Source organism: Salvia hispanica, chromosome 3, assembly GCF_023119035.1.
Source record: "Salvia hispanica cultivar TCC Black 2014 chromosome 3, UniMelb_Shisp_WGS_1.0, whole genome shotgun sequence".
NCBI classification, from domain to species: Eukaryota; Viridiplantae; Streptophyta; class Magnoliopsida; order Lamiales; family Lamiaceae; genus Salvia; species Salvia hispanica.
Window position 1 is genome coordinate 14,407,749 of NC_062967.1, and position 71,552 is coordinate 14,479,300.

General features: G+C 35.5%; 7 protein-coding genes and 1 pseudogene across 11 annotated transcripts; 4 read left to right on the plus strand and 4 right to left on the minus strand.

Moving 5' to 3' along the window:
• The first annotated feature begins 3,636 nt into the window (after nt 1-3,636).
• LOC125212531 (protein EXPRESSION OF TERPENOIDS 1-like) lies at nt 3,637-5,537 on the plus strand. Its single transcript, XM_048112732.1, has 2 exons — nt 3,637-4,691; nt 4,913-5,537. Exons 1-2 carry the CDS (start codon nt 4,118-4,120, stop codon nt 5,260-5,262), a joined length of 924 nt encoding a protein of 307 aa, XP_047968689.1. The 5' UTR covers nt 3,637-4,117; the 3' UTR covers nt 5,263-5,537.
• A 7,736-nt stretch (nt 5,538-13,273) lies between these two features.
• Nucleotides 13,274-18,557, minus strand: LOC125213578 (beta-galactosidase 3-like). The gene is made up of 19 exons (XM_048114201.1): nt 18,227-18,557; nt 18,055-18,150; nt 17,850-17,962; nt 17,617-17,683; nt 17,398-17,490; nt 17,140-17,283; nt 16,853-16,941; nt 16,658-16,763; nt 16,476-16,563; nt 16,207-16,325; nt 15,955-16,119; nt 15,654-15,832; nt 15,372-15,481; nt 15,157-15,266; nt 14,868-14,978; nt 14,675-14,788; nt 14,380-14,582; nt 13,948-14,284; nt 13,274-13,862 (listed from the first exon to the last, which is right to left on the minus strand). The coding sequence occupies exons 1-19, from the start codon at nt 18,395-18,397 to the stop codon at nt 13,743-13,745; spliced, it is 2,535 nt and encodes an 844-aa protein (XP_047970158.1). The 5' UTR covers nt 18,398-18,557; the 3' UTR covers nt 13,274-13,742.
• A 9,841-nt stretch (nt 18,558-28,398) lies between these two features.
• LOC125209349 lies at nt 28,399-31,014 on the plus strand (annotated as a pseudogene).
• An 8,909-nt stretch (nt 31,015-39,923) lies between these two features.
• LOC125213805 lies at nt 39,924-41,733 on the plus strand. Its single transcript, XM_048114543.1, has 2 exons — nt 39,924-40,065; nt 40,649-41,733. Exons 1-2 carry the CDS (start codon nt 40,015-40,017, stop codon nt 41,567-41,569), a joined length of 972 nt encoding a protein of 323 aa, XP_047970500.1. The 5' UTR covers nt 39,924-40,014; the 3' UTR covers nt 41,570-41,733.
• On the minus strand, nt 41,675-43,172 carry LOC125213803 (peroxidase 72-like). The gene is made up of 4 exons (XM_048114542.1): nt 42,921-43,172; nt 42,645-42,836; nt 42,344-42,509; nt 41,675-42,269 (listed from the first exon to the last, which is right to left on the minus strand). Exons 1-4 carry the CDS (start codon nt 43,146-43,148, stop codon nt 41,857-41,859), a joined length of 999 nt encoding a protein of 332 aa, XP_047970499.1. The 5' UTR covers nt 43,149-43,172; the 3' UTR covers nt 41,675-41,856.
• Nucleotides 43,173-47,640: 4,468 nt separating this feature from the next.
• LOC125213802 (mitogen-activated protein kinase 7-like) lies at nt 47,641-50,203 on the minus strand. 3 transcript variants are annotated; one of them, XM_048114541.1, is made up of 4 exons: nt 49,693-50,203; nt 49,124-49,596; nt 48,332-48,703; nt 47,641-48,165 (listed from the first exon to the last, which is right to left on the minus strand). In XM_048114541.1, exons 2-4 carry the CDS (start codon nt 49,556-49,558, stop codon nt 48,109-48,111), a joined length of 864 nt encoding a protein of 287 aa, XP_047970498.1. In that variant the 5' UTR covers nt 49,559-49,596; nt 49,693-50,203; the 3' UTR covers nt 47,641-48,108. The 3 variants fall into 3 exon arrangements, with proteins under 3 accessions (XP_047970498.1, XP_047970496.1, XP_047970497.1); XM_048114539.1 differs by having other exon boundaries at nt 47,641-48,703; XM_048114540.1 differs by having other exon boundaries at nt 47,641-48,703; nt 49,124-49,550; nt 49,693-50,201.
• A 13,914-nt stretch (nt 50,204-64,117) lies between these two features.
• On the plus strand, nt 64,118-66,928 carry LOC125216562 (transcription factor bHLH110-like). 3 transcript variants are annotated; one of them, XM_048118307.1, is made up of 7 exons: nt 64,118-64,328; nt 64,464-64,716; nt 64,800-64,895; nt 65,021-65,077; nt 65,270-65,335; nt 65,526-65,585; nt 66,648-66,928. In XM_048118307.1, exons 1-7 carry the CDS (start codon nt 64,207-64,209, stop codon nt 66,768-66,770), a joined length of 777 nt encoding a protein of 258 aa, XP_047974264.1. In that variant the 5' UTR covers nt 64,118-64,206; the 3' UTR covers nt 66,771-66,928. The 3 variants fall into 3 exon arrangements, with proteins under 3 accessions (XP_047974264.1, XP_047974266.1, XP_047974265.1); XM_048118309.1 differs by having other exon boundaries at nt 66,657-66,928; XM_048118308.1 differs by having other exon boundaries at nt 65,027-65,077.
• Nucleotides 66,929-67,067: 139 nt separating this feature from the next.
• LOC125216563 (heavy metal-associated isoprenylated plant protein 43-like) lies at nt 67,068-67,996 on the minus strand. Its single transcript, XM_048118310.1, has 2 exons — nt 67,824-67,996; nt 67,068-67,464 (listed from the first exon to the last, which is right to left on the minus strand). Exons 1-2 carry the CDS (start codon nt 67,906-67,908, stop codon nt 67,157-67,159), a joined length of 393 nt encoding a protein of 130 aa, XP_047974267.1. The 5' UTR covers nt 67,909-67,996; the 3' UTR covers nt 67,068-67,156.
• Nucleotides 67,997-71,552: the final 3,556 nt, after the last annotated feature.

The window sequence follows — 71,552 nt, forward strand, 5'->3', positions numbered from 1 at the left end:
CGATTGATCTTATAGTAGTTTTCAAATCAATTAAATATGTTATTTACTATTGTGTACATATAGTATAACAGGTAGGTGAGCAGATAAAATCTTTTCCTTTCCGTAACTGGTTATTGATTATATGACTCAGGATAAATTGTTGTATAAAGCATGATTTTTAAAGCAAGTGTGCTACAAAAAATATGCAAATTGACTTTTAAAAAAAATCAACCCAATCAAAATTGGCTTTCAAAAAATACAGTTGATTTATGAAACCCATGTAGTAGTTATAAATATTTCGATACAGAAAAAGAAGTGGATTCGATACATAGTAACGACCTAAATATAAAATTGGGATTTTGTGTAATTATTTTATGAGAAAATTAAATAAATATGTGGGGGTCCAACTGTTCAAATGTTTTTAAAATGCACAGATAAATGTCTGAATCATAGGCAACTTACGCAGGTCGGCGGAAATCCGTATAAATTACTCTCTTTAATTTAAGACATGTAAAAAAATGAAAAAAAATAATTGAATATGATTTTTATATTTTATAATAAAATTAATGTGACTGAGATAAGTTAATGAGATATTAATTCAGTTATTATTAAAGAAAATAATAGAAAAATAAAATATTTTATTGTAGATATTTATTAGTAACAAATTGTGATATATGGTAGACAGAGGGAATACAAATTTATTTAGTTATGGTTTAAATTCATAGAGATCAACTTCTTAAATGACCTATGTACCCCCTCAGTGTAAAATAAACACAATAATCAATTCCTTAATTCAAATTAATAGTTCTTAATTGGTTCCCTCAAAATCACTTAAAACCCTAATTATGAAAATACAGTAATTGACGAAAAGTTTTAACCACTTTAGAAGTCACCGTTCTTGGAACAATGATGGATAAATAAGTTGCATAATTGAGCACTGTTGATTAATTTTCATGTTTATATTTAATCACCGCAAATTATGTTGAATTTTTTTTTGTGCGTTTGAAATGAAGCATAGCTCTTAATTGTCCTTGCTGCGAGTAATTTAAGTCAAAAAAGAAAAAAGGAGAATGAAAAAACAAACAATAATGGAGCTAATACTTGATTGAATTAATGTTATGTGTGAAGAATAATTAGTGATATTTATTGATGTATCACTCCACCAAATTTTCAAAATTTCCATTATCACACCACACTTGTCTGCGTTTTCGTAATAGTATAAAAACACTTATTTCGTAGCAATTAATTCTGACGATTAATCGTGAAAAAAAATGAACGTTAGTAACATACATTAATTCGTTCAATTCAAAAACTACAAATGTCAAAATTTGAACGTTAGTAATTTAATATTTTAATTTTTATTAGAGATCTTGATTTTAACTAGAATCAATCCAGATTATCTCCCTGTAGTTATTTGAAGCATTCAATGTATTTGTTGCTCAACATTTTCTTCATTCATTCAATTCATTTTTGAATTGTTGGATCTTTGTTACTTCTTTAAATTGTTTTGGAATAAAAATTATTGCCTTATTTTCTTGCAATTTTTGTTTGGTATGTTGTATGAATTGACTGGATTATTTTAGATTAACAAATTTGTGCGCATGGATTTCAAAAGCCTAGTATGAATATGCTAAATTGATAAACTTGGATGATACGAATTAAAACTGTGCATGTCTAACAAAATCAAGTTGATATGTACGATATTAATTTATACTTTGCACACAAAACTCGGGTTTATAATAAATTTGGTATTAGTTGGTTGATTTCGTATCATAATTATTGGGTCAGTGGGTCTTATAAATCTAAGAGCTCCTATTTGTCCCATTAAGATGAAAACAATACTATCATTATTTTAATCTTTTTTACTTTACTCTTTCTTCGTTAAGTCATAAAACAATATTTCTTCCGTCCCAAGATAAGTGACCATAAACTTTTTGGCACGGGATTTAAAGAAATGATGTTTTGTTAGTAAAATGGAAAGTGAATAAAGTAAGAGAGTTAATAAAGTAGAGAGAAAAAGTAAGAGAGAGAATACCAAAAAAGGAAATAAGTCACTTATCTTGAGACGGGGGAAGTACTATATAAAATCTCATGCTAAAATCCAAATGTTTCATATTTTTTGGGACGATGGAAGTATGAATGAGTTGAATTCTATTTAGTATATATTGACTGAATTTATACAAATATTATCATGTTTGGTAACATTGAAACGAATAGACCGACTCTATGGCAAGATTACTAGGTTTGCAAGTATGGTAAGCCCAATATAATATTAACTGAGTTTATACCATGATGAAGCATATTAGACTATACTCCCTCTGTCTCATCTCAGGTGATTGATTGCTTTTCGGCACGTGTTTGAGGAAAATGATAATAAATAGTTAAAGTTGGGAGAAAGTAAAGTAATTAATAGAATAGCGTATATACGACTCTCTTCTATATTATTCCATCTCTTACTTTACTTTTTCTCCACTTTAACTATTTATTACTCCCTTTGTTCCCTAAAATTCGTCACCATTTCACCAGACACGGGTTTTAAGAAATATAGTAGAAAGTAGATTGAAAAAATTAGTGGTATGTGGGTCCTACTTTTATATATTACTCCTTCTGTTCCATAGTAATAGAGGCATTGCATTTTGCGCACCCGTTTTGAAAAAATAATTATAAATAGTTAAAGTGGATAAAAAGTAAAGCAAGAGAAAGAATAATGTAGAGAAGAGTCTTATCTATAATATTCTCTCTCTTACTTTACTTTTTCTCCACTTTAACTATTTATAATTATTTTTTCAAAACGAGTGTGCAAAATGTGCCTCTATTACTATGGAACGGAGGGAGTATTAGTTATAAAATAAAATGTGAGAGAGAATGAGTTAGTGAAATGTGAGGTTCATTACAAAAAATGTTAAATGTGAAAGATGACAAATTTTTAGGGACGGACGAAAAAGGAAATAAGTGACAAATTTTTAAGGACGGGTGGAGTATTAGTATATTTATAAAACAACTGTCAAAAAGAAATCAATCACTTAAACTGAGACGGAGAGAGTATCCATTTAAACTAACGGATCATCTCTAATAAATTGTGATAATGATAATTTTATTTTAAATAAATACTTACTTGAAAGATTAATAAAAATACCTATTCGAGGAAACTCAAGTGAAGTAATGAAATCGCCTTTATTTAAAGAAAGAGGTCAAAAGTGTAATCCCCTTCCCCTTACTCCTCACAAAAAGTATAATACAAAATAATTTCCATCACTTCTTATCAACATAAAAATAAATAATTAAAATCGCTCGAATACGAATCATTTACTGTAACACACTCGCATATTAATATCCAAAACAGGACCAAAAATAAAAATTACTAGCTCTCCAAAACCATAACTTAAATTAAAAAAATTAGAATAGTATACTGTATACTATAAGATGCAAATTAATTAGATAAAAAATGGAAATATTTAGAAGGAGAAAGTGTACAGACATAAAGCAGCGGGTTTCACGGACGAGGTTGCAAAAGCTGTTTTACCGACACGTGGCCGCACTACCAGCCGTAGATTCTCATGCAGATGCACTCCATCTTTAGATCACTCCGAGTTGATGATGAAGACACTATTTAGCTCTTGAGAGAGAGAAAGAAACAGAGTCAAAGATAGTAAAAAAAAAAAAAAAATTGGTGGTGGCAGAAAGAAAACAAAAAAAAGAAGGCAGTTGCTTTTGGGAAGGCCATGGCGGCGTGGCAGAGCTGTAATTCTGCGTCTTTAATGCAAAATTGAAGAAGCCGATTTATCATCAATCGCTTATAGCCTCCCTCCTCTCTTCAAAAAATCACAAACCCCTCTTTCTTCCCTTTCTCTCTCTCATAAAACCATACCCTCGTTTTAATTATAATCAAAATTAAAATCAAAATCAAAATCCTCTCTCTAAAGAGCTTAAATTGTGATGTTATGCCTTGTTGTTTAATTTCTCCACATGCAAAAACTCGGCAGCGGTACGATTGTGTCTGATTCGGCCAGAAATCAGAAGCTGTCTGCCTCAAAACCCACATTTCTACACTCCCAAAAACAGCAACAATTAAAGCGTGCTGCTTCCTTATCAAGGCTATGGAATTAACCACCACCGCAGAAGCAACATCGACAACAACATGGCCGGCTTTTTCTCACTAGGCGCCACCACCACCACCCGCCCCGATCAACAGACCACCACCACCAACAACAGCAATAATCCAGACAACTGGTTCTTATTCCGAAATGAAGAGGTCCCTTCTTACAAGGGTTTCGAGCTCTGGCAGCCCCAGAGCTCGAACCCCCCGCAGAATTTCCTGCAGCGGGAGGCTGTGAGTAACCACCACCACCACCCGCTGCAGGATCTGTACGCTTCTGCGGGGGGGCTGGCGGTGGGGCCCAGCCAGCAGTCCCCGAGATCGGGGTTTCTGATGATGCGGAGCGGCGGGGGAGGCGGGATCAGCTGCCAGGACTGCGGGAACCAGGCGAAGAAGGACTGCTCGCACATGAGATGTCGGACCTGCTGCAAGAGCCGAGGGTTTCAGTGCCAGACTCATGTCAAAAGCACCTGGGTTCCCGCAGCCAAGCGGAGAGAGCGACAGCTACAACACCAACAGCAGAGCGGTGATAGAGAGAGCTCCAAGCGACACAGAGAGTCGTCTCCCAGTCCACTAGTGTGCACTCGCATCCCCTCTACCACCACCACCACCACTGGTATTACACAAAAACTCACTCAATCAATCACAAATCAGAGATTTTAAAAAAAATCTGTCCTAGCGTCGTGTCAAATAATGCAATTGCGTGTAGCCAAGAATCCAACTCCATTTCACAAAATCACATCTCTACTTTTTTCCAATCCATCACTGTTTTCGGGTATTCCTGACATAAGATTGACACCTTTCTCTCTCTATACGTGTATTTGTACGCTCAATTAGGGTTGGAATTGGGGAATTTCCCATCGGAAGTGAGCGCGGAGGCGGTGTTCCGGTGCGTGAGAGTGAGCGCAATGGACGACGCGGAGGAGCAATTCGCCTACCAAACCGCCGTCAACATCTCCGGCCACGTCTTCAAGGGAATCCTCTACGATCAAGGCGGAGAAAGCCAGTACATCGCCGGAGAGACCTCCTCCGACGCTTCCGCCGCTCATTTGATCACCGCCACCGCCACGTCAGCCCCAATCACCACCACCGCAGCTCCATTCCTCGATCCTTCTTTATTTCCGCCGCCAGTTAACAACAGCTTCATCGCCGGTACGCAATTCTTCCCACGACCCCCGAGATCTTGAGAAATTGAAATTTCCACCACATTTAATCCTCTCTCTCTCTCATAGTGTGTTTGTTGAAAGGGGAAATTATTGTACTAGAGAGACAAAAAGAAGCAGGAAACGAGGGGATTGTGTTTGATTTTTAGTTCACATTTCGATGCACATCTTCAAATTCTATCTTCCTTCTTCTTCCATTTCAATTTACCATAAAAAAATGTTCCTATTTTTCGCTCTAAAACAAGGGCTTCTTGTTGTTTCCTTTTCTGTTTATTTCTATAATATTATTTTCCTCCTCAGATTACGCCTTGTTTTTGCTTGTTTGAATTATGATATATATGTATCCAGCCATGCAATAATTATTTTATTAATATTTGACAATTTGTGACAAAACATGTGATTTGGGGGGGTCTTAATTTGACATGAATGTTGTAAGCAGAAAAAGCTTTCTTTGCGTATAGACATGCATGTCTGATGCAGCTTCAGGTGCATTGAGAAAAGAAAAATCTTGAGGGTTAATGTTTTTTGGGAATTACAGTATATATTTATATATGTGTGTGTGTGTAACTGTGTGTGTAGTGCAATAGATTTTGTGCTTTCTGCAGTTTTTTTGTTCAGAATGTGTCTGCCCTAGTAAATGTTAGTACTACTCCCTTCTTTACATTTGTCTTATCTCATCTCACTAATATAAAAATAGTATTCCTAAGTTGAGATTTCTGATACAGGCAGAGATATTCTCCTTTTGGCCATCATATATAGATTTTCATCCTTGTCAATTTTTTTTAATTGAGACTTACCAAATATTAATGGAGCATGCATAAATGTCATGAGCTGGGGTAGAATTATTGTAGTAGTAATATATTGAATTCATTTAGGAGAGTAGGCGGTTTTGCTCGGTACAAGGCTATTAGACTGAGAGTATCGGCAATTGAGCACGCACTATATCGTGCTCTAATAGCGTTCCCCGTGTTGGGTGGAATTTCTCGATCAACTTAGATACAAAACCATCTTAGCCAATGCACAATTGTTTGTATCTAGGTCTTCGTTTATTTTATTTTTGTTGTTTTAGTGGTTGTGAATAGTATTGAAGAGCACGTACGTGATATAGTGCACTAGTGCTCTAGAGTTGTTGACGCCTTAAAAATATGATGATATTACATTCCTGTCCAGTCCTGGAAATAGTTAGCTAGATATATGTCATGATATGGAAAGAAGCCTAACAAATTTTGAAAGAATATGTAGTAAATTGGTAATTCAACAGCTCATCACATTCTCATTAATGGTTGTTAGGCACCTCTATTTTTTTTCCCATGTGCCATTCTCCTTCTTTCTCAGTTCTTGGCGAAATTAAGGTTGGAATTTAAGTTTGTCTGATTCCATAAAATGTAGGCTAAAACAGTCGTCTCGTGATCTTATTGCATTCTTTACTGGCTGTCTAGAATTCATGTTGGGAAAAATAATTGAAGAATATTATATAATGTGACATAACTGTTGGTGTGAAGTTTGAATTGAAATGAGGCAGATTGAGAAACAGCACGCATTTAGGGTCAAATGATTACACAAGGTTTTTAATAGACTTCATTCAGAAACTGATGGTTCATTTTTTATCCGTTGGGGTCTTGGGGAAAATAATTTACTTGAAGAATGCAAATATTAATTATAGCCATATGTATAATACAACTATGTTTCAAATATATTTTTTATTTTTATATTTATAATAATCATACAGTGACGTTGCTAATGCAATTATGTGAACTATCTACAATTATATGTGTGAGTAGTTGTGGAGTGTATCTTTGTTCTTGGTGAAATATATGGCCATATTGGGGCAACTTTCTGAGAGTATATCGATCAAATTAAAAAAAAAACTATAAATATTAGAAAATAACCATTGACTTATAAGATAGGGGAGAAAGTTTTTCCGATTTATCGTTGCAAGTACAACAATCCTTAAAGATATTTTAGTCATGAATAAGAGTCATTCGTTTGTATATAAATACTTAGTGTGCTTAATTAACTTAATTAAGTACGTAGTAGTTGTATAAATAATGTATCTTCCCGTGATGCAAGATTCTCCCACGAATTTTTTGAAATTCGTGAAAAATAATGAATCAATTATTAATTGTTAACGGCTGGATTTAATGGAGCAAGGATGACTATTAATTCTAAGTCTCAGACTCTGACTAAACACTACGTTCTCATTTAATCTACACCCTCTATACGTCGACATACAAGTATAACAGCGAAATGTGTACATCATTATAAGTTAAATTATAAATTTACTATAAAAAAGTTCATGATCAAATGACAATTGTACTCTTATTCATTTAAATATGGATTGGAAAATCGGTTGCTAGATCAAAATTCTGCAATAAGATATTGTTCGTATTTGATTAGATATATGTATATCTATAATGAAAATGTGGATCATGATATAGGTTGTGTATATGTCCTCCCCATGTATGCATGTAGGGGGTTTACTCTACAAAATTGTGGTGGGCCTCACATTTTTGGAAGAACCTATGGATTTTATTTCGAGAAAGAAAAAGAGAAAAAGAAAGAAAGATTCGACAGAAAGTATTCTTATAACTTCATATATATAGATTAAGAGGATAGAAAGAATCTCAATAAAGTGGCTTTTGTATGTATAATAATCTCGATAATTTAATGTCATTACAATTCGTTTTCTACACTAATCATCCTCTTTAACAAAAAGTTGTGTGTACCTTGTGATTTAGTTGCAAAAGAAATTGCTATTTTTTAAAATTAGTTAGTGCTATTGATCGAAAATTATACACCAATTTAGGGAAAACAGCCATCTTATATTATATGTCTTGGAATGTTCATAAATCGAAAGAAATAAGCATGTAGCACACGTCAAATTCTCATATACCAATCAATATGATTTCGTAGGTTAGCATACAATTTACCAAAAAACATTAGGGTTGCGTTGCGTTAGTAATTATACATGTCGACAAATTCTTGGAAGTTTCCCTAGTTAGCAAAAGGCTTTTCTAATGGTTCACCATGATTTATCGACGATCTCACTATAATTTTTAAATGTATTTCATCATGTTTCACTTTAGGAGACATGATATTCAATTAGCTAGATAGGGATGATATAATGCTATAACATGCGTTCACTTAAATATAATACTAACAAATACCATGGTTTTTCTTTTTGTAAAAAAGGGAGAGTTTTGAAATTTTTGTTTTGCCTCTTTTTTTATAAAAGCTGGGGGAGAGAGAATTCAAGATCAAACCCTAGCCTCTTATTTTATAAAGATAAAGACCAAATATATTAAAATAAGTTACTAAGTTATAGTACTATTAATTAAGTCAAGGCTAACTTGTTGGGGCTTAGACTATACAGTTACATGCTATACTTCATATAGTATAAAATAGTAGTAGTACTGGTTTTTTATACGTATAAGTACAATAATAACTTCTTTGTTGAGAATGCTTCATATATTTACTTAATTCAGTATCTTTTTATAATGAATTCATGTACTTATATGTTATGATAGTGATTTTCTTTATGAGTATCATACATAAAAATACCATTAAGTCAATAAATAGGTCCAATCTTCCATCCAAGGCCCAATTATTTCTAAGATAGTCCTTAATTAACCTCTCACATGTGATGGAACGTCATAATATAAAATAATGCCAATCGACTTCCAATTTTTGGGGTGTATCCACGATGCAGTTTGATTAGGTATATTAAATATTATATAATTAATCATTAAATTACCTTGTAATCAATATAGTAAATCATTAGTAAAGCCACACCACATTAACTTGCAGAAGTAGAAGATAAAAATCATTATTAATCTTTTTTAAAAATAATTTATACATGCAAGTGTATACAATAATGACCAAAAAGTTTATAAACATTTAGCCATATTTGATTATAGAAATGTTTGATAAAATATTGCAATAATGATCATATTTGGATTTATACTGGCAAAATAACCATGCCTCGGATTTCTCAAAATGAAAATTTATCATTGCATGATTTTTTTTCAAGATCATCAACTTGTTTCCTTGAAAAGAAATAGATCATCTTACAATATCTTTCTAGTTGTCGGGAGATTATTTTGCATGTCTCATATTAAAATTAATTCATTTTATTACAATTTACTCTATAATGTCTATTATCTAATACCCTCTCAACTACGTGGAGTGACCGTAATTATTTGGTAAATGAAATAAATTTTTGTAGGGGGTGAATTAGGGTTTGACCTTTTTATATGCAGAATGACTATAAAACAAAGCTTCTCAAAGTGAATATTTGTTTTGTTTTGGTAGTTCCTTAGCATGTTTTTGTCAAGAAAAGAATGGAATGCCCACTAAGTGTTGTGGTAGTGGTAACATATAGCCGAAAGTTAGGGAATGATGTGATTAAAATTACTTGCTTTACCGATGACTATCCCTTCAATCCGTACAACATACTTTATTTTTTGTAATTTCATACTTTATCCGTTTTATTATTCGTTATATCACATTATTTGGATGACATGTTAGCTCGTGACAAGAGGTCATTGGTTCGATTACCTTTTTTTTGGCATGTAACAATGTATTTCGCGGTTATTTACATAATATCAAGATTAGACTATATCTTATGACTATTCATATCATCTCGTATTATATACTATCATTATTGTCATGTCCAACGAACCAAATGAAAATAGATATGTTCAATAGTATTAATCAATAACATTATAAGTATAGAATAAATAATAGTACAAAATATTATAATGATAGATCTCAAGTATGATGACGCATGACATGAGTCTCATCTCAATTTACAAACTGAAAATCCAAACATGGATAGAGAATCATGAATTATCATATATGGCAGGAAAAGTAGTGTCTATGATCATCAATGTCATGATTTCTATAATGAAATATCTTGTTGTATATGTATTGTCATTGCAATAGTATTTTCTTGGATCCAAGATTTCTCGAGCAACAAAAAAGGAGGCACCTCGTATTCGTAAACGCTGCTACTATTCGTTATTGATTGCGTAAAATATTAAATCTAGGAAATTATTGAATAGAATTTATAAATCTACTGCCCTTTATCTTTGTTGTTGCTTTCTGCTTTTTGTCTTTTTGCTGTATCTTAGGGCTAAAAACTGCGCTGGAATAAAGTATTTTATACAATAATCAAATTAAAGTAGTGATTGGTCGCCCTAATTTTTATGAAGATTGATTATTGATTGGTGATGAATTGGGTAACATAAATATATTCAATATTCCTATGTTTCTTGGGTCGATTTTAGGATTGAATTGTACATATATATCTATCTAAAGTTGAGTTTTAATTAGATCAATTTTGTTTAATTGAATTGATTTGTCCGTTTAAACTAAAGTGTCGACTTAAAGCTCTCAATTAGTACTACTACTTCTAAGTGGGAGGTGACAAATTCAAATTTGACCCTCAAATTTTGTACTAATAGAAACAATTGACACATGTGAGATAATTAGAATAAAAGGTTCATTTGGGTTCATCATGCATACAACGATGTAAAATGTAAAACCCAAATGAGCTATTGCACCATTTTGGTTCGATAGCTAATCTGGCTTGAGATGAAGATGTCAGTGAACATGGCATGGGCGGTGAAGTCCGCGGGTAGGATAAGAGAGAGTAATTGGAGACTCTAGGTTACACCTGAATAGCGCATGCAAAGAGGAGTGGAGTGGACAACGTTTTGAGTGTGCGGTAGATATTGTTAGTCAAAAATGTTCTTAGGGGTTAATAAAGGACTGAATTGTATTTTAAAATTTCATTTGAGTTAGAATTATCCATACGTTTTTAGTTTCGAGTTCAAACAAAACTATCAAACGAAGAGCTACTAATTTATATGCACTACCAAACATTAACCCACGACGAAAATCCTAGCACACCAAGATAACACATCACGATTTTAAACTAGTCATGACTTATGTTGCCTAGACTATCAAATGGGTGACTAACACTCCACGACCTATATTTTGATGGTCAAGATAAGACTTTAGTCCCAAACAACTCGTGACAATACATCGGCTAATCCATATATGTATGTGGTGGTCAATTTTTAAAAAAATATCACGTTTAATAGTTTTAAAATAATAATTCATCCATGTGGATAGGTATTGATTGTTCACCAATGTGTATAAAGTCTTCAATTGAAAGGCTAATTAGGGGTATAGCTTAGCTAGACACTTGTTTAATATGAAACACTAATGATCTAGCTAGAAATATACTATTTCCCTTTAAGAGAAAAGAAAGCAATAAAGAAATGGTCTAAGTAGACTTGCACTTACCCAAGATAGAATACATATGACGAGAAATTCAGCAATGAATTGGAATGATTTATATAATTAAATGGGTGAAATACCAATTTTGATAATTTTAGACAAAAGTACAAAGGTTGGATATTGTGGGCAGCATGTGGGATGCAATCCAGCTTTATATGGTCACAATGATTAGCTCGATACTCCAAATGTTGAGACGGGGAAGGCCATCTCAAAAGGTGTGGGGTACTAAATAAATTACTAGTGCATAATTTTAAGTTGTTTCAAAATAATTATAAAGTTTATTGGTGTCTTTTCGAAAGAATTATAGTAGTAGTAGTAGTAAATTTTATTGGTGTCTTTTCAAAAGATTAATAAATTTTAGGGTAAATGGAAAAAAAAATTCATAAAATTCGGTAAAATTCTGGTTTTTTCGGCAATTTAAAAAAAAAGTCAATTATATCATAACTTTGATATTTTTTAAATTGTCTCAAAGCAAAAAAAATCATCATGCTATATTTCTAAATTTGTCAACGTAACGTGTACATATGTAAAAGTTAAAGACATAATTAACTAAATGTATTAAATGATGATGTTTATATAGCCGAATGTTTTATTTGCATGATATTTTTCGTTTACCAAAAGCATAAATAGATTCCCCCAAATCATAAAGTATGAGATAATTGAGAAAAAATGTTAAAATTATGATATAATTGACATTTTTTAAAGTTGCGTGATAGACCAAAATGTAACAAAACGTCGTGATTATTTTTATTCATTTACCCTAAGGGCGTGTTCACTACGTAAGAATTGGGCAATTCTTTGGCCCAATTGGGGGAATTAGGGTTGTTCTGTTGTTCACCTTCCACTAATTAATTGTTGGAGACCTTATAATTGGGATGGGGTCCGCACTATTTATGCCAATTGAGGAAGAATTGATATCTTGCTTAATAGGTAAGATTTGTTTGTGCATTGAAAAGTGCACAAAGAAATAAACTTGGTTTTACACATTTGTTGCACCTTTCCATCTTTTCACCTTTTCACCTTAGAGGGATAAATTTGTCAATCCATAATTCTATTAGGTCCAAGTCTTTATTTTGGGTAATATTTGGACCAATTCTTGGGCCAGTTCTAAGATACTAAACAATGGAGAAAAGAATTATATATATGGCTAATTATGGCTCCATTCTTAAAAAGTTTAATTCTTCCAAATGTTAGAAATGAAAATCTCCTATAATGAACATGCCCTAAATGTTAATCCATCCAGCCCAATTTTGTAGTGTAACACACCAATGCTAAATTTTAATCCATCCAGCCCAATTTTGTAGTATAACACACCAATATTATTGTAGGCTTCTGCAATGGATTGTCTCATCTGTGTAGGCTGTAAACTTTGTCTAAATCTTCCTCATTTGATATTCTTACTTGGAAACGTTGCAATGACTTAAACACCATTCAATTTATTACAAATTTTACTCCTTCATACTTTTTTTCAGTGGCATGCTTCAATAATTGGCCTGAACATTAATTCCACATATGCATCAAACACAGAAATTAGGCATGTTACATCTAATCTCCAAAGGCCCAACTAAATTGGGTATTAAAAATTTTACAATAAATTGAAGGATTGACATTATTGCAATATTTGAAATATTCCTAAAATACAATATAAAATAATACAAGAAGGAAAATAAATCATTTAACCACAAACACTGCAATTAGAAATGAATGTAATTATGTAAATGAAACCATATAATCAGAAGCTCATATGAAACTGGTGTATTCAGGTCAATCAAATCAGTATGCAATTACTACACAAATTCAATAACTTAAACAATGAGGAACAAGTTCACACTAGAGACATGATATCCCTCCACACTCAAATCACTCTAATCATTTGAAAACAGAGAAGCTGCATCGGTCGAGATTCATATTTTCCTTTTGTAAAAGGGGAAAAATGAACACAACTTGAGCTTCATTCATGGCTTTGCTCTTACCAAATCCATGAATCCACAAACTATCCTATACTGTCATACAGGTTCTCCTTAGGCACCTGTATAAGGTCAAATCTACCTAGCTTTGCACGACCGATGCTAGCCAGAATCGGGGATGAAATAGCCGCTGCTCACAAATCATAAATACTCATAAAAAAAACTACCTTTGTAGTGACATTTCCTCTAGTATCTCACTTCTTTTCGCCTTTCTTTGCTCGAGTATGCTGGTTAGTTTGAAGGGGCGCATATTGCTTCAACTGAGAGTCGCTTTAGCACGTTAGGACATGGATCTTGCCCGAAGTTACTGTTGGATATTGTCACAGTGCATCTCTGCTGCCCAATGCACTTCTGCAAGGTCCAAAGAGATCAAACAGTTTGAGCATCGGATGACATAGATAAGCTCGTGCAATGTAAAGAGAAGACAAAAGTGTACCTTCTCTAAGATGGCGTATGAGGTCGAAGCATGGCAAGCTCCTTGCTGGAAGTTGCCACAGGTTCCAGAAGGAGTTCCGAAGCTTGCAAACTTGATGGAAGAAATGGACTGTCCGGGAGCACAGCGGAGGTGAACCTTGGGTTTGTGGAACGCTTCAGGTCGCCCGTAGCTTTCTATTTGCCAGTTCTTAAAGTTCGGGTGATACTCAGTCATATCAGCACAAACGCTGGATACTGACCTCTTGACAAGAGTGATCCTCGTGGGATCTCCACCAAGTTCTTCAAAAAGCACCAGCACATTCTGGGTCGGTTTTAGCCAAGAACGTGGTAAGTGATACCTGCAAGAGTAGTTTTTCAGTGTTTACTCATAACTTCTGATTCTGTTTATGTTATTATGCTTTTGGTAGTTAGTAAAAGTCCAATCAAGACCTACCATCTTTGAGTTGGTTGCCCACACCCTTGTTGGCACTTGGTTGGCCGGAAACTTCCTGCGTAATTACATCCGTTGCAATTACCAGTGGCATAAGCTGTCCAGTATCTTCCCAGACTCTGGCCATTCACCCACACTTGGCCTTTGCCCATGCTACTCATGTCCAAAGCCAATGGCTCATCACCATCAGGTGCTTCAAAATAGGCCTGCGGAGTTCGAATATAACAAATTCATGATCCACGTCTCTTATGTACACCAGTTGTGTCTATACTTTCATTGAGATTTTTGTCGAATGTACCTTATGCCATGTCAAAGGCTGCTGCTTCTGGGCTATTAGTGAACCTTGCATCCACTCAACTGAGGAGAAACTGTTTGGAGAGACAAGATCCATAGCTTCTCCCTTAAGACCGACCTGGCTCAGGAGACGATCATCAGTCTTTAACCTTAAAACAAGGACTATAGTGGAAAATTATGACGTCGCATATATATACCTGGTAGGTCCATTTTGCCCAGGACAAATCCAGTTTTCCATGGTCAAGTCCAAGCAAAGCAACAGGACCCAAAATCCCAGTGTTCCACGACTCATAATGCCCGCCAACATTCTCCAATAAAAAAGATGAAAATGTCAGGAAGATTTCACAAAATTTATTCAGAAAGATATAAAGTCATAAATCATAATGTAACCAAATCACATGTTTAATAGTTGAAGTAGCTATTCATTCACTCTGATTGTTTGATATACGAATGTGTCTATTAAGATAAATGATGAAAAGCACTAACTGGCAAGCCAACAGCCACACTCAGGAGACTAATCTTGTTAGATCCAGCATGAAAGTTAACTTTTCCCTTGAACGTAAATCTCCTGTTTTGCCTCGTCCCAGAAGCAGAGCCTAGACAACAGAATAAGCATGACAAAAAAATTAGCCATATGACAAAATAAAGAAATATAACACGACGGGTAAAGCCTTGAAAAATAACAGAAGCAGATTATCTACCAGAGAGCTGTCCATTCACAAAAACATGCAGAGCATGACCAGTTGACTGAACAATAAGAGTCGGGAGCTCCCCACCATGCAGACTGGACTCAGATGAACCAATATCAACACTGCAACACAGAGAAGAACGTTAAATGCAGTTAAATTTATGCTGAATTTATTGCTTTCCTCAGCCTCCAAATGATTTGTAATAATTGTGGCTAAGCTAGAAAATGTTTACAAGTAATATACAATGATAAGACGCAGTTGACTCAGGTGGTTCACTAGCCATGTTTAACTTACCTAGTTGTATACCAGAGATAATCGGTAGCATCTCTTGTGACATTTATCTGCTCCAAGAGACCAACAGCGGTGAATGTTGATCTGTCATCAAGAGATGTTAAATCTTCGTTGAATGTTTCCCAGGAGAACACTTCTTTGTTAGTTGGCTGCATTTCCATTTGTGACGTTTGAACTCCAACCTGTGGTACACGCAATAAAATCTCATCTCAAAGGGAGCAATTAAGAATAGTAGATACTTAATTGCATAAAGTAATAAAGCCTCTACGAGAATTGGCTTATCACTGTAATGAACATTACATACCTTGGCTGTATTAAAGACAACGTTTCTGCAGTCAGGTAGGATGCTAATGGACCAAGGCTGAAGGTTGTAGTGCATGTTATTGAACATAACTCTTGCCACGGACTTAGTATCATAATTAGAAAGAAATGCTGCACAACCGCCCGATTTTGAAGTGTATACATAAGCCTGAAAGAATAAATCAGTGAATATTCAGAGGACAGCTAATGGCAAGTGCATGTGGCGTAAGTATATTAGGAGGTAAGAGGTAGACACCTGTTGAAGGCTGCCTAGAGAAGTCACTGCAGGATCTGCTGAAACTAGAGCTTTCTCACATAATTTAATAGCTCTGTGCAGTTCTTTCAAATGACCGTATTTAGGTTGTCGGATCAAGCCTGTCAGGTCAAAATCCCATGCATTGAGTTGTTTGCTAGTTTCAAATTAGAAAGATTTGGATATTTGCAATACAGCCCACAAAGATTATAGCATTTCCACAACACTATGACTCACTCACAGAATAAAGCATGAACTAGAATTATCTATACCATATTCATCTAGTGGAGCATCATAATCGTAGCTTGTAGTAATGAAAGGGCCTCCAGCAGAGCGCCCAAAATTTGTGCCTCCATGGTACTGTTTAAAAGCACAATTGTGTGCCCTTGTTAGTTAACTGCCATTACTACTTACTAGGAAGAATAAAGATTAGACATTAGTCCATGAAACCAACCATGTAATAGTTCAACAATGAGCCTCCCTTCTGTACAAATCTAGCCACAGCAAATGCTAAATCTTGAACAGGCCTCTCGTGAGTTGGACCACCAAATTCTGTAAACCTAATTGTTGATGAAAGAGATATTATAAATGACTGAGCCCGAGATTTGCCATCAGGTAAGCAATGAAAACTACAAGATGATCTGTTTACCAGCCACTCCAAGCTTCGGTCCACATTGTTGGCTTGTAAGGTTTGTTGGGAGTGAAAGCATCGCAATAGAAACCATTGCATGTGTTAATCTGCCAACAACAGGAGAGAATGATAAACGACCAAGCGGCATTGCTTTAGAACTCATATATGCACATAATTATTTATTTACTCTCTTCTACTACTACAAAATTTGTTCTGTCTAGCACAATTAATTCCAGTAAAACAAATTAGTTAGGACCATCGAGCACTTAAGGAAAATGCTGAGATTTGCTTGAATAATTTCATACCACGGGATCTGGGGCATCTTCTTCTTTGCACATCACCCAAGGTACCCCGGTGTCAAGTGCAACAGCCATATTCGCAGCCCAATTAGCATATTTAAGGCCAGGAGCACCTAGTAGTTTTGCTTGTGGCCCATACTCATTTTCAATCTGTGTAAAGAACCCCATCGAGTTGTCTCAAAACATATGACAAACTAAAAAGTAATACGAAAACCAACCTAGAAATCGAGAAACAGAGAAATTATACAGATGAAAAAACCATACCTGAGACAATATAATGGGTCCACCCTGTGATTCATACAGTTTTTCACTCTTCATGAGATTCACGATTTTCTCAGTAAACCCTTTCATAGCCATCTGCAACCGTATAAACGTAATGCAGCTCAATAACAGTAGCAATCCTCAACAACCTTTTTCAAAGGTCATATTCTTTCTCTCCAACTCCTAAAAAAAATTAAGTAAGAAGCACAGAAGCATTTTAACCTTGAAAGGCTCATTATCAGTCCTGAAACTAATCCCAGGCACATATTTCAGCCACACTGGAAACCCCCTGCATATACACAGCAAGAGTATTTCAAGATACACAACACACAAAAAATAGATAACACAATATCCAACACTTCAAGACTAAGACCTGAAGCCAAAATGCTGGATTCAGTGACTGTGTGCGAGTGTGTTTGGAGCTTAGATCTACACAAGATAAAAGGAATTGTTACCCAAAGTTCCATTCAGCACAAACATAAGGCCCCATACGGAGATGAACATACAGCCCTGCTTTCTTAACAGTCTTCACAAACCTCACAAGATCATATCTTCCTTCAAAGTTATACTGAAACACACACAAACAACACAGAATTCCCACCAAAATTACACCAAGAACAGGGGGAAAAAATCACAAAATTGAAGAAGAGAGAGTTGTACATTGCCAGGAGAAGGCTCGTGAACATTCCAGAACACATAAGTATCAATTACATCCAGACCTCCCTCTTTAGCCTTGTTAATCAGATCCTCCCACATCTGAGCACACAAATGCAACCCCATAAATTCACCAAGAAATCTCAAAAGGGGCATAAAAAGATTGCAACTTTACTACCTCAGGAGTGCTTCTTGGGTAGTGAATGGAGCCAGAAATGAGAATTCTCCTCTGGCCATTGATAACCATAGCCCTTCTGTCATAAGTCACGCTGCATTCCACCATCCCACATCCAAGGAACACCGCCATGCAAGCCCAGAAAACCCATTGCAAGAGCCGGCTAGGCTTCATGGCTTCTCTCTCTAACTCACACCTCACTAGAACGCCTCGCTCACCTCTTGGGTTTACGAAGCCGAATCTAAGGAAGAATGTGGGAATGTGGCTAGTTAAAGTGTCGGGAAACAGAAGAAACTGGGGATTTTTAGAGATGCAGTTGGAAGGAAAACGGTGCTGCGTTTTATATATACAACTTGTTGTATGTATAGAAAGAGAATTAATTAGCCTCTGTTTCGCTGTGTGTGAACGCAGCACTGATTTCTCTTTTGCTTACACTTTTTGGGGTTTTGATTAAGACTTTAATTTCTCAATTTTAAACTGTAGATAATTTCTTGAAATGAAATGAGCTTATGTGGCGATAGAAAAGGTGAGGAATAAATTTACACAAGGGGGCAAGAATGAGAAAACAGATTAGATTGGTGAATAATTTTTAATTAATTAATTAAATAGTAGGATAATCCGAGTGATAAGTAGGATTTGACTATTGATTAAACTTTAAAGTGTACCAGTCACGTTCCCGTGGTAGGCGCAGTCCTGGATTTCATGAGACATTATCAAGTGATTTGTTAGTAGTCAATTAAAATTAGCACACATTGCGCAATCTGTTCGATTTTCTTTCTATATTCACTATTTTATAGGAAAATGTTATTTTCTATTCTATTACTAGTAGTTTCCTTGTCCATCATTTCCCTACATCACGCACCAAAAAATAATAATACAGTACTAAAAATAACTATTTTTATCGTAATTTGGGAAAAATTCTTTCGAAATAAATTTATGATCATACTTTTATGCGGAAAATGATGATAACATTGATATCATTTTTCTATACATTATGATTTGGTAGAAATTTCGTATTCCTCATTGATTAAAGATTAAAAAGCCGTTAAAGGTGTCGATTTTAATTTTAATGGTAAAGTGATTAACGTTTGATGTAAAAAATTCCTAATTTGAGTCTATTGTGACAAAATCATTGCAAATTATGTTCATATTTTATATATCAATAAAAATCCAATAAATTTTTTACTAACGAATAACCGATAAAATGAGATTAAATGTATGGATATAAGAATGAAGAACTATATAAATCACAAGACATAGAAAAACACAAGAATGATTGCAATAAATATAGATATAATAAAGGATGAAGGATTTAGATGGATTGGGTTTGGATGGTGAAGCCTCACCGACAGAAATTTAAGTTTCATAAATAAATTCTCAAGAAAAAGAAATAAGAAGTGTGAGATGATAATATTAAAGGAAGGTGAAGAAGCTCAGATTAATGCATGTGTTGAGTTTGGGGCCAAAATGGCAAATTGGCCCACACACCACTCCCCAATCTTCATCATGTGAAATTGCATCTTCCTTTTTTTACTCTTTTAATTCCATTTTGTAAACAAATTATAATGTGCCCATTTTCAGTTGTTGAAGGTGTGTCGGTTTCATCACAAATGAGACACCTCAACTAATCTTAATATCTCAAGATAATTTGGTGTCAGAATTCAGAATTTGTGTCACTTTCTTTTTCTCCATTAAATCTTCACGGGTTCCCTTCTCCATCAAACACCTCTTTATACAACACATTACATATTTATAAGAGATACCCTTTTGTGAAATTATGTTTTTTTTTATCAGTTTTGGTTTGCATTTTGTGATATTTTTGATTGAGAGATTTAATCTTTTGTAAAAGTTAACAAACATGTGAACAAATTCAGATTCATGCTAGCTCATCCAATACTTTTGGAATCTTACACGGGTTTCATGGATTACTAATTCTTTATTGGAGCTTGAAACTTTTGAGATGAAACCACAATTCACGCCTTGGTAAGTTTGTTGCTTAAATCTGATTTTAGTATTTAAAAAATAAATTATATAATTAAAATTTAATTTTCTACAAAAACAATTAAAATACCACAATAATCAATATGTTAGTTGTCATCAGCTATAGGCCAAATATAATATAAGAACTCATCCCAAAAGACTAGTTTGTTAGGGGAGCTAGAGAGCTCATATATACCACATCCCAGTTGTTCTCACAATTGATGTGGGACATTGAGTCCGTAACACTTGACCCTCTTTTAAGGGCCAACATCCTCATTGGTCACGGTTGGTTCTTTGTCAGGTCACTACTTCGTGAGCCATCACTCCGAGTTCTGTTCATGGCCACATTGACCACGACGGATTCTTTGTTCGGCCAACGTGCTTGTGCATACAATGGAGCATTGGCGGCATGTGTTTCTCTATTGCATCGTCATGCTTACATTTTTTTTATATAGTTAAATAAGCTATTGATAGGTTAACAAAGTCTTTCTATTTTTGATTTTTGGATTTTGTAATAGTAATTAAAATAAAAAAAATTAGTACTCCGTACTAGTTAAAAATTATACAATCCTTTTTGAATAGGCAGACCAGTCAAAAAACGCCAAGATTGATAAAAGGCAAAGGGAAGGCAGTGACTTTAGGTGGGAATCCACTTTAGTTAATGATTAGATTTCAACTAATGGTGATTTAGTGAACTAAAATAGGTGTGGGAGTGATGATGGGTGAGAGAGTGACATAGTCAACCAATTAAAGAATCCTAACTAAGGTTCATATTAATTAATTAGTTAATTAATAAACTTTGGATACTAGTTTCTGCTCCACTTTAATTTCTTTGTTGGTGGGAATGCTTTACCCATATTCGATTACACTTTCTAAGCTTTCAATGGCGCCATCCACGGAAATTATAGAGTTGGTGGGTACGACTAAAATGGGTCGAATCCTTTTTTTACCCACCCGTTGACTATTTATCAAATTAATTTTGGGAAAAATATGGTGCAACCAATTAATTACGTTTATTTATTAGTGCTACCAAAGTGCAAGTTGTACCACGTTAATCCGTTTTACAATTTAATTAGGTTTTAACAAAGGATACACGGTTGTCATACAAGAATAAGAAACAATTTGAGCGAAAATAAGAGCATATTTGGTAAAGATGATAAGATAGTGCAAGATAATTAAAGTAAGACAGACTTTAGATAAGAATCAAGAAAAGAATTTAGTAAAATATTGTTTGGTAGATTTGATAAACAAATAAGATAGGATCCCAAGAATTGATTTCTGAAACCGATCTGCAATTCGCAAACAACAAGAGTCAAAACTCAGAGATCAAAGTTTATGATCAAAAGCCACTATCGAAATCTGTAATGAAACGAAAAGAATCAAAACACAGTGATCGGCACTTCTGGATGTCGAAACCCATAAATCGCGCATCGATGGCGAAAGCATGAAAATCCAGCTGAATTTCGCACAACCGAAAGTGAAAGATCAGTTATGAGTACTATTTTATTGCAAAATTGATAAATCAGGTACTACTACTATTTATGCAGTTCACTCTGTTAAAAAAGGCAACAAGATACTAGTATAGTAGTACTACTTTTATTTTTATCAACATTTTATTACTATTTAAATTTGCACTCTATTAAAAAAAGCAACAAGATACTAGTACTACTTTTATTTTTTTTATCAACATTTTATTACTATTTAAATTTGAATTCATCATGCCGTGTCGTATCAATTAGGATGAGTTCATGTAACTTTCGTTCTTTGTGTCATGTCTGTGCTTTTACAAACCTTATTGTGTTCAATTCGTCTTAATTAAGTAGGTCATGTATGTGACTTATGTCTTTGATTGATCTTATGTTATGACGAAGTACTTACATCAACATGATGCCCACAAATTGTTATTCCTATGCAAAGAGGAAATAAAAACAGTGGGGCTGCCCCAATTGGAGATTTTATCAATATTCAAAAATTTAAATAACTTTTATCTAGAACAAAATCAAATATAAGAATGTGTTACTTCCTACTGGAGTAGCTAGTTGTTATGCGCATTAAATACCACTGTATTTATTATGATATCTAACCCACCGAAATAAATTTGGGGCAACATATATACAATATTAAAGTCAGTAGGAAAACTTCTGAAATAAATTCAATTCTCAACAATGTTACCGAATTCACAGAAATTATATTGCTCTTGAATTTTACATGTTCCTCGAGCAGCGGCGGAGCCAGAAATTTGACGAGGGGGGTCCAAATTTCTTTAAATAGTGGTTTCACTTTTTTTTAACAAAGCCGTCATAAATAGTTGTGAAAAAAATAGATAGTGAAAAATTAGAAGACGAACAATAGAAAGAATAAATATATATGGAGACAAAGTCAAGGTAAATTCCTACTAATTTTTATCCTTAGAATGTAAAATTCATTAATGGATAACTTTAAATTAAAAAATATATGAAAGCAATTAATGTATACAGTACTTATATAAAAATATCACATATTTATGTATAAATAAATATTTATGAAAGCAAAATTCATTACTTTAAATTAAATTTTAACATAAAATCACTAGTAGTGAAAAATCAATAAAACCCATAAATGAAAATAAATTATATTGTACTAAAGTATGTTTCTATATTTATGAGATTCAAAAATGTATTTTTGTATTCATATATTAGTTAAAGTTTTAAAATGAAAGTAAACAATGATATATGTATAAATTAAATTTAAAATAAAAGAAAACAAAACAAACATAAATAAAGTTAGAATGGTGGAAATGGAATAAAAGGGACTACAGGCGCCACCAGGGCTCGAACTTAGGTCTTGAGCGGAGTAGGCAAGTTAAGATCCCACCTGCGCCACTTTACTTACTTGAAATACTTAGGTGGCGTTCGGTTGCCATGAATAATAATCATGAGACTATTCATCTAGGATTAAGTTGTGGGATTATTTTAGTTGGAGGGGGGAGGCTATGACTAATTATCATGAGACTATCCATCTAGGATTAAGTTGTAGGGTTCAATCTTATGAACTAAACATAATACATATTTAATCATGAGATTTAATCTTGGCAACCGAACACTCCCTTAGTATACATATGTTATATGTAGGTAAGAGCATCTCCAATGGTCGGCTAGCGACCGGCTAAAAAAAAAATCATGTACTTTTTTTTTTTTTTAAATCTTTGTACTTTTTTTTAATGGAATGGATTAATTTTTCCGTATATGTGTCGTAAATTTAATTCCGTATTTTAATCGTAATTTTAATTCCGTAAATGTAGTATATTTTGAATTATTTTTGTTGCGGCTGGCCTAAATCTGATGTGGTAGGTGGATTTTTTAGTATTGCTGACGTGGCAGGGGAGAGAATGGCTAGCCTATTGGTGGCCTATGTACCATTGCGGATGCTCTAATACTCAAAATGTTGAGGGCCCAAGGGCCCCCCGGCCCCACCCTAGCTCTGCCCCTGTCCTCAAGTTTTCTCGAGCATCATATAGAAGTTGGGAAACTAGTGAAGGTTATAATTTTCCTAATATCAGACAAAAAAAATACCTACTTTATTACTACTTGTGCATGGGAATACTTGTTTTGTTAACAAAATGTAGGAGATACTCAATTTGACTAAACTAAACCTAATGCAACCGTCAAATAAGTATACTTTTCAGACAAATTCTTAGGATTTTTTTTTATTTACAAAAAATCCTTACAAACGATCAATTGTTGTTACACATGCTCATTTGTTGACAAATTAAAACGGTAAGTTTCTCAACATTTTGAACGGCTAATCCAATTTGCGACTCTCTAATCCTCAAAAAATGGATTAGTAAAATATGTAATGATTTCATGGACAAATCCAAGTACCTAACCATTTTTTTTGGAAAATAAAAGAGAAATGGGTATTTTATGTTTTTATAGAATTGTTACTTTTAATAACTGTTACTTTTTAAAAAAAAAAAGCATTTCCTCCGTCCCAAATTAGACGAGCATATCTCATTTTAGGTCAATTCCCTTATGTTGATAAAAAAAATAATGTAAATTATTCGTTCATCTTTTTTTATTTTATCTTATTTTAATCCACTAACAATAATTTCCATAATTTCGTGCCCATAGCAAATCGGCTAAACACGGATGAAGGAGTATTAGAGCATCCACAGTGGTTGGACCACTAGTCCCGCCTAATGTGCGGACTAGTAGTTGCCACATCAACATTTCTTAGTTCGGCCCTTCTTTATGCAGTGGTTTGGACTAATGTCCATCGGCCCTTCCATCAGCATTTACTAAAATATCAAAATAGATTATATTGAACATAACAAATTTAAAACAAACACCTGCATTACTTAGTTTATAAAAAAAACCGCTTTACCTAATAAAAAAAAAACTACATTACTTAATTCAAAAAAATGGATTGAGGGAGTATATATAATGTGTGAAAAATTAAAATAAAAAAAGAGAGAGAAAACGCGTGCATTGTCCTCGTCCGTCAGCCTGCAATGGGCGGACGAGGGCTCGTCCTCGACATCGTCCCCGATCGAACTTTCAATAGTGTCGCTTGTCCGCAACATCGTCCATCGACCTGCAATGGGCAGACGATCACGAGTGAGAGGGATCATATGAACGATCCCTCCACCTTTGTGGATGCTCTTAGCTTAAATTGGATTAACGTAAAAAAAAAAAGGTGAAATTAAAATATTTTAGTATACCTCAGGTGATTTTTCAACGATGTTATCCATTCTACTTTTTAAGAATGACGTAGGATTTATCCATCGACAGTTACACTAAGTTACAACAATGCCACAAAAACTTGACAACCGTAATTAAAGGAATCAACCAAATCCAAAATAATGTTTGCATATGATCAAGAACCCCATCATAGTCGTCATTACTTTATGAAATTATGAGAGAGAAAAGATACAGTAATTTATGTAACGTTCAGTGGCTTCATAATTTGGTCCCTAGACATTCTAGACAAAAACAGTTTTTACAATAAATTCTTAAGTTGTTAATGATTAGTACTAATTGTGTATGTATTGTGATTGAAATAAGTATTATTACGTACAAAAAAGGGTAATGATGTGGTCTATCCAAAACAGAACAGTAACTAAACTTCTTTATTACAAGATGCATGCCAATGAGTAGTGTCAGTTACACAACGGTTAGAATTATTCATCATTCATGTTTTTGTCTCTTTTTGGGTTATTCTCATTGCACGTTATGTAGACATGCCATCAAACAAACATCACTTATATGATTATATTTAATTGTTTATCATGTATCTATGCGTAACAAATTGTAGTTAGCGTGAGTTATAGAAAAATTAAACATTCATGGGTGTGTATTATGATGATTAATTGTGTCTCAATAAGTGAAGTATCATTTAGTAGTTAGTGGTATGAATGATATAAATGTATGGCATGCCATAGGATTTGCTAATTAAAGCGTATTTAATTTCTCCACCCATTTCTATTACTTAATTAATTATTTTCTTGGTGACCCTTAAATTCCCTAATTTATGATTCTTGGTTCTAGATCATTCATTATGTCATTTTTTATCAACAAAATGGAGAGTAATGTGAATAAGTGCCAAAATCTATACAACGCTTTTGCTTCTTTTTTTTTTTTTGTTTATTTTTTATTTTTTGGGTAATCCAATAGACTACAATGATACTGATGTCCTTCTGAGAGTTAGGCCCAAATTACACCAAATGCTGTTATGATTTGTAACATACACTGTCTGTAGTTTTAAATGGCATATAATTCTTTCTTCCTTTGAACTGTGATTATGTGAAACTATACATGTAGTTTGGCTGTTTGGGTCATTTCTCGTTCGTCTCATAACAAATCATAAAGTTTCATATTTTATATAATTATCCTACAAAGAAGTTTTCCGGCAAATACAAAGCTAAGGTGATACAAACATGCATTTATTGGCGGACACACATATCCTAAACTATTTTTTATTTTAATTTATTTTCTAGTTCTATAACATGTTTATATTAGTATTATGTTGATTCACGTGTAAAAATCCCTATCAAAATAATATTACGACAGTAAGAAAATATAGTTTCACATAAAATTTAGAATATAAAGCTCATAGTATAACAATTTTTCTGCATCCGCCTCTAGCATGTATTAATGGGATAATGTGGATGACCAATGGCACTCCAACTATCAAAATTAATCACAACTCCCTCCTACTTTATTGCAATTTACGTATCCTATGATACCTCTTGACCAAATTAAGCGTTTACATGACACCTTTTGTCATTGACAATACTCCGCCCATGTAATAGATAAGCAACAAACGATTATTGACGAGGATTCCAGTTTACTGCAGAAGCATATATATTGAAATGTACAAATCTGAATCCACAAATCCCTCTAGTGGTTCTCCCACCATCTTTATATTTGTGTGTACAAAGATACTATGATTTGCCCGGATCATGGGCTAGTAAGTGCTTAGGAGGGGCATTAATTTGCGCCACTTCGTATTTTTTATTCTGTATTTATATATTTAGTCTAATTATAAATCTCATTTCTTTTAATTTTTCATTAAATGTTTCTGTTCAAATTCTTAAATTTTCTTTATGGATAAATTTGGCCCCCTCCCTATAAATTTTTAGCGGCCCAAACTAATTGTACGAGTTACATCATGTTAGTGCAAACCACTATGCATATTACACTCCATACAATGTTTACATATGAACATATTCAATTCATTCCTTCTTCTGCTTTTGTTTTGCTCAACTAATAAGATTTTGGGCTTTGCTTTAACTGATAATTTGAAATTCCAAACTAGTAATGGATTGTGTACGTTTATACTTTATAGACTCCTTTATAATTCACCTCTCTTTCTATCTCTCGAAATGCCCATTTCCTAATTTTGTTTGGCATTTTCTAAATTCATCATATGAAAACTGTTTTAGAGTTATATTTTTTTCTATCTGAATAGCCAAAGAATAATTTGACTAATTTTCCTACTTGAAACATTGGTTATTTAATGAGATTATATATTGATTAAAAATAAAACAAAGAAAAAAGGCGTGATTGGCTGCACATGAATTGCCACTTCATCGTATTCCTCAGTCTTCATGGGCCCCACCAACACATGCTTCCTCCAATCACAGTTATTAACGCCGTCACCCACCGTTTACACAATTATTATATTATATCAGTCCATTTTCACATTAATGCATATCGTGTTTTTTGTTTTTTTGATAGATGCTGATTCTAACATTGGAATCTGAAATATTCTCCCTATAGCATAAAAAATGCATGCACTAGACTATGGCATAAATTCTCACTATTAGACATTTATGATAGACACAGTAAATAATTAGTTTTAACATAACTTCAAAATCTAGGTTTTTGAGTAAAATCTACTCCCTCCGTCCCTTAAATTTTGTCACATTTTTCCATTTTCGTTCGTCCCATAAATTTTTCTACATTTCACTTTTTATCTTTTTTGTTAGTGGACCACATTTCAACTCACATTTTATTATAAAACTAATATATAAAAGTAGGACCTCCTCTCCACTAATTTTTTTAACTCACTTTCCATTATTTCTTAAAACCGGTGGATCAAAGTGTGACAAAATTTAAGGGACGGAGGGAATATCTATGTTTAGGTTTACTTCAAAGTCAATCTTATTTTAGGTTTTTAAGTAAAATATATCTATTTTTAGATTTACGTTAAAACAAATCCAAATCACTTTTTTTTTTAAAATTTTGTGAGTAAAAAAACTAGTGGACAATAAATATTCTTTTAAATTTAAGTTAACTATAAATTGCAGTAGTAAAACAAACTTCACAACACAGTTTTCTTTAGTTTCTTAAATCGCCACACGATTTTCTTTAGTTTCTTACATCGCCACACGAATACTCTCAAGATTTTCCGTTGTCACTTGTTGTGGCCTCCGCCACCATCCCCTTTGCCTTCCATTTGCCACCTTTTTGTATGTCCAAGACCAAATGGTCCTACCCGTTGACACACCAACACTACATAGTTGTAGGATTCCATAGTAAAGAAGGAAAATGAATTAAATTTAAAAATTTCGATTTGATTTTCAAGTTATAAAGAAAATAATTGAAATCGGCTACATATTTACGCCATACGCACGACTAGCTCGTGTGTAGCAAGCGACATGTGATAGGCCAAGGCCAACGTGTAGGTTGCACGTGCATGGAGAATAAAGCGGCATGCTCGGCTCGGGGGCAGCAATAGCGTGCACAAGTCATGCACAAAGGCGTACCGTGGCAATTGCTCTAAGGTACAAATGTTTTAAAATATACGTATGTTTCACTATTCAGTGTTAAGTCTCTCTTTCTTTTTTTTTTTTCATATTGCACAAATTCTTCCCTTTCATCCTCATTTACACTCAAATTCAAATCAAGTAAATTATCTTGAAACCATCACCAGTCCCCTTTTTCATCTCATAAATTTCCCAGTTGAAAGCTCCTCAATGTACTTTAATAGTGCTTCTCCCCTTAATTAGAAAATCAGCAAATAGTCTTTTATCCCTTGTTATTAGAAAATCAGCAAATAGTAGGTTGGAAATTTTTATATGTAAATTTGTGGTAAAAAAAGTTCGCATAGCATCATTAATGCCTAAATTCGGTTGTAAGTACTTACAAATTCAGGCATTATAATATCAAAATAAGGACATCAGGATATGTTTAAAAAATTGACATTTGTCCAATTTCTTAATAAACATTAGAACCAATTTTGTCAATATCCTAAATCTAATTTGTAAATAACTATTGGATCCAATATTAATATATGATACAATCAATACAATTAATACAAGTTGAAGTAGTTGCGGATTCTCTTACATAAAAAGACACAAATTTGTTTCATATATACTCCCTCCGTCCACGATTAAGAGTTCCATTTCAAAATGGCGCGGGTTTTAAGAAATGTTAAGAAAAGTGGGTGGAAAAAAGTTAGTGGAATAGGGGTCCCACTTGTATATATTAGTTTTAAATGATATGTGAGTAAAATGAGTTAGTTGAATGTGTGGTCTCTTTACCATTTATGGTAATTATGAACCAGGACTCTTATTCGTGGACGGACCAAAATGGAGAAACGGGACTCTTATTCGTGGACGGAGGGAGTAATTTATATGCAATCAATCATCCATAGGCTTAGATGTAAGCAATGATGAGGGAAGCGATGTGAATCACCAAAGAGTCAAAGCCAACGGCATATGGATGCACGTAGCTGAGAAAGGATCAGGTCCGTTGGTGCTGCTGCTCCATGGCTTTCCGGGGACGTGGTTCTCGTGGCACCGTCAGATTGAGTTCCTAGCCGCCCACGGCTACCACGCCGTCGCTCCCGATTTGCGAGGTTTTGGCGATACCGACGTCCCCCCTCTCCCCTTCTTCTTACACTTGGTTCCACATCGTTGGCGATCTCATTGCCTTGCTTGATCACTTCTCTGTCCACCAGGTTATACATATTTCTCTCTTGCTAGAGTTTCTTTTTTTTGGATAAATTGCCGGAAAAATCATGTTTTTTTGTCAAATTTTGGTTCGTCTTAGCAACTTTAACATTGTTGCGGGTACAGTGTACCCAAATTGATGGTGTAGAGTGCGTTGTCTGACCGACCGAAAATATTGATGGTTCTAATGAAGGAATAAATTCAAATTTTGTCTTTTATATATGGAACACATGAAAACTATTGATATGTGGTATATATGTGTATAATTTCCGATAGTGATAATTATTGATGTGACGCATAAGTGTGTTAAATATTTTGGCGGCTTTTCAATTGCATTCAATGTACAATTTCATGTTTTAAAGCCAATTTCTAAATTAAGGTCATAGAATTTGAGCAAATTTCATTGTTTTTCTCGCAATTTGAAATTCCTTTTTGAGCTATTATTAATGGAATTGGTATGTGAAAAAGGCATATGTGGTGGGGACGGATTGGGGAGCTGCCGCTGCCTGGCATATGAGCTTGCTACGCCCCGACCGAGTCAAAGGAATCGTAGCTCTTTCCGTCCCCTTTACTCCGCGGTTCGCTAGCGCTAAACCCCTCGAAACAATGAAGCAAAAGTACGGGGATGACTTTTACGTTTGCCAGTTTCAGGTAATTAATCACGAAGTTTGGTCAACTTACGGTCAAAATAAGTTTGGAAACATAATATCAAATCACGAATTCGTCCCAATTTTATAATTGTCTCATTCGTGTATAAAACAATGATGGTGAACTCAGGAAGCAGGGAGAGCAGAGAGGGCGTTAGCAAGGTACGACTGCGCGACAGTGATGAAGAAGTTGTTGCTCATAAACATGGTCGAGATGGTTGTCGCGCCACCCGGAACCGAGATCATCGACTACCTAGAAAAGCCCTCGGTGCTGCCAGCGTGGATCTCGGAGGAAGAGATTAACGTGCTTGCCGAAAAATTCGAGGATTCGGGCTTCACTGGCGAGTTCAACTACTACCGAGCCCTAAACTTGTGAGTCACTACATTATTCAAACATACAATCCATATATATTAGTGTCAATTAATGTGATCTCAGAAACTGGGAGCTAATGGCGGCGTGACAAGGGGCGAAGATTGGAGTTCCGGCGAAGTTGATTGTGGGAACGAAGGATATGGGATACAGAAGCGGCGGTACAAAGGAATACATTGAGAGCTCTGTCTTCAAAAGCTTGGTTCCAAATCATGAGATTGTGATTCTTGATGCTCATCATTTTATCCATTTGGAGAGGGCTGACCAAGTCTCCCAAGAAATCTTGTCCTTCATTCTCAAACTCTCTTGACTTGTAAATAAAACAATGTCAACTTTGAAAAACCAAGCCGGTAAAAAATAAGACTTTTATTTTCAGACGAAGGGAGTATTGTTCTTAAAAGATGCAAAGTGAAAATTCGATAAAAGAACGTGAATTACTTTTGGTTTTGTGATATGATTGGCTGGTACCTATTGCATATTCGGGTGTCGTCTTGGTAAATGCAATGTGTTAATGACCGAACTAATTAGAAAATCGACTAAATTATCGGTTCATGATATAGTCGGTCTACTGTTAGACTGAAATACAGTAGAAAATATATTCTACCTTAGTAATTTAACAATAATAACTTATTCTATTTTAGTCCGTCTCTTAAAAATAGAAACTTTAGAATCTTTATATTTTTAGATGTAGACCCCACAATCCACTAACACTGCTTTCACTTAGGGCTGGCAATTTTTGACACGACACAATAACACGACACGAACCGGTACGAAATTAATGGGTTTGGGTCAGACCTTATCGTGTTCGTGTCCTTATCGGGTCGACCCATTAAGGACACGAAAATTTCGTGTCGTATTCGTGTCGTGTTCGTGTCGGGTTCGTGTTATCCGTTAACAATGCGTGTTCGTGTTATCTGTTAACACATAATATTTTGATATTATTATTCTTATTAACACATAATATTTTAATATTATTATTCTTATTATTTTCATTTTTCAACACTTATTTTCATGTCATTAATGGGTTCGTGTCGTGTTCGTGTCGTGTTGACCCGAAACGGTTGGTGTCGTTAATGAGTTCGTGTCGTGTTCGTGTCTGTGGGTAGCAGGTCGTGTTCGTGTTCATGTTTGATGTTTTCTTAACGGGTCGTGTTCGTGTTTGTTGTTATCGTGTTCGTGTCGTTATCGTGTCGACACGATAACGACCCGACACGCACGATTTGCCACCCCTACTTTCACTACTTTTTCTTTTCTTTTCTTTTACTTTATTTTTTTTTTCATTCTCTTTCTTACTTTACCAACTGTGCATTAAAATACATGTCATTTCAAATGTTTCTATTTTTCAAATACGGAGGTAGTATTAGTTTTATGATCCCCAATGACTCTGTTTTAGATCATAACTAAGATTAATACCCTTCATTGGATTGTAAAATTGATTAATACTCCAAACGAGACAAATCAACTTTCCGTTAGAATTGTTTACAGCAAGACCTTTTATGAAAAAATAAAAATAAAAATTTAGGATATTTGATTAAAATAAAATAGAAACAAAAAACACTATTAACCCACTTCTTAATTATCAATAATAAAATTAGGAATTTAATTTGGTCTAGGTTTGGTTAAATTTTTGGAATGGCTAAAATGCTCACAGAAGAGAAGAGAAGATAAGGGAGTTACTCTGTTTGGGGTAGCTTTAATTTTAGGAATTGAACTTTGTCAGGGCAAAATGGCATAGTACCACTTGCGTTTGAATTCATGCAATAACCATACGACACACCTAGGGACTAATTGTTTTATGCACAGCCACTTTCATCCTTACCTCCATTTTCTGGAACCATAAAAACTTGAAGGAGATTCAAATTAAAAATGAAGGTAAGGGTATCCACGATGGTAGCCCTTTTGGGCATGCCAAAGCCACCATTTCTTGGACATGCCCAACAAACTTGGCCACCACAATGGTGGCCCTCCGGGCCACTCCGGGCCACCAATTAAAATTATTTTTAACATTTTTTTGTTATATTTTAATTTTAGCTATCATAAATATTATTTGCATATAATAATTAAAATACATAGAAATAATTAAAATAAAAAAAATTATAACAAAATTTTCGTTGTTTTATTATAAAAGGGAAAATTATACAACGAAAATTTTCGATACAACGCGGACAACAAAGAGAACCCCCTATCACGCTGCGTCCCCTCCTCTACGGTTCCAGACCTCTTCAACCAAATCAGCCTGCAGTGTTGAATGTGATATTTCACTCCGCATATTGGTGAAACGCTGAATCAAGTATTCATTACTGCGTGGTACACCCATCTGCATGGTACACCCATCTGCAGAGGAAGGGTTGCAATACCGTGACTTGTGCTAGCACCATCTTCCGGTGCCCAGCGCTCTGCAACAAAGCCTTGATCCTCTATTATCATATTGTGCAATGTGATACACGCAGTCATGATGTCTGCGACATCATTTTCGTGCCATAGTCGAGCCGGGCACCGTATAATGGCCCATCGCGATTGGAGGACTCCAAAAGCCCGCTCAACATCCTTCCTAGCACCCTCTTATTTTTTTGCAAAATAGGTCTGCTTCGGCCCAATTGGTTGTCGAATCGTCTTGACAAACACGGGCCAACGAGGATATATTCCATTGGCCAAATAGTATGCCCTGTTGTACTGCGTGCCATTGGCCACGAAGCTGATTTGCGGACCCTCACCTCGGGACTCATCATTGAAGAGATGCGATGATTGTAGAACGTTGATGTCGTTGTTCGACCCAGCAACACCAAAATACGCATGCCAGATTCGCAAGCGGTAGTCAGCAACGGCTTCAAGGATCATCGTGGGATGTCGCCCTTTGAAACCAGAAGTGAATTGCCCCTTCCAAGCTACCGGGCAGTTCCTCCACTCCCAGTGCATGCAATCGATGCTGCCCATCATGCCCGAAAAATGATGCACAGTCCCGTGCATATTTAATCAGTCTCTGGCATTCATCGGCCGTTGGTTTCCGTAGGTACTCCCCTTTGAAGATTTATTTGATACCCTTGCAAAACTGTCTCAGCGTCTTAAGGGCAGTCGTTTCACCCATCTGTAGATATTCGTCAAACATGTCAGCAGGCCCGGCATAGGCAAGCTGCCTAATTGCCATCGTGCACTTCTGATATGTCGACAATCCGGGTCGAACGGTGGCATCACTCCGCAAGGTGAAGCACCTATATCGCTGAGACAAACAATCCGCAATGTGGATGAAGAGTCGTTGCGACATTCTGAATCGCCGACGAAAAACCTCCGGCGGATAACGGGGGTTATCGCCGAAGTAGTCTTCCATCAACCGCTGGTCGGCTCCGGCATGGTCGCGGTTGATATACCGGCGACGGAATCTCGGCCGAGGGGTGGCCACCAAAGCCGCCGCCAAAGCCGCCTCCTCCTCGTCGGCTTCAGCTTGCACCGCTGCAACGAGTTCTTCGAACTCCTCATCGATCGCTCGTTGAAAATTTTCATCGTCGGAATCCATGTTTTGAAACTAAATTGAAATCAATTGGAAAGAGTGGAGTTTGGTTTGGGGTAAAAAAATGGAGGAGAAAGGACGAATATATAAAATTTTTTGAAAAAAAATAAAAAATAAAAAATTAAATTGGTGGCCAAGGGTCGCAACTCTCGGCAGGTTCAAGAAAAGCTACACACCTTTTTAGTTTAACTCTTTCATCCTTTTTTTACTGCCATTTTCTTGTTAAGATTAAGAAGATTGAGGAATGTGTTTCCAAGTTATCCAAGAAATAAATCAGAAATCTTTCTGACATTAAACTTCTTTGAGGTGTGAAGCAACTACTCATGATTAAAGATGCAATTTTTTTTTTTTTCTGTCGAGCTTATTTTGTGAGTTGAAGGTGAGAATTTAATATTTTCGGACGTGGGACATGTTTTTTTATCAAAGAATGTTTTTTGTTTTGATTATGGGACTTATTTTCTGGTAAAGGTTGTTTCTTTTTGCTGTGGAGCTGTTGATAGGTGTTGTATATTGTGAGATGGGCTTTTTCTTTATTTAGTGTATTTTTTTTGTGTAAATGCTTCTAAATCTTGAGGTTTGTAATCAAATAAGGGGTGATTCTGATTGAATGATGTTTATTAACTTCACCCACAAAACTACTATGATTGTTATAGCATTTTCTCCTGCAGCAGATTTATGACAACAAAACTTAACAACATGCCTTTTCTTATGTTCTACTACTACTTTGTTTAACACAAGTTGCCTTTTTCTTGTTTATGTACACTTCCCATAGTTGTTGTGATGATTTACCAACTCCATTTGTGTAGGACTTGCCATATCCGCCTCCCTCGGTGAGGCGCCAAACAAGGAGTTCGACAGTAGACGCTCCTCAGCTGTCTATGAAACCATCACTAAGAGTTAGCAGGGAAGATGATATTGTAGCTCCAAAGCCAGAGTTTCCGACTCGCGATGAACCTGTCTGTGAGGCTGTCACATGACTCAATGTTTCGACACCCCCTTCTCCGGATATTGATGACCCTTTTCTGCCTCCAAGCGAGACGGCTGTGGTGGCAATCATGAGACATATCCTAGAGAAGTGCAAAACGTACGATGGTCCTTCCAGAAACCGGCCTCTAAGCCCCTCTCGTAGCCTTAACCTGACAGAGGCCGAGATTGCTCCATCTGTACATGGCCACAGAGTGAAGGCAGAGATTGCTCCTCTCGTTGGAGCCATCTTCGACAGATATGGCGACATCACTGCAAGTAGCAATGTCAAGTCTCCTTCCATCATGTACCAGAGGCTCGAGAAGAAAACGTTCCAGGACATCACGCGTGCTGAGATCAATGGCATGCTCGACGAGCTCCACCAATACCAGGCTCAGAAGTTCAACGTCGAATGGCTTCTTGAGAAGATCAAACAGATTTCTGAGGTGAAAAGGAGCAGCACTCAGCGTTACTTGGGGTTTAAGGGAGAGGCAACGAAATACATCAAGGTTTATGAAAGAATGGAAAAGGAGATACAACTGAATCAGAGGCACATTGCTCTGATACAGAAGGAAATGGAAGCTAACAAGGCTGATGCTGACAAGTACACAAAGATGGCTGTTGATTTCGAGGTTCGAGTAAAAGCTCTAGCCAGTCAGAGCTTGGTTCATGATCTTCTTTAGTAGTATTATCGTCCCCGCCCCAAATCAATCTTTGTATGCACTACTGCATAGTGCACACGAAGATTAAAACCATACATCTATGCTTTGCTCTTTTTATTGTTATGCTCCTTTTTTTTCTTTACTATGCAGCATATATACATATATAGTTGAATTCATATTACCTTAGCAGTACATATTGAATCTTCTTTTATTCAAGTAAATATGCTACATTCATAGTTAATTTGTGGAAATCAATAGGAATTTGTAGAAATTAAAATTGAAGGGAATTGTTTTATATCCCCAATAAGTAGGAATCAAATCCGGTAAGAATTAGTATTAGAAATTAAAACTGAAGGTAATTTAACCAAATTTATTAACAAACAATTACCTCCAAATTGTTTTATCTCTTTCTTGCATTAATAAATCAATTTTTTTAGTTTATCAACCAATTTTATTATAAAATTATAAGAAATAGAAAAAAACTTATGCAATATTTTTACATAAACTATTGTGCAGATATGTAAATGTAATGTAGATTTTGCTTTTTTTTATAAAAAATTTGAACGAATATAAAAATAAATTAATGATCCGTTCATAAGCATGAGTGTACACTAGAAGGGTTATTACCCTATGGTAATTAAACTTAAAAAATGCTTTACATGTTTTACTAGAAAATTTTTAAGAGAGAATATTCCCCCTTAAAAACTTTGAGTCATGTGCTGATATTGTGGGGCATGCATGTGTAGTTCAAGTATAAGTGACATCAATTTTAATTAATGTTGCATGGTTCAGCAAAGTTAAGGTCAATCTCTATGACATGTACCAAATTTATATATAAATTTATTAATAATATGAAAAGAATGTGATTTGTTTGGAATAATATAAATTTTATTAACATTACTAAACTTCATCATACTAATAATATCACAATTCTGGTAATTAGCTATATATGCGAAGTGATGTCAATTTGTTTTCACGAAATAAAAATCAATTTTAATGCTATAGCATTATTAATAACTAGTATCACGCCTGTGTTATGCACAGATTGATATATTTTTAAAATATTAATTAATAAAATTTAAATTAATTAAATAAAATTAGAATCAATATTAACAATGAACAATTTGAGTAACAATTTTAGTTATACGAGAATAAAAAACTATGCAAATCAATATTGAAGCATAATAAATAGTCATCATTTTTTAAACTTCTTTACAAACTACATTAACTTTAAAATTAAACATCTGCTGATATGTTCCCTAATAACACAATGTGTTTGATATGTAAATCATATACTACCAAGTAGTATAGTCTAAGAGAGAAAATCCACTATACTATATATGTCCCTACTACATATGATATTCTCATTAATAGGGTATGCCTATATACCTTCCTCGTCCGCCGTAGGATTTTCATTAGATTGAGTTGAACTATCAATCTGCAAAATTTCTCGTTCTATATGTACAATTCTTTCAAAAATCTCGGGCGTGCTCACAAAATGTACAAATCTGCAGTTACAAATTGATAAAAAGATTGAGAAAAACAACATCCTCTTTGATCAATAGCTGTAAATTTTAAACTTCACCAACATACAATGTACTATATCCCAAATATTTATTATCTCTCAACGGCGTACTCTTATACGGTTATACCTCCAAGATTATCATATTAAAACCTCCCACTAACTCCACTTACCTTTAAATTATATATATTTAATTTAATAAAAGTTTTAAAATTAAATGGCAATCTAGTATTTGAAAATTAATTTAAAAAAAAAAAATTGGAATGAAATCTCAATGTATTCGATCTGTTCTTTTTCCTTATTTGGCTTCCATTGACCTTCTAATAAATCTCAACAAAGCTTGTAAATTATTTCCTTAGGTGTGGCCATTGCCAAACTATGCTAGGTGAGAAAATATTTCAATTTTCTCTTGCTCAAAGTATATGATCTCATACATCGACTTGCGATATCTACCCTCAACACACTCAAAATGAATGAAGAGATTTCTACCAGTTGACATTCTTATTAGTAGCACTTGAAAAACAAAACTGCACGGATACAAATTCGATATGATTGAAATAACACAACATCATTTGTCATGCTTAATACACAATTGCCAACATAAAATCTCAACAATTTTAAAAACTCCCAATTATTTTGCAGAATGTCATACACTTCAAATCACAATCAACATCAACAGAACTAAAAAACGATCATATCATATTTATATTCATGATATCGCCAATTTGATTACACAATTACGAAGAATATGTAAATGCAACAGTAAAACCCCCAAATCATATACTTTTAGCAATAGAATCTCACAATTTCACCTGATCTACACAATCTCTTCCAAACACGACAATCAATACGTACAAAACTAAAAGAAACCGGCATTAAATTCAGCTTATTTTCTTAACGCTAACAACAATTACAAAGAAAAAAAACAGAGTAAATACCTCGAAGAGGCGACATTGGTTGTTGAGGAGAAAAACGAAACGGAAGCCCAATCATGCTTCGATCGAATCTGATACTCTCTTAGATGTCGTCCTTTGAATGTTGATTATGAAGCTTTCCAACTTCTGCAATAAAAATAGAAAGAGAAGACTATCAAATGTTAAACAACATACAAATAGAATATTAAATTAAATTTACTCTAGAAAATTTCGACTATATGTTGTTGTGCAACATTACCACTAACTATACCACTAATCCACTAACTATGGAAACTAAATAACCAACAAACACTAATCACAAGTTTTATATAATTTTAATTCATTAAATATCTATTTTAAATAGGTATTTCCCTAAATACCCTTAAAATTCCTCTTATTTCCCTAAACACCCCCAAAACTCTCCTTTTATATATTCATTGAGGGGCCGGGGAAATTCGGCCAAAATTTCCGTGGGCTAGCCGGGCGGCTGCGCCGCCGATGCGCTGACCGCCATTGTGGCGTGCCGATCGGCCAACGCCGTATTTTCGATTTTTTTTGAAAACCTATATAAACGCGATTTTAGTTTCATTTTCATTTGCACCACTTGTTTTAACGAGTTTTCTCTCTCTCCACCGGGGGGACACGTCTATCGTCCCTCTGGGTTTTTTTGACGGCCGTCTCACACGTCGACCGGGAAGTAGTTCACGGACGATGACCTTTTTGTCTTTGCATGACATGGGGATCGATCTCGGATCCGACACTCCCGTTCCGGGGGGGGGCCGCGGCGAGAAGAAAAAACGAAGGGGAAGGCGGTCGGCGATGCCCCAGCCCGCCGTTTACGCACCCCCGCCGGAGGAAGTGGACGGAGGATGAGTACGCCGGGGTGGCCGGGGGGGGTTGGGGGTGTGCGACGATCCGCGGTTGCGAACAACCGCCAGGCGTCAACATGTGGGCGAAGAGTGGCCGCCTACGGGGGAACTACCCGTGGGAAGGACTTAGGGGAGGAGGTCCGGAAGGGGTGGGAGCGCATCGGGCCGCGGTCGGCCGGCTTTTCGAGTACGCCAACGCCCTACGTCGCCACTAGTAGGCGAATGAGGAGGACGGTCGGGGGATATCCGAGAGTCGGCCCCTTGGCGGGGAAGTACAAGGATTTCCACCCCGGGAATGCTATTAGTTGTGGACTCCAAGAAATTTCGGGGGGGCAACGCTCGGGTGGCCGAAGAAGCGAGGTGAATTCCGGCGACTACAAGCAAAGAATGGCGGATCCCACACCTCCTCGGATGCGAGGAGTTTCGGACCCTCCATCCTATGCTCGTCGCCCTCGCCTTGGGCAAAAGCGGCGCAATTGGGCTGAGAGGAGGATCCCCCTATCGCCCCAGAGGTCGTCTCGGGACCCCTCACGCGAGCACCTTTTCCCCGGGCCAAAAAAACCAGCTTTAAATAGTGGACGGATGGAGTAATAAAAATTTAAGATATTTGATTAAAATAAAATAGAAACATAAAACACTATTAACTCTATTCTTAATCATCAATAATAAAATTAGGATCTTTGCTTAAATATTTGGTAAATGATCAAGAAGAGAAGATAAGGGAATTACACTGTTTAGGGTAGCTTTAATTCTAGGAATCGAACTTTGTCAGGGCAAAATAGCAACCATTTACGTTTGAATTCATGCAATAACACGGCGACACCTATGCACTAATTGTTTTATGCACAGTCCAAACAATCCACTTTCATCCCTACCTCCATTTTCCGGAACCAAGAAAAACTTGAAGGCGATTCCAATTAAAAATGAAGGTAAAAAAGCAAAGAGGAGGACATCAAGAACATCAACATAATCAGGTTCGAGAAAAGTTTATTGTTAAGATTAAGAAGATTCCAAGTTGTATAAGAAATAGTAAATCAGAAATCTTTCTGACATTAAACTTGTTTGAGGTGTGAAGCAACTACTCATGAGTAAAATTTAAAGATGCAATTTTTATTTTCTTTTGAGCTTATTTTGTGAGTTGAAGGTAAGAATTTACTATTTTTGGACATGGGACATGATATTTTTTTATCAAAGAATGTTTTTTGTTTTGATTGTGGGACTTATTTTTCTGGTAAAGATTGTTTCTTTTTGCTGTGGAGCTGTAGATAGATGTTGTATATTGTGAGGTGGGCTTTTTCTTGATTTTGTGTATTTTTGTGTGTAAATACTTCTAAATCTTGAGGTTTGTAATCAAATAAGGGGTGATTCTGATTGAATGATGTTTATTTATTGTTATAGCATTTTCTCCTGCAGCAGATTTAGGATAACAAAACTTAACAACATGGCATTTCTTATGTTCTACTACTACTTTGTTTAATACATGTTGGTTGGATTTTTTTCCTGTTTATGTACATTTCCCACTGTTGTTGTGATGATTTACCAACTCCATTTGTGTAGGACTTGCCATATCCTCCTTCCTCGGTTAGGCGCCAAACAAGGAATTCGACAGTAGACGCTCCACAGTTGTCTTTTCAACCAGCACTAAGAGTTATCAGGGAAGATACTGTAGTCCCAAAGCCAGAGTTTCCGACTCACGACGATCCAGTTTGTGAGGCTGTCAAGGTTTCAACATTTCCTGCTCCGGATATTGATGACCCTTTTCAGCCTCCAAGTGAGACGGCTGTGGTGGCAGTCGTGGGACATATCCTGGAGAAGTGCAAAATGTACGATGGTCCTTCCAGGAACCAGCCTCTGAGCCCCTCTCATAGCCTTAACCTGACAGAGTTTGCTAGAGGGGTCGGAGATGATGATGAAGAAGGAGAAGAAGTTGAGTCTGCTCCAACAGTACGCGGCCACAGAGTGAAGGCAGAGATTGCTCCTCTGGTTGGAGCCATCTTCGACAAATATGGCGACATCACTGCAACTAGCAGTGTCAAGTCCCCTTCCATCATGGCCTCCTACTTTCTTGAGCGCCTGTGCGACATGTACCAGAGGCTCGAGAAGAAAACGTTCCAGGACATCACGCGTGCTGATATCAATGGCATGCTCAATGAGCTCCATCAGTATCAGGCAGAGAAGTTCAACGTCGAATGGCTTCTTGACAAGGTCAAACAGATTTCTGAGATGAGGAGCAACACTAAGAGGTACTTGGCCTTGAAGGGAGAGGCAACGAAATACATCGAGGCTAATGAAAGAATGGAAAAGGAGAAACAACTGAATTTGATGCACATTGCTCTGATACATAAGAAGATATCCACAATAGATACTGCGATGGAAGCGAACAAGGCTGATGCTGACAAGTGCACAAAGATGGCTGTTGATGTCAAGGTTGAAGTAAAAGCTCTAGCAAGTCAAAGTTTGGTTCATGGCCTTCTTTAGTATTTAGTATTATCGGTCCCAAATCAATCTTCGTATGCACTATTCCATAGTGCATACGAAGATTGATACCATACATCTATGCATCTCTTAACATTTTGTATGACGGACAAGTGAAACTAGTCTATATATTATTCGAGTAAGAGGTCCACAGATGTTATACAGAACAATCAAGCTTCCCTCAACAGCACATCAAACACAAACAAAAGATGAATACAACAAAAAACACAGAAAGAAAAGACAACATGTCTTCTTATTTGTAAATCATTGGATAGCCAAACTCCGGTATTTCAAGTATTGACAGCTCTGCAGTTCCTCCGAATCTCCCCCCTCGAGCCTGTGAGTGGAGATATATTCCCCATCTTCACGATAGACTTAGCGTACTGCTGAAAGAAAGCCTCGTTGCTGGCAGCAAACTTCCTCACCAGCCCCAACGACACTTTATTACGCGTCCCCAGGACTTCATCCGAATTCAACATCGCCTTGGAGCTGAGTATGTTCTTGAAGTAGTTGTTGTCGAATTTTGCAGGGGTGATGAAGTCCATCACGAACAGATTCTGGTCGCCACCTGACCGGGGGCATCCTGTGCGTAGCCTGGCTGCATAGTTTTGGTCCAGGGTGAAATCGGGCTGCCCGTTGCCTGCTTGGTTGTACAGCCTCTGCCTGAAGCTCGTGCACCTCGAGTTCCCTATGGTGTGGCTACCTGAAAACGACGAAAACCATAAGTACTATCATGCATCACACGGGATAAACATCTTTATTTACTTATGTTAGTACCGGACAGTGCCACAAGATCAACTATGTCTAGGCCGACTCGTGTATACGTGGAGAGGATGGTCTGGAATGTATTGTTCGGGGCAGGAATGTTGTTGTTGGCGCCGCTGAAACTCGCAGTTCTTGAATCCCTTCTCCCCAACTGAACATCCCAGCTAGGCCCACCAGCCTGTTCACATAAACAAATATCGATGTAAAAAGAGAACTGAAATCATTATAGTAGTCTAATAACCATATTTCACTTTAACTGACCAAACAGTATATTTAGGCCGAAAAAAAAAAGGCATAATGTTTTTGTTATTACAAGAACAGTGGATTCTCTAGCAGCAAGTGCTATGATGTCAGCGCAAGAAACCGTGTGAGGGCAAGCCTTCTCGAGGGCCGATTTGATCTGATCGAGGACATCAAATCCCCGAGCAGAGTTGTTGTTCGGGACAGCTCCCTTTTCACTGACTATGCCGTTGCCCGAGTCCAAAAGCAGAGATGCATCACATCCCTGAATCTCATTTCACATTGGTCAATATTGGCGAAAGAAACAGAACGGTTATAAAGAGAGAACTGAAACTACTATATAAAGAACCTGGACGAAGCAGTCGTGGAAATGAAGCCTGAGTAGTGAGGCAGCCATACGAGGCTCTCGTGCAACGGCTCTGGAGACAACGGAGTGTACTATTTGATGGGCTTGTGGGCATGACCGGGCGTAGAACTGAGGCGAGAGAGAGCCTCCGTTGCTACTCTGAGAGAAGCAAAGGGTTGCGAAGGCAAGCACGACGATGGAGATGATCAAGTTGATGGACTTGGAAGCCATTGTTTGTTTGTTGCTATTGAGATATTTGGTGTTGAAAGAGTTTGTGTGATCTAAGTATTTATAGAGATTTGGGAGGGAAGTTGGTGGGATTAATTTTTAGTGTTTTTCTAAATTTTTTTTGTCTATGATGTTGATTGTGGTAAGAATTGTTTTAATATTTTTTTTACTAGAATTAGTATTAGGAATTACATATTGGAATAGCGTATTTACGGCTTGCTTAACGTAGAAAAGATCATACGGTTTCGAAACTTACAAATGTTACAATACTTTTTTATCTTGGAATTCAGATAGTTAATTTATTGTAAATTTTTGGACACGAGGATTACTTTTTTTTGAGTGATTGCAAATTCTTCTATAAACTGTATAAGTATTATTTTTCATTTTACTTCTCTAGATTTTTTTTGTAAAGATGACACTTCTTTAAAGTAAAGTGTTCACACTGTATTTATGTGAAACACTACAATCTTGTTTAAGAATTGAAGATGTCAAAAAAGTCGTGTAATAAAGGTATATGAAGTTAAACAAATTGAATTTCGAGATCGTAACTCTAAACAAGTAAAAGTTAAATACATATGATAAAAAAAGTTCACACTAGATTAAAAAAAAAAAATCAAGAAAACAACTTTCATAAAGAGGAAACCGTGTACAAAAATAGTGTCTCCTTCATACATATTCCCTACCAACTAACAAGTCGGATCCTCAATCGAAGTATCGAGTAACATATGTATTCACATAATTACATCGATTGCTACATATCAAGAAAATCCAAAAGTCGATCAAATATCATAATGAAAAATTTTAATTATTCCTTTTATACATGCGAATTTTTCCTGAACTCTCATACACAATTTAATTTTTCCACTATCCACGAATAATAATCATGTTTTTCCATTCTAATCCATCATAAAAATTAGTCTATTTTCATTTTTAGAAAGTTTATCTCTATAAAATGGGACTTTTGCTCATATAAATGCTCATTTTTGTCCCAGTCATTTTTGGCGTTTCTCTAAAATTATCCCCCCGTTCAGGTGATTACAATTTAGTACCCATCATTTCATCGGTAGGAATAATTGTACTGCAAAAAAATTTTAGCAATTGGAATATCGATGTGGCAGCCAGTACTATATGTTGATTTGAGTAATCAATGTGTAATTATGGGTAATCAATGTGTAACTTGAGTAATCGAAGTGTAATTTTGGTTGTCATGTCAATATTCCGATTGTTAAGAATTTTTTTGCATGACATTTTATTCCAACACAAAAGCGATAAGTATTAAACAGTAATTACTTAAACGGTGAGATAATTTTGGATAACAGCCTCAAACGATGGACAAAGTCAACACTTCACCTCTTTTTTTCTTTTTATCTCTATAGTACTTTACTAATTGTACATTAAACTCGTATCATCCCGTATCAAGACCATTGGTATTGGAAGGAGAGTATTATTTTCAATTTTCTTCATACAGAGATGAATTCAACTATTACAGAGGGAGGAAACAATCTAACTTTCTTTTGTTTCTTTGTAAGAAGAATGTATAGTGTTATTACAGAGGGAGGAAACAATCTAACTTATTTTTGTTTCTTTGTAACAAGAATGTATAGTGTGCCTGAATTTATACACGCCTAATTGTCACTTTATTTCTTTTTTAACATAATGTCATCTCAAATCTTGTATGTATGGATGAAATTTAATTTACATTAGGTAAAAAAGTTTGAAATAAAAACAGAGAGAAACAGACAAAGAATCCAAACAAGCCAATTAGGGCTTGGCTGAAATCATAAGGTGCCTAATAACTCAATTTTGGAAATTAGTCTGTTAATTGTATAATTAGGTTAGCAATCCATACTCAAAAGTGGTCGACTGTTTAACAATCAAGGTTTCATTGACCTAACAGCTTATAACAATCAACAAACACACCTAATTTTTGGCATTTTGTGTCTCTCATTGAGTAATGATTAGCATGCATGCTACACGATCAAAGTTTAGGGAATTACTTAGTAATGTATATAGTGCATAACATGTTCAAGTTTTTATTGGAAACACAAAGGAATCACTTCTAATATTAGAATCCGAGTCCAAAGTTGGGTGAAAATTAACCTAGATTAAATGGGAAACAAACCTTTTCATTAACAAATGAAATTTCGAGACATTTAATTTACTACTCCCTCCATCCCCAAAGAATATGCACTTTGAATTTGACACGAGTTTTAATGCAAAATTGATAAAGTAAGAAAGATATAGAAAAAAATAATAATTAAAGTATTGTTAATGGAGAATGGATCCCACCTCATTAGAGAGAAAAAAATTTCTAAAATTAGAAAGTACATATTCTTGTTGGATGGACTAAAAAGGAAATAGTGCATATTCTTGTGGGATTGAGGGAGTATCATTTATTGATTTGAATTCCTTAGATCCTACTCCCGCTCTCTCACTATATCCCTCTCACAGCTTGTTGTCGACGACACCGCTGTAACTTATCTGGTGTCGATGTTGCTATGTCCAAAAATGTAATTTTACATTCACTCACTCATCCTCTAACTTTTTCTATATTTCTTCATCTCTCTCACAATTCCTTATCGTCGATGCTGTAGTTGTTAAACTGTGACGGAGCCAAAAAACTTCTTTTTAGGTTTCAGTTCAAGCGTCAAAATCCCAACTTCACCATTATCGTGTTTCATGCTTACACGTAGTTGTAACACGGAGCACGAAATTAACATGTTCTTGGGTTTTTAGCGTCAAAATCCTGACTTCGCCATTACTATATACTCCCTCCGTCCCAGATTAGGAGTCACTTATTGTTATGGCTCAAATTTTAAGAAAGAGTTGAAGTGTGTAATAAATGAAGTGAGATGGTGGAATGTTTAATAAATGAAGTGAGATAGTGGAGTGTGTAATAAATGAAGTGAGTTGGTTGAAAGTGGGTCCCTTTTGACTTTTTTATTTTTGTTTTGGTTTATTTTAATGTAGATAATGACATTTTGAAGTAATTTTGATGAACAATGGGGTAAAATTGTATGACCAAATATGAAAAATTCTAAATGTGACTTTTAAACTGGGACGGACTTTGACGGCAAAAAATGACTCTTAATCTGGGACGGAGGGAGTATTTTTCATGCTTACATGATTACGTTAACTTAATTTATACTCCCTCCGCCCCGCGATAAGAGTCACATTTTGTCATTTTGGTTCGTCCCATAATAAGAGCCACACTTCATTTTTACCATAAATAGTATGTAGGTCTCATATTTCACTAATACGCTTCACTCACATTTTGTTATAAAATCAATATAAAAAAGTGGATTCTGTATTCCACTAACTTTTCCAACTCATTGTCTTATAACTCGTACCCACAATAAGAGTGACTCCTATTGTGGGACGGAGGGAGTAATAACTATAGTGCAATAAACTTGAAAACAATTACTATTAAACAATTTAGATCTTCAATAATTTGGTTGATCTCGTCAAATCTAAATTATTTACTTCTAGGTTATACCACGAGCAATTTAATTAATATTTGATTAATATCGCCCAAATTTAAATGTTTGCTTAGTTATAGACTTCCAGTTGTATTAATCGGACCAACCCACTCTAAATAACCTTCGTTTAGACCTGTCTTGAAACACATGCCTGACCCAAGCCCACTTCAGGCTCGGCTGAAAATTAGGAGTATATTTATTCATGGTTGTAATTTATACTTTTATTAATCATATTTATCTTCTATAATAAAACTATGTACTTCGTAACTTGAGAACAAATTTGATTCTATTCTATATGAAAATATTTACTTTTATAGTTAAAGTTTGTAGCTTTCTTGTTTTTATTTTTAAAATATTAGTAAGCCTATTTCCTTAACCAGGATTAATAGTTTATACTAATGATAATATTTGTTTTATATGAATTCAACGCAAATGGGTTATTTTTGTTTATATATTGAATTTAAATACAATAAAAATATAAATGAAATAAAGTTAAGTATTTTTTCTAATACCACAGCGACTTACTCGCAAGCTTGGACTAGACTGGGCTGGGCCTACCTTGTGGTGTACTCGAGCTGAAGTGAATCTAAATAATAGGAGTATTACTTAATCATAATTAAGACTAATTAAACCATATCTGGATTGATAATTTCTTCATTAATTTACAATAAATACTACTCTCCATTGAAATATGACCTACTTTTTTGTTTATCTCAATTAAAATAATTCATTACTAAAAATGGAAACACCTTTATATCTACTTTATTCTCCCTCTTACTTTACTCTCACCACTTAACACACAAAATAAATTTACATAAATTCTCGTGCCGCCCTGGGACGGAGTGAATACTATATTCATACATAAAAAAAATTAGTCATTTTTTTAGTTACATCTTTGTGTGATGTCACTCCAAAATGACACATTTTTAAAAATTAAAACACTACTCTTTCTACTTCATGTTCTCTTCTATTTTTATTTTCTATATTTAACAAACGAAACAACACTGCATAAAATCTCGTCAAAAAAATATTTAACTTTGACTTGGACAAAAATAGTGGTATATATTATTCCAAACATCAACCTTCTATAACCATACACCACTGTAGTATAGAGTTTATAGTTCTCAAGCATCAGCTATAAGAAATATGCTATAGCAATGACTGGACATACATTCTCAAACCAAAAAATTAATCAATCCACAACAAATTACACGTCATGAACTTATTTTTCTCATGAAAATATCTTCAATTAATCACTCAATGGATCTTCAACACAACCTTCAAAGCCAACAACATGAGAGCAGAGTTTGATTCCTCTTTTGCTGTCCTCCGTCGTTACTTCGCCTGCTTGATCACCTTCTTCTGCACGAAGAATGTTTTCCCGAAACCTCAATACATTGCACTGGCATAGGCAGCTTCGGGGTGGTAATAGAGCATCTCTCTCAACATCATCTCCCTTATAACTGGTTCCCCGATAGTCTCATCTATATCGACATTGATCTTGTACTGGGCCGGAGGGTTGCAGCTCGGATCGTACAAACCTGCAATGTAAGGGTGGGAGAGAGCCTCAGCAACACTAATTCTTTTGGTAGGATCAAATACAAGCATCCTCTCCAACAAATCTATTGCCAAAGTGTCTGCGTGCGGATATAAAGAAGAGAAGTTCACTCTTCCGGGAAAGTTGAGCGACTGCACATACGCCCTTGCCTTTGCATTGTCTATAAACTCGAGATCAGCTTCAGGTTGGCTGCCAAGAACACTGATGATAAGCCTGAGTTGACTGAGGCTGTCGGTTCCCGGAAAGATTGGTTTGCGGCCAAGAATTTCTGCCAAGATGCATCCCACGGACCAGATGTCAATGGAGGTTCCGTAATTGTCACAAGAAAGGAGCAGCTCTGGTGCACGGTACCATCTCGTGACAACATATTCAGTCATGAATTGCCCGTTGTCTCTGCTTGTACGTGCAAGTCCAAAATCACATATTTTGAGCTGGCAGTCTGCGTTGACGAGGAGGTTCCCTGGTTTCAGGTCCCGGTGAAGAATGTTCGCAGAATGTAGATATTTTAACCCTCTAAGCAGCTGCAGTCAAATCATATCGGTGTATGTAAGTAAGCATTGTTGCATCCATACATAAATGTAACTAGATATGCTTTATTTGGAAAAGAAAACTGTGAAAAACAAAGACAAATCCAACGAAAACACATTCATTAGAAAATCTACTTCTTCGTCTAGTCAATGCACGAAGAGCACGTTTGCAACTCAATTTATACACTCCACACACACAATCTAGTATTTTGCAGCTCATGATTCATCAATCATGTATGAAAGAATCGAAACAGCTTATGCATCATCGATTATCACATACAAACACAAAGCTCTTTTGCATCAGTCACAACCACAACTCAATAGATATGCACAAATCATAATATCCTTGAAAACTCATTGTTATTGAAACGAATACGAATGCTAACAGCAGAGAAGAACAGAGCAGCCAATCACCTGAAAGACGAAGTACTTGCAATGGTCATTTGACAAAGGCTGAGGCGACTTAATGATCTGATGAAGATCAGAGTCCATCAGCTCGTAAACCAGATAAACATCCTTAAAACCCCTCCAGTTGCTCGGCATCATCACATCCTTGAGGGCGATCACGTTCTCGTGCTTGATGCAGCGCAGCAGCATCAGCTCCCGCAGAGTCCTCAGCGCGTCCACGCGATTCCCAAACACATTGTTGATCTTCTTGATCGCCACCCTCTCGTTCGTCTCCCTGTTTATCGAGGAACAAACCACCCCATACGCCCCCCTCCCGATGCCCTTGATGGGAACGTATTTCGTGTCAATTTCGAACAACGTATGCCACATTGTGAAGTAATGCTTCCCCATCGGCCTAAATCCATTTGGGGGCTCCACCGGAGTCGCCATTTCACTACACATATCATCAATCCCCAATTACACAGATAAACCCTAAATCCCTAATTCATCACAATTCAATTCACAAATTCATACGAATTACTACAATTAAATTGAAAAGGGCATAACTTTAGAAAGGGGATTACAATAAAACATACCTATGCTTGGAATCTAAGCTTTCCTTTCCCTTCAATCTTCCACCTTTATCATTTCCAATTGAGGAGTAAAGCGAAAGCTTGGAAATTCCGCCGCAACTCCACGGATTAAACAGGAATCCAAAGCTAATTTATCCTAAATTAAAGCCTCTTCACCGATTGTAGGCGACCAAACAGAATTAGCGAATAAAGTAATAAAATTGATCATGGGTGTAGAGGGGTTTAGAAGGGACAAAGGGGAGGATATAATTGAGCGTGGTGGATGACGATCTTCTTCGCCACAAGGCACAAGCATGACAGCTACGACTCTTAGAATGTGAGAATTGTGGAGAATTAGGCAATTTGAGTTTCCGAAATTAGCTGGGATGAATAGATAAATAGAAAAGGAAGTTTCTTGTTTGGGAGATTCGAGTGAAATGGAAGTGTTCTTGGCGTGATTGTTTCAACTTTGAAAGAGGTGAAATTTGGCACTTCCCACGTGGATAGTTTTCACATGCAGGCCGGCGGCTTTGCGATTTCCGGTCGCTGTTTTGCCAATTTAATTCCTTTTTATTTTTAAGATATAATATTAAATGGTTTCTTTGACTATAGAACAAGTTTCCATATTTGACCGTTGCAGATTTTCACTTAGTTATAAATTCTACTGTATTAATTTTGTACGTATTAAAATTTATTCATAACTAACATTTTTTTTAATGAAAAAATACTACTCACTTCGTTCCTAAAAAATATGCACGTTGGGCTTGGCATGAGTTTTTCAATGTAAAATTGGTAAAATAAGAGAGATAGAGAAAGAAAAGGTAATTAAAGTATTATTAGTGCGGAGTGAGTCACCTCATTATAGAAAAAAGAGTTTTTAAAATTAGAAAGTGCATATTCTCGTGGGATGGATTAAGAAAATATTGCATTTTTTTGTTGGATGGAGAGAGTATAATATATACTAAGAGGAAAAACAAAAAATAATTACTCCATATTTTAGATAAATTAAGTTATAAACTAATTTTAATCTTCGTAATTCTAAATTGATTAATGTGAAAATCACCTCTATATGTTAATTATCAAGCTAGAGAAAACATGTTCCACTAAAAAGACTAAAATGAGTTTATATTTCTTTTTTTTGATAGGGGCGACTCGAATTATATCCAAATCGTGCTAGTTTTAAATACTTTATTGGAATAGTACCAACTTTAAAACAAATCACTCCGGCCAAAGAAAAGAATATCTAAGTTATTATTTTACTTCTTCTTTGGTTATAGTTGTTGAACTTCTGAATAATTGGACCTCCATAGTTGGTCAAGAGGTGTCACTTCTTTTCTATTTCCTCTGTCACAATTGATGAAGGTTTGTGGAAAGAATTTACCTCACGGCTCGTCCCATTAAAAACGGAAGAAAGACTTTTATTTTGTCTAGTTTTGGTAGTTACAAACAAATTAGGATATCATTTAATTGGCACGTGTTAAGCCTAATTTCCACCATAATATAAAGTGTTAGTCAAGCAACAATCTTATTTATTGTGGTGATTAAGCTGTTTAGCTACATAAACTCATTGACCAAAATAGATGAGAGAGAAACCATCAACTAAAATAAATGTTGACTGCATCTCGTCACCCTAGTTTATTGATTAGGGCGATATATATATCCACACTTAATATTTTTTTCTTAAAAACCAAGCAGTTTCCTAAATAAGTTTAGGTAGTATAAATAATTTTCTAATATTGAAATTATGTTTTGTTTAAGAGCTACAGTTAGTAAAAGTCATTATATCTACTATCACCACTCTGAAGGATAGTATATCCCAAATTTTGATCATACTTTTTTGAGTTTTTTGAACTTTAACTATAAATATATAATAACTCTAAAATGAAACCAAAAGTGCTTTAAAATCACATAAAAATTAATTATTATTAATTTTATGAAGGTCCATAATAAAAAAAATTTTACCTTCGTGAATCATGATGATTCGAACCTTCAATCTATTGGATAGAGAAAAAGCGTCCAATTAATTTGTGTCCCGTCGTTAATACTTATTCATCATTTGTGAAACGATAAATTATACTACTCCTCGTCCTCACGTCTACTCATATTGTCAATTTCTTGAAAGACATTTGAGATTTTATATTAAACTAGTGAATATAGTAAACTATTAAAAAAGAAAAAAAACAATTGCATTATTTATTAAAGAAAAAAATGTAAGTTTAATTTATTCTTAAAAGAGAAAGTGACCATTTTAGTTGAGACGAAATCTTTAAAAAAATTATCAATTTGAACAGAACTAAATGAGTAATAAAATATTGTTAATCGTTATATATACTCCTCAAACCTTAACCGGGTAGTGCGATTAACATGTAAGTAATCAATAATCCAAGATGTCGAATCAGTACGATTGATAACCAATTAATAATACCAATTAATTAGGCTTACTTAAAAATTGGGATTCTCTCATATATTTATATATCCACAATCCGATCGCGTATGTAATTGCCGAAAAATAAATGTGAAACATACATTTGTCAAGGTTATATTCAACCGGTTTCCTCTTACTGATAATATGTCTATATTAATATAATCAAAATAGCAATAATGTCAGAGTCATGACATGTACACTTATATGGTTGGCCAAGTCTACCTAAACGATAGGAAGAGACCCTATACATGATTCCATTTAACGAATTTATTATATTTGGAGATTTATGTGCAATAAAATAAATCGTTGAATATGGTTTTATATTAGTGCATCCAACAAGGATCCCACTGCCTACCTACCCCTCCTATAACTCTAGGGCTGCCTTTATAAATTAGAAACACCAAAAAAATATAATTTACTACTATTTATTAGTATTATTTAAATAGCAAGCATATGATTGGAGGCATCTACATTAAATTTGCCAATGCTATCTTTGTATCTGATTTCGATTATGTTATACAGTACTCCTTAGAATGTGAAAGAAATGGAATATGACAATATTCGAAGAATAAGGCTTGTCCACTTTCTTCCCTAGCATGCAAAGAATTATTTCCACTTCATTTTCTTTGGTAGAATTAGTATACTAATTACTTTCTCTTCTTCTCGAATTTTTTTGAAAGAGTCAGAAAGATTTTTGACCTGTAGAAAAAAGTAGAAGATGGTAATCATTTTCTACCATTTTAGACTATTTGGGCATATTATATACTCCATATGTTTAGTGTTGAAAAGTACGATTATCTTTGTTATGTTACATTAAATTTTGGACTTAAGTAGTACTACTAGATTTTAATTATTAAATATATTGGACTATTGCTCTCGAGTTGTCGGGCTAACGTGTATATCAATTGGGTCGGCGAGACCAAGCCATTGCCCAATCGGCCCAGCCCATTTTCTTATTTCGGATTATAAAATTAATTTCTTATCGGAGCTAATATATGCTGTATTCACATCTCTACACGTTTATATATGCTGAATAATTAGAATATTGTGGCCTTATAATATTGAAAAATGTATATGACATGCAGCAGAGAGGTTCATTTGATATTCCAATACCTATACCTTGCTAGTTCATTTGGTAGAGGCTATGCGTAATATATTGATAATAATTGAGAAAAAAAGAAAAACTAATTAAAATGAATAAAATTTCATTTAATTCTCCTCTTCCTCTCACACACATTATTAGCCGTAATTTTCACTCTTCTATTCGTATCTCTGTAATTTATTCTGAGCTCCTCCCCACCCTCTGAATTAAGGTTAATAAAGATTTTAAATTACCTCGTTTGAACTTTTTAAATATTTTAGATCGGCTTAAGTTACTATATGTCTTTCAAAATTTGAATGACAATCATCTGAATTGAAATATAAATTCCCACTCTATTTAGTTTGCGGTCAAAGGAGATTAATTACAACATCAAATTGCTAATAACAAATATTAAGGAAATCCCTATTAAGGATAGAAGGTGACAACATTTTGACATCATGCTTGCATGTGTATATATATAAATGGCTGTAGGGATCAGATTATGGTCGGATTCACTAATTACCAAGACCTCTTTGTTCTTGTACAAGAGAGCTCAGCCAAACTCTCACCCACGCGGCTGATAAGTTTACAGATTATAAAGGAGAATCCCTCACAACTATTACAATTACAGTAACTAGTTCTAGCTAGGGTTCTTGAGTAATCTTGACATCTTGATACATCTACACACTCAAGAAGATTGTTAGTATAACAACACAAGATCCTTGTGGATCTAAACAACAATCAACACGGTATAACAAAGAGACAACTGAATAGATCACATAATATGGCTCAGAGCCCGCCACATAGCCCAGATCTATTCAACTAGAGCCAAATCCAAGGGAGCACCGATGAATTGACTGGAGATTACCCTCAAACCGTCAATACCTTCACCACATCACCCTTATACACCGGATTAGGTCACTGAAACCCCTTAGATCAGAAACCCTCGTTCTCACACCACAAGCAACCGAAGCAGTTGCCTTCCTACCACTCAACACTTGGATATTCACACAAGAATAGTGAGTAACCCCAAAGAATTAACCAGAGAAGCAATTGGAGAAGTAGAGAGAAATCAGAGAGTAGTGAGAGAGAGAAGAGTATCGAATGAATGAGAAAACCAACCGGCTCACACATCTCATAACCACACATCTCACAAACCCTCCATCCAACGGTCAGGAGACACCATCCGAGTGAGAGGGACACATGGCAGCAATCCAGCTGCTCTCACTTAAGAGATTGGGCTTCTGGGCTTGGCCAAAGGAAAAAACAACAGCCCAGACAGAAATAAAACAAGCCCAATGAATAATAGGCCACAATTAATTCAACATGCTCCACCTTGGACTCTTATTCTAGGAAACCAATCATAGGCTAAAGGCTTAGGCATTTTCATCATAGCCCACAAGGTTAAATCCTGACACCAGAGAGAATTAATGCTCATTAGTCAAGGAAATAACCAAAGCATTGCCTAACAAGATCACAAGAAGATCACCAGAGGTAAATCAACTAATCTTGTAGGTCTTTCATGCCTAGTGATCTCAAAGAGCCAAGGCTCACAGAGTCACCTAGGACTTACCCCCGGGACATGCACATGCTAACCACAATCAAAATGCAAAATCCTAATGCAAGTGAGCAATTTATCGACAGGCAAGCATTTAGTCCCCATATCAGCATGGTTTTTGTCAGTGTGCACCTTTTGAAGAAAAATTTCACCTTTTTCAACAATATCTCTAATGTAATGAAATCTCACATCAATATGTTTTGTCCTATCATGAAAAACAGGGTTTTTACACAACTGAATAGCAGATTGAGAATCAGAAAACACAGTAGGAGTTTCATTCACAAACTTAAGTTCAGAGAGAACTCCCTTTAACCAAACAGCTTCTTTCATTGCCTCAGTGATAGCAATATATTCTGACTCAGTAGTGGACAAGGCCACAATATGCTGCAGCTGTGATTTCCAACTAACACATGACCTGCAAACAGTAAACACATAGGAGGTAGTTGACTTCCTCTTATCTCTGTCATTAGCATAGTTGGAATCCACAAAACCAGTTAGTAAAACACCATCATCACATTTAGAGTAACACAGCCCATACTTGGCAGTGTGCTTAAGATATCTTAGAAGCCACTTCAAAGCCTCCCAATGAACAGAACCAGGATTTGCCATATATCTACTAAGGCAAGACACAACATAGGCAATGTCAGGCCTAGTGCTGACCATCAAGTACATCACTGATCCAATAGCATTAGCATAAGGGACTTTCTTCATGGCATCAATATCAAGCTGAGACTTAGGGCACATATCTTTACTCAACATAAAATGAGCAGCAAGGGGAACAGAAGCAGGCTTAGCATCAAACATGTTAAATTTCTTCAACACTTTATACACATAAGGTTCCTGATGCAGAACAAGAGAACACTGTTTCCCATCTCTCACAATGCATATGCCAAGAATTTTCTTAGCATCTCTCAAGTCTTTCATATCAAAGTTATCACTCAAAGAAGATTGCACAGCCTTAATAGTTTTCAAACAAGGTCCCATAATAAGCATATCATCCACATATAACAACAGAAACACAGGAACTGAAGCAAGATCTTTAATATACAAGCATGCATCAAAGGTACTTCTAACAAAACCTAACTTATGCATACAATTATTGAACTTGATGTTCCACTGCCTGGGAGATTGCTTCAAACCATACAGGGCCTTCTTCAATAAACACACATGATTAGGAAATTTGGGGTCAACAAAGCCTTCAGGTTGTTTCATGTAAATAGGTTTATCTAACTCACCATGCAAGAAGGCAGTCTTAACATCCATCTGCTTTAATTCCCAATTAAAATGAGCACATAAGGCAAGCATTAATCTCACAGTGGTAAATTTAACAACATGGGCAAAAATCTCTGTATAATCTACCCCCTCTTATTGGGTAAAGCCTTTTGCCACTAGTCTAGCCTTGTACCTAAGGCCCTCCACCTCATTTTTCAATTTATAAAGCCACCTGCAATCAACCACAGATGCACCAGGGGGCAAAGGTACAAGAATCCAAGTAAGGTTAATTTTTAAAGAGTGCATTTCCTCCACCATGGCTTTATGCCACTGGCTCCAAAATTTAGATTTAGTAGCTTGCTTGTAAGTTTGAGGTTCATCCCCATCTGACTCATGAACATTGAAAGCTAAGTTTATAAGAGCAACTAAACCAACAAAGCCATCAAACTTAACAGGTTTCTTAACATTAGTTCTTCTAGCTCTATCTCTAGCAAGCACATAATCCTGTAAGTTAGGAACTTCAATGGCATTCTGAATACCAGCAGGGCTATTAATCACATTTTGAACAGGGGCAGGAGGAAAATTTCTAGCAGGACTATCATGCATACCAAACAGGTTGTCACAAACATTTTGAGCATTCACATCATTTTGAACACCATTTGGGTGTCCTTCATTAGGTGTCTCATCAGGCATATAGGCTGGATAGGTGTTCCAGAAGGATTGCTCCACCTCACTTGAGAGGCTCCACAGCAGTGAGTGAGTCTGTGGACTCCACCTCACTAAGAGGCTCATTGTCCACATCTATGGGATCTGGGGTACTTGTCAATCTTAAGCAGGGGAATTCATCTTCATTGAAGACTACATCTCTGCTTATGATGACCTTAAACCCAGGTTCATCCCTAAGCCAGACCCTATAACCTTTAACACCCTCAGGGTACCCTAGGAAAACACCTTTCCTAGACCTAGGCTCAAGTTTATCAGACTTGTGATGCACAAAAGCAGAGCAGCCAAAGACCCTTAGGTGAGAAAAATTAAGAGGTTTTCCATAGAACACATATTCAGGACACTGACCAACCAAAGGCACAGAAGGAGACCTATTCACCAAATAAGTAGCAGTTAATAAAGCCTCACCCCAAAATTTTTTAGACAAACCAGACTTAGATAGCATGCATCTCACTTTTTCAAGAAGAGTCCTGTTCATTCTTTCAGCAACCCCATTTTGTTGGGGAGTATATGGTACAGTTTTATGTCTTTTAATTCCAAAACCATCACATAAGTCATCCATCTGATTATTGCAGAACTCCAGACCATTATCAGTTCTAATAGCCTTAATTTTCTTACCAGTTTGAGTTTCTATCAAGATTTTCCAAGTTTTAAGCTTTTCAAAAACATCAGACTTGTGTCTCATCAAAAAACACCAAACTTTTCTTGAAAAATCATCAATCACAGATAAGAAATATACACAACCAGAGTGAGAAGACACAGAAGCTGGACCCCAAACATCCATATGCAAGTATTCCAGAATGCATTTACTCACATTAGCAGGTGCAGGAGTAGAAGGGAAAGAAACCCTATGCTGTTTACCCAGCACACAAGAATCACAAAAGGGCAACTCACTTTGGACATCATTATCAGACAGGATGGCATGCTTTTTCAGAATACTCAGACCTTTAGCACTCATGTGACCAAGCCTATTGTGCCACAACATGGTTCTATCATTTTTAACAACATTGGCATAAGCTTTTTCACATGAAAGAGGCACAGCAGTACAGACATATAAACCACACTTTTTGTTAGCTTTGAACAGACACATAGACCCTTTGCAGATTTTCATGCAGCCTTCTCCCCACTTTCCCCCCAAACCCTCATTTTCAAGAGCAGTACAAGACATAAGGTTATAACACAGATCTGGAACATATCTCACATCCTTCAAGTTAAGCACATAACCATTTTCAAACTTCAAACACACGGTGCCAATACCAAGAATTTCACATTTCTTGTCATCAGCCATTGACACAAAAGTTTTAGTTACAGGTTTTAGCTCAGAAAACACTTCCTTGAAAGGACTCACATGATAAGTACACCCAGAGTCACATAACCAATCATTAGTAGTAAAGGGGCAAGCAGGGGAAGCATTCACAAGAGGCAGATCATGCACCATGAACACAGAATCATTCATGTTATCATATGTAGCCACATTGACAAGAGGTTCAACCTGGGAATTATTATTCTGGAATTTATTCTTTTTAGGTTTAGTGCACTCCTTTTTATAGTGCCCAACATCCCCACAGTTAAAACACTTCCTATAGGTCTTAGGATCTTTACTTCTGGACCTAGATCTATATTTTTTCTTGCCATTATTACCTGAGTTAGAGCCACTTCCTGATTCATTTGCCCCTCTAGTTTTAGACCTGCCTCTAACATTAAGGACTTTGTTATAGGCATTCTTATCAGCAGCTCTTTCCCTAAGTTCAAGTTCCTTAGATTTTAGGGAGCTAACAATTAAATCCAGAGGAGCAGAGTCTCTGCCATACTTAATGGCAGCTTTAACATCACTATAAGAGTCAGGAATGGCATTCATTAGGGCAATACTAGTATAAGCATCTATTGTGGTGTCACCAGATCTTTTAATATCTTGAACAAGCTTCTGAAACCTATCAACATTATCATCTATGTCCTTAGTAAGATCAAGCTTAAACTTAAACAATTTTTCAAGCAAATACATCCTTGAGGACATAGAGGTTTCAGTAAACAAAGTATCAAGCAATTTCCACATTTCAGAAGCAGATTCAACATGATCAACTTTTCTAATCACAGAATCAGACAAATTTAGCACAATAGTGGCCCTAGCCAACTCATTCATTTCATCTTTCCTATCCTGAGCAGTATCCTCAGGTAAGGAGTCATCAACAACTTTGAAAACTTTTTGTTGAATCAAAACACACTTCATTTTCTGTTTCCAAATAGCAAAATCATTTTTACCATTATAAGGAACCAAACTCACAGGCTGAGACATTTTTACAACAAGTTTTGCAAGAACACAGGAGGCAAGGCTAAAACACACAAACTTACACACCTGAGAACACACAGACATCCACCAGCAAACACAAGAACAGGTACTAAGCTTTCACACAACAGAAAGGACCTCAAATCCTTGACTGTCACGAGCAACACTGGCCAAGGCTATCCCAGCTCGCAATCACTCACTAGTGGAGGGCGCAGGGGGTCACTTGGGCAGTATAGGTGCTTGGTGGTCAAGTAAAATGAGATCACAAGATCACAGAGCACAAGAACCAGCGGAAGCAACACAGAAAAAACACAGAAAGCACAGAAAGACCTAAGTCTTTGCCAGAGACTATCTACCAGAAAACAAGATCCCAAGCCTATAGTGGCATTAAACAGAAAAAGGTAAAGAAACCAGGAGATAAAGCCAATTTACCAGAGCGAACCCTCACTCGAAGGAGGATTCCACTTGCCCACCTCCTTATGCGACTTGGCGTGCCGCCCTAATCCCCCCGTGGCTCTGATACCACTGTAGGGATCAGATTAGGGTCGAGATTCACTAATTACCAAGACCTCTTTGTTCTTGTACAAGAGAGCTCAGCCAAACTCTCACCCACGCGGCTGATAAGTTTACAGATTATAAAGGAGAATCCCTCACAACTATTACAATTACAGTAACTAGTTCTAGCTAGGGTTCTTGAGTAATCTTGACATCTTGATACATCTACACACTCAAGAAGATTGTTAGTATAACAACACAAGATCCTTGTGGATCTAAACAACAATCAACACGGTATAACAAAGAGACAACTGAATAGATCACATAATATGGCTCAGAGCCCGCCACATAGCCCAGATCTATTCAACTAGAGCCAAATCCAAGGGAGCACCGATGAATTGACTGGAGATTACCCTCAAACCGTCAATACCTTCACCACATCACCCTTATACACCGGATTAGGTCACTGAAACCCCTTAGATCAGAAACCCTCGTTCTCACACCACAAGCAACCGAAGCAGTTGCCTTCCTACCACTCAACACTTGGATATTCACACAAGAATAGTGAGTAACCCCAAAGAATTAACCAGAGAAGCAATTGGAGAAGTAGAGAGAAATCAGAGAGTAGTGAGAGAGAGAGGAGTATCGAATGAATGAGAAAACCAACCGGCTCACACATCTCATAACCACACATCTCACAAACTCTCCATCCAACGGTCAGGAGACACCATCCTAGTGAGAGGGACACATGGCAGCAATCCAGCTGCTCTCACTTAAGAGATTGGGCTTCTGGACTTGGCCAAAGGAAAAAACAACAGCCCAGACAGAAAATAAAACAAGCCCAAAGAATAATAGGCCACAATTAATTGAACAATGGCCATATCTCTTGGTCTTTGGGAATTACTCCATCCGTCCCAAATAATTCGACCTAGTATTCTATTTCAGGCCGTCCCACATAATTTGTCCCATTTCACTTTTACCATTTTTGGTAGTGGATCCCATATTCCACTAGCTCATTCCTACTCACATTTGATTATAAAACTAATACTTTAAAAGTAGGACCCACATCCTACCAACTTTTTCAACTCATTTTCCATTAGATTTCTTAAAACTTGTGTCGGGTCAAAGTGTCCCGAATTATCTGGAACGAAGGGAGTACAGTTTACAATTATAATACAGAAAAGTGTTTGAATTTTGTTATTGTTCATCACTACCATAATTAACTGTCGTGTTCTGTCAGCTTTATCCAAAATTCAAGAAACAATTCAGAACATACTTTATGTAGATCTTTCTAGTCCAAACAATTCACATTGAAATACAAGTATGTCACAGTCCAATTTACTGATTTATATATAACGAAAAGTTCCAAAATCATAAATTTATAACTAATACCCCAATATTATTTGGTGTATATAGGAATATGAGAAAAAGGTATGTAAGAATCAAAGGAAATAAAAGTTTCTGCCATTAACATTGTTACAAATACTAATGTATAAAAATATTTCATGGCACACGAAGTCAGGATGTTAACTTACGACAAGACTAGCACTTCAAGTTTCGTGTGTACTTGTGTTATGAGATGGATGATCACATTAATTAATCCTCAAAATAAGATGGTGAAATGGTGTGGATGGATACTACTATATGCTTTGGAGTGTCTGAGAATTTCACTAAATAAAATCTCTTCAAGGAAGTTGCTTTAAGAAAAAAAAAAAAAAGAGAGAAGATCGATGAGAGCGTTAATCTATAATTAAATTGCAATAAGAAATGTACTCCCCTAATGAGAAATTTCGTTACTAGGGGTCAATCCTTTCGAAGTTAGGGGTTAATTTTGCTGACCTTTTAGAATATGGGATCAAGGCGTGCGTATTTTTTGGAACAAGGGATTTCTAGTTTTTTTTTATCCTTTTTTATTCTTTTTTCCTATTATTTATTTCATATCATTTATAAGTGGACTAAACTACCCTTTTTATAGTTTTATCTAAATTCTAATAAATCAGCCGAGCATACGAGATTTGTCAATCTTTTGAATATCTTCTCTTTTAATCTCTTCCAATAAATCAGCCGATCTTCTCTTTTAATCAGCCGATCATACAATAATATAAAAATATAAAAATATTAATTTGAATATCTTCTCATTTCCATATTGTCTTTGTGCGTGATCTATTTGTAGTGTTCATTAAATAACAATTTTATTCACTAAACAATTTATCATCACTACTCCTATTAACTAACTATTGAATTTATTTAAACCTATCGTAAGTATTAATCACATAATAAGGGTAGTTACCGGTAATTATAATTATCGTCATAAAAAATTTCAAGAAAATACCCTTTACATTACATTAATTTATTTCACCATAACATTGAATTAACTTCAGCTTAATACAAGCACAGTGAGATATTTACCTGTTCCATTTGCTTGCATGCAATTTCTTCCGCAATGGTCGGCTAGCGACCGGCTAGCCGATTCGTCGCGCTAGCCGATCGGCTAGCCGAACCATTGCAATCATTAGCAAATGCGATTTCGCGACGGATCGGCGTGGGCTGGCCGATCGCTCGACCGGCAGCCCGAGCGCCTTACGATCGGCTAGCGCAGCCATTGTGGAGGCCCGATCGACCAGCGCCGCAGCGCCGATTTTTGATTTTTTTTTAAATCATATATAAACGCGATTTTCGTTTTCATTTTCATTTGCACCACTTGTTTTTAACGGGTTTTTCTCTCTCTCTAACTTTACTGTACCAGGAAAAACTCATCGAGTGATGGATCACGGCAACGAGTCCGGTCCGACGGCTCTCGGAACTCGCGGTACGCGGGATGCGGATGGGGGCGGATGGGCCCGGGGATTTAACATCCTTAGATCGGATGATGGGGATGATGGCTGGTGCGCCGAGGCGATAGAGGGAACAGTATACCGTGAGATCACCGGCAGCGCCATGAAATATGGCAATCCCAGCCGCCGGGTAGAGGTATACCCAGAATCACGGCAGCGAATGATCTTGCGCGGATGATGGGGATGATGTGGCGGGGGGATGCGGGGGGATGCCACGGTATCGTGCAGGATGCGGGGGGGGTGGGGTGCGAGGGTCACCGGGAGGGACGCGGTATATCGGCCCTCGCTTGATTTTGTGCGGCGTCTCACACGTCGACCCGGTAGAGACGGGTCTCTGGCGATGACCTTCTGTCATTACATGATGTAAGGGATGTGATCTCGGGGCCGATGATACTCCCGTTCCGCCCCACTCGAGTACACTCTCCATTCGCGTAACCAAATGCGGGCTCAGATGTTACAGGTCTTCCGAGAGTGGAAGATTTAGAGATCGCGAGGTCACGGCTGGGGGGTTCCGACGTGGGCTTAGATACCACGGGTGGCGGCAGCGCGGCGGCGGAGACGGCGGCGGCGACGACGAGGACGACGGCGACGGCGATGAGGAGTAGAGAGTGGCGGGGCTCGTGTGTTGAAGCCCTTTTTTTTTAAAAAAAAATCATGTACTTTTTTTTTTTTAAAATCTTTGTACTTTTTTTTTAATGGAATGGATTAATTTTTCCCGTATATGTGTCGTAAATTTAATTCCGTATATCGCAATTTTAATTCCGTAAATGTAGTATATTTTGAATTGATTTTATTGCGGCTGGCCTATGGCTGGCCTAAATCTGACGTGGCAGGTGGTTTTTTTAGTGTTGCTGACGTGGCAGGGAAGAGAATGGCTGGCCTATGGCTGGCCTAAGCACCATTGCGGATGCTCTTATGTAAACATATGTAATTAAGATTTCATTAGAATCATCATAACAATATTTTTAATTTCATATATAGTTTTCAAAAAAATTATTAAATTGAAAGTCTTATATAGAATTTAAAGTTTAAAAATATTTTAGCAGAAAGAAAAATAGATGCAAATTGTCATTGAAAACGAAAAACATCATTACTAAATTCTAAAACATCATAACTAAAATCGAATTTTACTTTACATAACATTAAATTTACATCGCAAATAGCAGGAATCATAATATTAGATCTTAGTTCTGCATTAATATTATCGTTCAAGTATGTATAACGTAACTAATTAAATCTTTTAAATTTTATGCATATACATAAGGGGTGTTTGGTTTGCAAGATTGTATCAAGGATTAAATATGATGTGTGTTAGGTTCATGAAATTAAATATATAGTGTGTTTGGTTCATGAGATTCAATCCCACAACTCAGTTATAGATGGATAATCATGGGATAATTAGTTATAACTAACTCCCTATGTCTAAAATAATCTCACAACTCAATCTTAGACTGTATCTTGTATTATTTTATCTTAGTATAGTTACTCACTACTCAGAGATTGGGGAATTTTTTATATTGAAATGTTTGAGGGCAAAAAAGAGAGTATATTCACGTACAAAAAATAGTAAACCCTAGAGAAAGAACAACATATATAGTCATGTGCTCCATTTTATAGATCAGGTGCAATAGATCTTTCATTTTCGAAATATATTGCAGGAAAAGAAATTAAGAGTCTGATAAACATTACTAGGATTAAAACAATACTAAAGTAAATTACTATAGTATATACTAGTATTATAGTATAAATAATACTAGTACTATTTCATTTTCTTTGTTTTGTTTGAAGTATAAGTGAGAGAGAGAGCCCTCATTTCTTGAAAATCAAACACTTCAAAGGGCTATACATATAGGGAGACAGAGAAAGAGAGAGAAGACTTGTTGCTTGTTGATTGAATCATTTAGTTATAGTTGCTTCAAACATTATATGATGGAGTCCTCAAACTTATATGAGTTGCAACAACAGCTTGCTTCTTTTTCTTCTTTGGCAACAGCTCAATCCACAACTGAACTACCACCCACACACCAATGGAATCCAAGCTTGCCTCTGTATGCATCTCACTTTCCTTTCTACCTAAACCACACACAAGAATCATGTTTTATAATCCCACTTTAATTTTTAACCATTATTAGACTCTAATCAACATTATTCTATATACGATCTCTCTTGTCATTTTTTCGCAGGAACAACGATGCGTATGATCACTACATGAATCAAATCCTTCCTATGTCAGCAGCTCAAGTCACCACGAATAATTATCTTGGACACGAAAGGTGCCCTAATCCGATCGATCTTTGTCACAGTAGCGCAAGCCCATTCTCGTCTCAACTCGGTTGGAATGTTTCCCCATGTCCAACTTCTGCTAACATTGATTATGTATTGGATAGTGTCATTACCTCTTCTTCAACCTCCTCTTTCACCAATTACTCCAACAAGGTATACTTAATTCCAAATTGATGTACATGCTATATAACTATATTAGTTCCCATCAATTAATATTTCTATAACTAATTACTAAGGATAAAGCTATTTCCCGGACAAAGAGGGTTTCTAGTTCATCTCAAAAAGGTGAAGCACCAAAGAAGAAGAAGGCAGCCTCGTGTACATTGCCTAAGGTGACATGCTATCATACTACAAGAAATTAATTAATTGATTAGTTATGTTTACTTAATTAATCAATTCAATCATAGTATATTAGTGTGTTTTGTGAAATTGATGTACAAATATTGAAATGGAAAAGGAGAAGATAGGAGACAGGATTGCAGCTCTCCACAGACTAGTGGCTCCTTTCGGCAAGGTAAATATAAATTCTTATATAAGCACATACTCATGTCTTCATCATATCCCACTCACCACTAACCACAATATATATGTAAATAAATGTATATATATTGGTGGAGGGTTATAATTTATAAAGTAGTGTACATATTTTATAATATTGGCCATGTTTTGTAGTATAACAGTTATTATTCTTTTTGGTAATGGGCAGACAGATGCAGCATCTGTACTAACTGAAGCTCTTGGCTACATTCAGTTTCTTCATCATCAAATCCAGGTTAAAACTGATAGAAATCCGTAGGGAGTGGCCCATGGGATTTATATACTAGTTTTAGTTTTCTCTTGGCACCGATGTGGGACAGTTATATGTTATTTTTTTAGTTTCAATTGCCAACAAAAACACACTCACACACATATTAACATTGAATATAATGTCAACTAAACTAGTTTTTATTGTTTACATTCAGACATTGAGCATGTCTTGTATAAAGCCATCCCAGAGCAATCACCTACAATGCTTTCAACGGGTAAGAAAAAATGTATATACATGTCACACACACACACACACACTATACTGGGAAGGATCAAAGAGAATGATAAATATTCGTAAGAATTGAGAATGACACACGAATTACGGATGCATGATGCGTATACAAGGAAAGTCCATGCGCATAAGAAATTCGCGAATAAGTATATGGGTTTTTAATACCATAATTGGTGAATTATTCGCAAAATTTCTTGTTCAAGGAATCTAACTTGCTTATGCATTCGCTTTATTCGTATTTGTGAGTCATTCTCATTTCTCACAATAAGCCGAATTTTCACTATAGTTCAAATAATAATCTTCTTATCATGAGAATTATGAGTACTCTATAAAATTACTACTACTAGTTATTGTATTATGATAATAATAATAATGTGCATCCGTGTAAGAAATCTAGTGTTACTAAAAAAAATGCATGTGTGTTTAGATTTTTAATATGAATGCACATTAATTTATAGTAGTCAAGAAAGTTATAGGTCGAATACTACTCAAAATAAAAGAAAAGTTTCCATTTGAACCATTTCTAACATGGATGGAAACTACTCCCCCCGTCCCCGATTAGGAGTCACATTTTAACCGGACACGGGTTTTAAGAAATGTAAAGAAAAGTTGTTGAAAAAGTTAGTGGAATGTGGGATCCATTTTTTTATATTGGTTTTATAATAAAATGTGAGTGAATTGAGTTAGTGGAATGTGACACCTACTTACTATTTATGGTAAAAAGGAGTGTGGCTCTTAATTGGGGACGAACCAAATTGGAAAAGTGTGACTCTTAATCGGGGACGGAGGGAGTATATTTGTTCCTTAAGTAGTCATAAAAATTAAATTTTTGCGTTATTGTATGTTATGATGGAGTATCTTTCTTATATTGTAACTATCTCCACCTCATGTAATTAATAAGCTTTCATATGTTTCTATAATTGATTTCGTAAAACCTAAGTATTTATCAAAATGAATGCCGAAAAGCTTAATTTTCTTTTTTAGGTAGTAATTTATATTTAGATACAATAGCATTATAAATTAGTGGAAAATTAATTTTGGACAGGTTTCGAAGGGGAAAGAGTGTTGGGACGCAAAGCAAGTTGATCTACAAAGTAGAGGGCTTAGTCTTGTGCCCATTTCTGTTGCCGCCTACGTTTCTTCATCTAGTAGTGTTGGACTTGATTGATGACATCCCGATGGTGATAACGACGATGACGATTGCGACAACCGTGTTGATGAATAATTATAGAAATTCATTAAGTTGCACAAAGATAATTAGTTGCTTGCCGCAAAAATAATCCTGCTTTATGGAATGCATATCTCCTACATGGATTTTCTTGTTTTTGTTGGTAGTGTTACATAACATATTCCATTATTTACTTTCTTGTTGGAATTGACTAGATTGTGCAATCAATTGGATTACACTGGTTCAAACTTGATTTAACGTATAATTTATGCAGATGCATATGCCTTTCAAGTATGATTCACATTCTGCTAACTTTTTTCACCATTTTTCATTCATAATTCTCAAAATTCGCGTTGAATCAAAGCGGGACACACGGAAGAAAATAATCACAGGATGTTGCATTGTGTAGTAGGTTGTTGTTCCCAATGGGTGATGGGGTAAATCGGAATCCTCTCACAAAGTGGGCATATGAAGGGTGTATGATGAATATGTTCAATAGGCTTTTGCTCTGCCTTTTTCTCTTCGGGCTTCTTCGGTTCGGGCTTTTTCTCCTGCGGTTTTGGAGGAGGCCCGATACTCACCACTTCTGCAAATTTTCCAACTTTCCTTGTTTTCACTATTATCTCATATGGATCTGCATCACCTGTCACACTTATTGTTCCCTTTGCGCCATCCACTTCCACTTTATCAACCCCTAAACCACATTCATTTACAAGGGAATATTTATTTATTCACACATCACAATTCAATTAGATTATTCTCATCATCTTATAACTCACATCTAATTTTTCAAATGCAATTTACTCATTCATTATGTGTGATTTGCATGCTATTGTGCAGGAACATGGATTTCAAAATCCAATTAAATTATTCTCATCATCTTATAACTCACATCTAATTTTTCAAATGCAATTTACTCATTCATTATGTGTGATTTGCATGCTATTGCGCAAGGAAATGGATTTTTTCGGTGATCAAAGATAGTGGTAGTAGAACTCCATGAACACAAAAATAAATTGAAATGAATTAGTACTAGTTAATAACAGGAAGTACCTGGTAAACCTGATACAGCTTTGAAGATGTTGGTCTTGCATTTGTTGCATGATATGTTGACCTTCAACACAGTCTTTTGGACCATTGCAACAACTTTTTCTATGTATTAATTTTTGATATAGTGGTAATTAAACTCTTTCATTGCCATGAATTCATCATGGATAATAATGAGATGGATCTTCTCGGATTATTCGCCCTTTTTGTTATTTGGTCTTGAATCACTTGATTCCAAGGACAAATAACTTTGTTTATATCAAATGCCATTGGTTTTCCAACCTTTGATTTGGCATTTTGTATATTGATTATTTATCTTGAATTAAATTTTGCTTGTGTTAGTGAGGTTTTAGTTACATACAATACCAAATGTCGTTAAAATCAAAGCATGTATTAGTTTTTGGTAGTGAGGTTTTTTCAAGTCTGTTTTTCTTTCTTTACAATTTGGGGCTATATCCATGGAGTTATAGTACTTCTTAGATATCAAAGTGAGGGTATTGATAAGATAATACTCATTTCGTCTCACATTGATTTGACACATTTTCTGAGAAATGTGGCTCTTTTTCATGGAAAAAAAAGTTCAGTTAACATAATAAAGGAGTGGAGAACGCAATTGTGTGCAATGAATAAATTTTGTTAGTTTTTTTGTTATTTATTGAATTTCCAATTTAGGCAGTGGTCTATTTTTGAAAAAAAAATTCCAAATAACGTAAAATTACCCATTGAAATTGGAGCGGAGATAAAAGATCGGTCCCCCCGTGACCCATGGGCCATAAATTTTTAATCAGCCCATTTTTCAAGCTACAAAATATAAGTGATTCTTTTCACATAAATCACATGTTAATCACTAATTGACAATCCAAAATAATACTAATAATCAATTATTACGATGGAATCTACTACATACATCTGAACCAAATGGGACCTGATCTGACAACGTTTGAAAATCTGTTTTATAAGTACTCCGTCAATAACAATGTGTTGCACCTTCCTATATAATATTGTCAACATGTTCAACCAATACGTAATTAGAGTTGAATCAATTTACAATTTGCTTTTTGTTAATTTCCTAATTTTGGGGTCCAAAGAAGAAGTATTCAAACGCGTTTTGCCTATTGATAAGGACTTAACAATAGCATGATACGTTCTCAACGGTTATTAAGTACTACTACTAGACACCATTTATCGAGCACGGAAGCGCTCGCTGAATTACCATAGCTAGCACATTTAGCGAGCAATTTGGTGCTCGCTAATTCACTACTTGCCAAATCTCGTGAACACATGCACATCCGGCATCCCTACTCAACGGTGAGCACTGGAGAAATGCTCGTATAATTCTTCAGACTTTGCAATCTTAAAGTTGTGACAGAATTCGCGAGATATTCTATGTCATTACGTCTATAGTTTTCCTATAAGGATTCATACTTCAAAAATATGCCAAAGACGTTTAGCATTCTGTTATTATATGATAAACTTGGTAGTATTTCTTATCTCCATTAGTTTGCTTTTATAATTGGTACGTATTTGCTGTCTTTTCTCGTTAACAGTCATGTCTAAATATAATAGCAGTATAGTACAGTAGTATAAAAATAGTGTACAAATTGATTTTATTAGAATTGAACTAAATTATATTTAGTATTAAAAGTTGACTAAATCTTATCAAAATTATGTAAAATTACTTTTTAATTTCTTATGTAAAAAATATTGACTAGAAATGAAGCTTAGAAAACGATTCAAATATTATACAATATATCATATAACTGTAATGGACAAATTTACTAAATATGATCAAGTGAAACACAATATCATTAACAGTATTGTTAAATGTAAACCACATTTCAAATACTGGCCAATAAAATTGCTCAATAGATACAAATCGGATTCCTAACAAAAACATAAATATAAAATACAAATCAGGTATTCTGCAAGCTAGGGGATTGGGGGCTGCTGATCTAAAAAATCAAAAAAATGAAAGATGATTTATGGGATTATACCCTAAATTTATAATCTGAACACCATTAATGCATAGAAATAAACCCAATTCTGTCCATACCTAATACACTGAAATTGAGATATCATGTATATGACTCTTAAAAATTGAGATATACTCTCTCCGTCCAAAAAAAATAGATCACTTTTGTCATTTTGGGACGTTCACAAAAAATAGATCACTTTCTAAAAATGGAAAGTTTATCTCTCATACTTTTCCCACTTTTTCTTCCTTCTCTCATACCTTACTCACTTTTTTTCTCTATCTCTCTTACTTTACCTACCTTTGCTCCTCCTCTTAATTACTTTATCAATTCTACATTAAACCCCATGCCGAACAACAATAAATTTATTGTTGGTGGACGGAGGGAGTATACATGATTCATGATTTTGATCAAATTCGGCAACTGTTCCATCATGGATTGATATCTAGTTTTGGTAACCATAAAAAAGGACAAAATTGAGTGCGATAAACAAAATTGCTAAATGGACTAATTTTTGATGCATATCACGAGCTAGTGGCTATAATTAATTCATTTTCTACAAGATATATAAACAATAGTATAATTAGGTAAATGGCCCGCCGAATCGATAATCATTGCAGTTTTGTATAGGTTACGAAGATTCCTCGGATAAATACTTTGTCCCGATATTATTATTATTATTATTATTATTATTATTATTATTATTATTATTATTATTATTATTATTATTATTATTATTATTATTATTATTATTATTATTATTATTATTATTATAATCATGATTTATTGTATTGAACAAATAAAATACTACATCTTCCGTTTTATAGTAGTAGAGTCATTTTATTTCTGCACTTATTTTAGAAAAAATATATAAATAATTAAAGTGAATAAAGTGTAAAGTAAAAGAGAATAACGTAAAGAATAACATGTGCAGTACATTATCTTTTTTTACTTTATTTTTTTTTAATTTTAATTATTTATTATTTATTATTATCATTTCAAAATAAATTATTTTAATTATTTATTATTATAATTTCAAAATAAGTACAGATGGAATGAGAGTATGAAAAGGAGGAAGTACGAAGCTTCTACAAACACCGGCCATGAGTTCTCTATACACAAAATCAAGAAAACGTTGAGCACGATTTTTTAAATTAAGTCAAACAAAGTGTCTACTCGTTTTAGATTGATGTGATAAAGCTCACATGGTACAACTTAAAATCAATTATCGTGGATGGTTGGATTTTTTCTAGAGTAACTATCAAAATGGTACCTAATCTTTCACTTTCGCACGAAAATAATATCTGATCTTTATTTTATATTTCCTCCGTTCCACTTAAAATGCAACATTTGAAAATCGGCACGGGATTTTATGTAGTGTTGTTTTGTGAGTTAATGAAGAGAGAGTAAAGTAAGAGAGATGAAAAAGTAGAGATAGAGTTGTTTCCATTTAAGGAAACGTTTCATTTTTAATGGGACAACCAAAAAAGGAAAACGTTGCATTTTTAATTGGACAGAGGGAGTATCATTTTTGGTACCATGTGACAAAAATAACTCTAGCCATCAAACATGTGATTTTTTTTAATGGAGGATATTTTTGAAATTTCAATTAAATAGTACCAAATATGTAATTATTTTTTCTTCTTTCCTTATTTCTCTTTTTCTTCTTTAGTTTCTTCTTCTTTCCTTTTTCTTCATTTTTTTAGTATTTCATCTTCCTTTCTTTTTTCTTTTTTCTTTTTTTTTCCCGTAAGTTTATGTT

Coding starts and splice junctions, on each gene's coding strand:
- LOC125216563 (XM_048118310.1), bottom strand. CDS start 67,908: ATGGTCCAAAAGACTGTGTTGAAGGTCAACATATCATGCAACAAATGC. Junction 67,465..67,823: donor AGCTGTATCAGGTTTACCAG/GTACTTCCTGTT, acceptor AATGTGGTTTAG/GGGTTGATAAAGTGGAAGTG.
- LOC125212531 (XM_048112732.1), top strand. CDS start 4,118: ATGGCCGGCTTTTTCTCACTAGGCGCCACCACCACCACCCGCCCCGAT. Junction 4,692..4,912: donor TACCACCACCACCACCACTG/GTATTACACAAA, acceptor ACGCTCAATTAG/GGTTGGAATTGGGGAATTTC.
- LOC125213803 (XM_048114542.1), bottom strand. CDS start 43,148: ATGGCTTCCAAGTCCATCAACTTGATCATCTCCATCGTCGTGCTTGCC. Junction 42,837..42,920: donor TCCACGACTGCTTCGTCCAG/GTTCTTTATATA, acceptor AATGAGATTCAG/GGATGTGATGCATCTCTGCT. Junction 42,510..42,644: donor CTAGAGAATCCACTGTTCTT/GTAATAACAAAA, acceptor TTATGTGAACAG/GCTGGTGGGCCTAGCTGGGA.
- LOC125213805 (XM_048114543.1), top strand. CDS start 40,015: ATGAAGGTAAAAAAGCAAAGAGGAGGACATCAAGAACATCAACATAAT. Junction 40,066..40,648: donor AAGAACATCAACATAATCAG/GTTCGAGAAAAG, acceptor CCATTTGTGTAG/GACTTGCCATATCCTCCTTC.
- LOC125213578 (XM_048114201.1), bottom strand. CDS start 18,397: ATGAAGCCTAGCCGGCTCTTGCAATGGGTTTTCTGGGCTTGCATGGCG. Junction 17,963..18,054: donor ACGAGCCTTCTCCTGGCAAT/GTACAACTCTCT, acceptor TGTGTGTTTCAG/TATAACTTTGAAGGAAGATA. Junction 16,564..16,657: donor CATTGTTGAACTATTACATG/GTTGGTTTCATG, acceptor GCTTTTAAACAG/TACCATGGAGGCACAAATTT.
- LOC125216562 (XM_048118307.1), top strand. CDS start 64,207: ATGATGGAGTCCTCAAACTTATATGAGTTGCAACAACAGCTTGCTTCT. Junction 64,717..64,799: donor TCACCAATTACTCCAACAAG/GTATACTTAATT, acceptor CTAATTACTAAG/GATAAAGCTATTTCCCGGAC. Junction 64,896..65,020: donor CCTCGTGTACATTGCCTAAG/GTGACATGCTAT, acceptor GAAATGGAAAAG/GAGAAGATAGGAGACAGGAT.
- LOC125213802 (XM_048114539.1), bottom strand. CDS start 49,558: ATGTGTAGTGAAATGGCGACTCCGGTGGAGCCCCCAAATGGATTTAGG. Junction 48,704..49,123: donor GCAAGTACTTCGTCTTTCAG/GTGATTGGCTGC, acceptor ATTTGACTGCAG/CTGCTTAGAGGGTTAAAATA.